The sequence below is a fragment of the Pan paniscus genome, chromosome 20 (assembly GCF_029289425.2).
Source record: "Pan paniscus chromosome 20, NHGRI_mPanPan1-v2.0_pri, whole genome shotgun sequence".
Lineage (NCBI taxonomy): Eukaryota > Metazoa > Chordata > Mammalia > Primates > Hominidae > Pan > Pan paniscus.
In genome coordinates, this window is record NC_073269.2 from 49,193,341 (window position 1) to 49,265,429 (window position 72,089).

Genomic DNA, 72,089 nt, shown 5'->3' on the forward strand with positions numbered 1-72,089 from the left:
TGATCCAACCCAAACACTTTGCTCATTTCCCAAAATTTTCTATACAAATATATACAACTTACCACAACATAAAGATCATAATGAAAGATTTGCCTTTTATTCCTTTAAATGACCATATGATCAGATCTGATGTACTGACAGCAATAATTCTCCATTAAGCAGAAACCTAATAAAATTTGAAAAATAGTGATTTTATATTTAGATGATACTCAGATCTTCTGCTACATATGTGAAAATGGAATTATTGCTAGAAACATTGTTTAAAGATTAGGGTATGAAAGGAGTATTAGGAAGTCAGGAGGTTCTTTCCTTAGGAAGCAGCTTATCTGGATTCATTCAAAGAGCTTTAGGTGAGTTTGAGGTCTTTCTGCAAAATGTAAATTGCCATCTGAGAAACCATATATAGTCCAATGATGAAAGAATGCAAAGCCTTAGAAGCACAGGAGACAATTCCAGTATCTTCCCTAAAGTTCTGACAAAAAGGAAAATAACTATCAAATTATTCAACTCGAATGTTTGTTATGTATGTATAAGTCAGTTGGCAGATGAAGAGAGGCGGGAAATATGACTTCTACCCCTAGGGAACTCACAGTCTTGTGGGGGCCACTAGGGGTGGTGGTGTGACCTGCCTGGAGCAGGGCTAAGTATGGACTTGTGAGTCAGGGGCTATCAAAACCTAAGTGAACTGATGGCCGTTCAGAGAAGGTAGAGTTCCATTCCACAGTTTGCAAGAAGGACAATTTCATGGAGGAGGCCACGTTGGACTAGACCTTTAAAAGTTGGTAGAATTTAAAAGCAAGGATATGGAAGCAGGAAGAGTGAAAGTGAGCAGAGGTACAGGAGTGAGGCAAGGGTGAGCAGTGTTAATTTTTTAATGGTGGTATTATAAAACACACATCAAAATTTGCCATATTATTATTATTATTATTTTGGAGACAGTGTCTGGCTCTGTTGCCCAGGCTGGAGTGCAGTAGCTCAATCATGGCTCACTGTAGCCTCCACCTCCTGGGCTCAAGCAATCCTCGTACCTCAGCCTCCTGAGTAGCTGGGACCACAAGCATATACCACCACGCCCAACTAATTTTTATATTTTTGGGAGTGACGAGATCTTCCTATGTTGCCCAGGCTGGTCTCAAACTCCTGGACTCAAATAATCCTCCTGCCTTAACCCCAAAGTCCTGGGACTACAGGTATGAGCCACTGCACCTGACCCCATCTTAAAAATTTTTAAGTGCACAGTTGCGAAATACATTTGCATTGTGCAACCATCAGTGCCACCCATATTCAGAGAGTATTTTTCATCTTCTAACAGGGAAAATTCATATCCATGAAAAACTAAATCCTCATTCTAACTCCTCCCCACCCCAGGTAACCACTATTTCAGTGTCTCTATGATTTTGACTGCTCTAGGGACTTACATAAATGAGATCATACACTGTGTATCTTTTTGTGACTGGCTATTTCACTTAGCATAATGTCCTCAAGGTTCATCCATGTTGTAATATATGTGAGAATTTTTTTCCTTTTGAAGGCTGAATAATATTTCATTGTATGGATAGACCACATTTTGTTTATCCATTCATCTATCCATGGACACTTGGATTGCCTTCACTTTTCGGCTATTGTAAATAGTGCTGCTATAAACATGGAGGTACCAATATCTGTTGGGGTCTCTGCTTTAAATTATTTTGACTTTATACCCAGGAGTGGAATGGCCAAGTCATGCAGTACCTCTAAATTTAGTTTTCTGAGGAACCACCATAATGTTTTTCACAGTGGTTGCACCATTTTAATTCTTATGAATAGTGCACAAGGGTTCCAATTTTTCCACAGTCTCATTAACACTTATTATTTTCTGGGATTTTTGCTTTGCGTTTGAGAGTAGCCATTTAAATTGGCATAAGGTATAATTTCATTGTGTTTTATATTTTCATTTCCTTAATGATTAGTGATATTGATCAATATTTTATATGCTTGCTGGCCATTTGTACATCTTCTTTGGAGAAATGTTTATGCAGGTCATCTGCCTATTTTTTTTAATTGGGTTTTTTTTTTTTTTTGCTGTTGTTTAGATACAGAAGGCAATCTTTGGATACCAGTGATGTTTCACTAATGCTGGGCCATTGATTTCACAAGTTGTATGAGGTATTAGTATGTGAGTTTGGTTTCAATCATGGCTGAGGTTGAATGCCTTTTCCAAAATTCAGTGTGAATTTCACCAGAAGCCACAAAGGGTCCAGGAGCAAGAACATGGTGTGACTGCTCTCTGCTAAAGAATTTCAGTCTGATGACAGTGAGCAGGCTGCTCATGAGACTGACACAAGAACAGGTGGAAAGGGAGACTTTCCACTGGAAGAAGGTGATTCTAACATGCAGAATCACCTTCAAGGAGCAAGTAAGCAGAAAAATAGACAATGGCACAGTGGCCAGGCAAGAAGACACTAGGTCCAGAATCTGAGGTTCAAGTCCTAGCTCTGTGAGATAACAGCATGCCTTGGTTTCCCCATGCTACTGAAACACCAGGGTTTGGGTATACATCCCATTGCTCACTGCACAGAAAGCCAACCACTGAGACAATGAGCATTGCCAGAGAAGAAGGCTTTATTTGGGTGCTGCAGCCAAGGAGGTGGGAGATCAGTCTTAAATTCATCTCTGCAGCTGACTCAAATTGGAGGGTTTATATAGCTGGGAAGGGAGGTAACTACCAGCAGGGAAAACAGCAATTAAGGAGGGGTAAGGAAGCAATCATGATAAATGAGGAGTCTGGTGTCTCATTGTCTGATGGTGATGCGGTGAGTTTCAGTCTCTTGCCTGAAGGTCCGTTTCCTAACTCAGATGACTGACAAATGTTAAGTTTCAAGTTATAAGACCAGATGGGTCAATTTCTATGTTTATTCAAAAACCCTGTAAATATCAGTTCTATGTGGAACTTGAGCTGGTTTCCCCCCAGTTATCACAGTTAGGGTTAAATGATGCAATATAAGTAAAATACCAGCAGTTTCTGACACACACACACAGAGTGTGTGTCATTTTTTTATTACACTTTTTATTACACTTTTCGTTCTGGGATACATGTGCAGAACCTGCAGATTTGTTACATAGGTATACAAGTGCCATGGTGTTTTGCTGCACCCATTAACCCATCATGTACATTAGGTATTTCTCCTAATGCTGTCCCTCCCCTAGTCCCCCACCCCTCAGCAGGCCCCAGTGTGTGTTTTTCCCCTCCCTGTGTCCATGTGTTCTCATTGTTCAACTCCCACTTATGAGTTAGAACATGCGGTGTTTGGTTTTCTGTTCCTGTGTTAGTTTGCTGAGAATGATGGTTTCCAGCTTCATCCATGTCCCTGCAAAGGACATGAACTCATCCTTTTTTATGGCTGCATTGAATTCCATGGTGTATATATACCACATTTTCTTTATTCAGTCTATCATTGATAGGCATTTGGGTTGGTTCCAAGTCTTTGCTATTGTGAATAGTGCTGCAATAAACATATGTGTGTGTGTGTCTTTATAGTAGAATGATCTATAATCCTTTGGGTATGTACCCAGTAATGGGATCACTGGGTCAAATGATATTTCTTGTTCTAGATCCTTGAGGAATCACCACACTGTATTTCACAATGGTTGAACTAATTTACATTCCCACCAACAGTGTAAAAGCATTCCTATTTCTCCACATCCTCTCCAGCATCTGTTGTTTCCTGGCCTTTTAATGTTCACCATTCTAACTAGCATGAGATGGTATCTCATTGTGGTTTTGATTTGCATTTCTCTAATGACCAGTGATGATGAGCTTTTTTTTGTATGTTTGTTGGTCACAAAAATGTCCTATTTTGAGAAGTGTCTGTTCATGTGCTTCACCCACTTTTTGATGGGCTTGTTTTTTTTTTCTTGTAAATTTGTTTAAGTTTCTGGTAGATTTTGGATATTAGCCTTTTGTCAGATGGATAGATTAAACCTTGCAAGCTGAAACTCAATGACTTATGTAAACTTCTGGAGAAATCATAGCAACTTATATATAAACAACCTTTGTGGCTGCTGATGTGTGGACTATACAAAAGGTACACATGAACACTGGATTCAGACTGCAATTCAGAGAAATGTGTCAGATTGCCATTGCAATTAGAAGATACTTCAGAAACTCTGGAAAACCTACTCTATAGGGTTAGAACGATGTTTGCCAAATGAATTGCTCTAATTGAAGCAGCAGTTGTGTGACTTTAATAAGGTTCCAGGATTATACTGTCCCTTTGTTGCTATGACTTCCCTTTGCCCTTTTCTGATTTGTCTTCATCCCCTTTTCCATGGGGCATGACTTCTTAAGAATGAGCCTTCCTAGTGATGTAGGATGAGATGAAACTTACAGTCACAAAGTCATGTCTTCTACAATGCTTTCTCTGAAAGCTTTTGAAGAATTGGGGGGCCAGGTGTGCTGGCAGAGGCCTGTAATCCCAGCACTTTGAGGGTCTAAGGCAGGAGGATCACTTGAAACCAGGAGTTTAAGACCAGCCTGAGCAACAAAGGGAGACCACGTCTCTACAAAACATAAAATAAATCAAATTAGCCAGGTGCAGTTGTGCATGCCTCTAGTCTCAGATACTTGGGAGGCTAAGGCGGGAGGACCGCTTCAGCCCAGGAGTTCAAGGATGTAGTGAGTACACTCCAGTCTGCGTGAGAGAGCAAGGTTGTGTCTCTAAAAGAAAAAAAAAAAAAAAAGGAAAGGAAAAGAACGGGGTAAACAGGAAAGCCAAAGATCTCGGGCATCTCCAGATGATTGTCTGAACAAATTGTTTTTTCTTGGCTTCAAAACCTTTCAAGATGTATATTTCTTTGTAAAAGAAGGACATGCCAATTGTAACTTTAAGTGAGCAATCAAAATCTAGCTCCTAAAACTGAAGTATTTTAACTCTCATTCTGATAATATTTATTTTCTGAGGCAAAGAAGAAAGACAACGTTAGATCAATTGTTTCTCTGCCCACTCCATCTCTTCCAACCTGCCTTCTCCCCTTTAATCAAATGTATAAATGCTAAGCCTCCTGAAACGTCTTCAGAGAAAACACAAGCCACAGAGGTTTTTTGCAACTCATATATTCCCAGGGTGCACTGTCAGGCTCTGGCTCAATAAAACTCAATTGGTCAAGACCCTTGCCTCACTCAGTCATTCTGGATAACCACCATGAGTCCTGCAAAGCCCTTCAGTAATCTATTGCCTGCTTAGGTGATGTGTACCTAGATGAGTCAGATCTTCATGAGTCAAACACTCATCTTCCTTTTCTGTCTTTCCCAACCCTACCACTCAGTGCTGTGTGCTCTGATCTGACCCCAGCTCCCAGGTTGTTTATATTGGTCTAAGAAAGCAAGACCAGGAGGGGCAGGTTGAGAAGGAAGTAAGAGGCCAACTACCATGGAAAGTGGCAGGTAGGGCTGTCATTGCTCAACGCCACACACACTGGGTCCATTTTGTGAAATTTTCTGGAGTCATAATCTTTTCCCTGTGTGTCTATCTAGAAACTCACCCTCCTCCTGCTTTCTTCTCATTACACTTTCTGTTTCTAGTGCACTCGTTTATGTCCAGAGAATGGCCATGCAAATAGTTGACAATAGAATAAAACATGACGATTTGTCAGACTTGGAAGCTGGCCTTTCTTTTTTCCAAAAGAGACTGACGTTTCTAAAAGCTGGCTTTTATGCAGGGCTGTGCAGTTGTGAGTGTAGTTTTAGGGAACAGGTGCATAAGTGAAGGGTGAGACAGAAAACAAAATGCTGGCTATTTGTCAAATCCTGAAAGTGAATGGGACAAAAATCATTTTTGAAGGAGGATGTCATTCAGGAGACCTTGTAAATCTTAGAGTGTCCTCTTACCAGATGAAGTGGAGGATGAGGTTGAATTATGGAGTTAGGTGACAGTGGGTACATACTTCTCTGCCTCAGTTTTTTTTTTTAATCTGTAAAAATGGGGATTGTGGTACTTGGGATTTTTTGGTGAGGACTGTAGTTTCCTGGAAAGCTCTCAGGATAGTACCGGGTACATAGTGAGTGCTGCATCAGTGTGAGCTATTATAATTATGGGAATAGACAAAGGTGCCACCCTGGCCATCCAGAGTGGGGAGGTATTTTCCAGTCAGGGTCCAGGCAGGCCAGCTGGAGATGAAGCTGATTAGTGGGGAAGCTTAACTTCCAGGAGTGGAAGAATTTAGGAGGAGTAAACAGAATGCACAACATTCTGCAAACATTCCTTTACCCAACAGTAGGAATACTCAGAGTTGGTGTGGCTTCCGTGCTAATCATTATCTCCTGGGAATCTAAGAATGTGTCCTAGAGTCAAACGGCTTTGATGTAAGCCAAACCCAGAAATGGGCTTCAGGGCTGCCTTGCACATAGCATTCATTCATCTTGAAAAAGGAAAGCATTCATCTTGCTAAAGGAATCCCCTCTTCTGGCCCAGGCCATTATTTTTGTTTTTGTACTCTCCTAATTTTTAAGGTGTAAGGAGAAAGTCCGAAGAATAAAACAATGGAGTACATGTATGAAATAACAGGGTAGAATTGAGACGGCTACATGTAAGTTAAGAGAAATTGTGTATAAATTTTGTGTGAACATAAGAAGGATTTCTTGTTGCAAACAGACCTCTCCATATAAATAATACCCATTGCCTTGAGTGGATAGCAGACCACATCAGAAGAACATTCCAGCAGAGTCATGAGACAATGGGTAGTGTGGCTTCTTTAATTGGCAGGTTAGACTGAGTAAGTTACTGAAGAGAAAGGAGTTGAAGGAGAAGATGAGTGAGGGCAAGAAAAATGGGAAGGTGAAAGGAAAGGACTGAAAGGAATGTTTACCGAGGGCTCATCAGGTACCAGGCTCTGTGACTAATGTCTCACACATGTTAATTTACTCTTCCACTGTCATTTTCTGATGCAGTAAGAGTCAGCCTTACACTGCAGATGAGGAAAGAGGCTGAGGGAGGTCAAATGAGTGGCCGAGGGTCATCCAGCCACTTCATAGCAGAGCTAGTGTGTGTCACTGTGGTTCGTGCAGACAGAAAAGTGAGACGTGGAAGGAAGGCAAAACATTTTTGTTGTTGGTGATGTTTATGAAAGTGACCTGTATGAGGCAGAATAATGGCCTCCTAAAAATGTCCACATCCAGGCCGGGTGCAGGGGCACATGCCTGTAATCCCCACACTTTGGGAGGCTGATACGGGTGGATCACAAGGTCAGGAGTTCGAGACCATCCTGGCCAACATGGTGAAATCACATTTCTACTAAAAATGCAAAAATTAGCTGGGCGTGGTGGCGGGCAACTGTAATGCCACCTACTTGGGAGGCTGAGGCAGGAGAATCATTTGAACCTGGGAGGCGGAGATTGCAGTGAGCCCAGATTGTGCCACTGCCCTCCAGCGGGGGCAACATGAGTGAAACTGTCTCAAAAAAAAAAAAAAATCCATATCCTAACTCTTGGAACACATGCATTTACTTTTCTTGGCAAAAACACTGTTCAAAGGTGATGAAGTTGAGTATCTTGAGAAGGAAAGCTTATTCTGGCTTATCTGAGTGGCTCCCAGTGTCATCATAAGGGTCCTTGTAAGTGAAAGAGAAAGGCAGGAGGGTCAGGGTGAGAATGATGCAGCCTGAGAGACTCCACTGGCCATTGCTTCCTGTGAACATGTGTGATAAGACAAAATTACAACTAATTTAGTTATAGATGTAATTGGCTTTTATTTTTGATTTATGATTTGGGGCAGCTCTCCCTCTACAGATGCTTCAGCATCCCAAGTAGCTGGGACTATATTGCGGGATCTGGCCAGCAGCTTGCAATGCAACAGGGCTCTTTCTTTGTTCCCAGGCAGATCGGCAGGTTGAGAAATAAAAGACACACAAAAGATAGTGAAAACTGGGTCCAGAGGGGTCACTGCCTTCTGGTCCTGCGATGCTACCAATGCACTGGATATACCAGCATTTATTATTAAGTTTAGTGAGAGTGTTGGTAGGTTAGTGAGGGATTTAAGGTCATTTGTAAGCTCTCCACAAGGGTCGCATTCCATTCCCAGAGCTATGGACGTCTGCTTTTCTGGGATAGGAATCTTGGTAATGTGAAACCTCCCTGACTGCATGTCCATTCATAGGCTCTCTGCAGGGGGAAGCACATCACATGCTGTTGGCTCATTCTGGCAGCCCAACCTGACATTTGTCTTTACACAATCCTGCATGCAATTTTGTATTTACAATAATCAGGAGCATTTCATCTTTTATTCCATAGCAATAGTTTCAGGGGGTCTCCCTACATCTCCCCCTTTTCTCTGATTTAAATGAACCATAGCAATCATAGCTTGGCACTGATCACGATTGGATTGAAGAATATTTTTTCCAATTTTACACACGAACAGTAAACCAATAGCACAAATTATACACAGAACAAAATTAACGATAGTGGATCCTCCCAAAGATTTTACCTATTGAATGGGGTTGAGATTAGATAACCCCTCAGAGATACTGTCTAAAACTTCAGCACTGGGTAAAGCAGATAAGCGTGCTTGAGAGGCTTCAAAAATCTGTTCTTTCAGCTTGCTTATGTCTAAACTTAAATTATCTTCACTTCCTTGTAAATGGTATTTTACAGATTCCCAATTGTGAAAAGACTCTTTATATTGGAACGGAGTTATACAAAAATCAGAAGTATTCCAATCACGTTGCATTTGTAATCTATGTTCTAAACTCATAATTCTATCTCCCATCCATATAACAGAAGCACATCACGCGCTGTAGGCTCATTCTGGCAGCCCAACCTGGCATTGTCTTTACACAATCCTGCATGCAATTTTGTATTTATAATAATCAGGGGCATTTCATCTTTTCTTCTGTAGCAATAGTTTCAGGGGGTCTCCCCACAGGACTACAGGTGCGCGCCACCATGCCCTGCTAATTTTTGTATTTTTAGTAGAGACAGGGTTTCACCATATTGACCAGGATGATCTCAAACTCCTGACCTTGTGATCTGCCTGCCTTGTCCTCCCAAAGTGCTGGGATTACAGATGTGAGCCACTGTGCCCGGCTCATAAATCACACATTTCTTTGAGTTTTTGTAATTCCAGCCCAAGAGAAACCATTTGATATTTGAAGAATGGCTGCACACCAATAAAAACATCTGTAGATTGCACCACACGAGGGAGACTACCAGTATGACTATCAGGAGGAAAATATCAAGAGTTTGGAATATGCACCTTAGGCAAGATGCAAACCAACTACAATAGGATAGATCAAGGAAGAAGCCAGAAGAGTCTAGTCATTTTAACCAGGCAGCACATTTAATGATTTTTACAGCTGAGTCTCTATAAAACCCGATGTATTTATCCATGTGCAACAAGAAGGGTCAGAAACTGCACAGGCTCCCCCCTGTCCAGCTGATAGAGAGCAATTCTATTATCTAGCATTGCATGTCTATGTTAAATTAAAACAGGGAGTGAGAATAGGCAAGTATAGAAGTGGAAGCCTAAAAAAATCTCCATGCATTTGAGGAAAAAGTTGTGTTACAGGTGCAGCTAATGTCAGCCTTTGGGTGGATTAAAGGATATCTCGGTATGTAAAAATGGGTGGGCTGGGTGTGGTGGCTCACGCCTGTAATCGCAGCACTTTGGGAGGCTGAGGCATGCGGATAACCTGAGGTCGGGTGTTCAAGACCAGCCTGACCAACATGGAGAAACCCTGTCTCTACTGAAAATACAAAATTAGCTGGGCGTGGTGGCACCTGCCTGTAATCCCAGCTACTCGGGAGGCTGAAGCAGGAGAAGCACTTGAACCCAGGAGGCAGAGGTTGTGGTGAGCCAGAATTGTGCCATTGCACTCCAGCGTGGGCAACAAGAGCAAAACTCCGTCTTATAAAAAAAAAAAAAAGTGTGGTTGACATGATATATCTGACACTGTTAACTTACTCTCAGAGGCTATTTCTGGTGAAATCCTAAGTACAGCATTATTCTGGGAAGCAAAGGAGACAGGCATAAGCAAGGACAAATTAAGAGAGGTAAGAGTCTCATCAAGATTGATAGTCTTGTTCTGACATCTTGAGAAAACTGTTCACAGTGTAAAGTCATCAACTTGTCGTGGTTTGCAGTTTGAGTGTCTCTAAGTTACGGTGTTGAACATGTGGTGAGCTCTTAGTGGCCCCCACCTCAGACACGAGGGTTTTCCCATGAAATTTACATTGAGTTGTCCACCTCCACCTTATATGGCTTCAGGAACAGAGCCGCTCTTTTTCTTAATGATTTCATTGGAGAAAATTGAATTGGAAGAACTAAAAGAATTCAGGGTCCAGTCCAGTCTACCAGTGGATTATAAATACTCAAAGATAATGAACAGAGGTTCAATCTGGTAACAGGTGTACTACAGTTTTTCTTTTCAACATAGTTTTTCTGTCTATAGGAGTCTCTATTTTTACCAAAGATAATTCCAGTAGGATGAATTTGTTTGCAAATTTGGTTGAGTCTCACCGAACTTGCCCAGATTTTTTAGCTAAGTGCGGCAAGAGTAGCAATGGACCGTAGAGGCCCTTTTTAAACTTCGCTTTGCTAGAAGTTTTTAATAAGAATTTCAGATTAAACTTCCAAAAACCTCTTGAGACTAGGAAGCCAAACCAAGGCCCACTTCAGACTTTGCCTGCATTCCCTATGGGTTTATTCTATGTATATTCTCAAATATAACATCCCAGTCAAAGCCTTGGTAATATAACCAATGTTTTCAAACGTGTCCTGTTATAAAGAGAGCAGATTCTTACTGAACTTGTGCAAATAACTTTATTACCATAAACATATGAATACTCATGAATAGATTCCCAATTCTGGGGCACTCAGATAGAGAGCAAAAGCAAGTGTTTCAATTTTTGTTTACAAAAGTATACTTTACCAATTGCTCAAGAAAAAATGTTCATAAATCGGGAGAATAAAACATTCAAAGAATCAGCACATTTTCAAATAGAAAATTATGAAAACATTATCCTTTTGATTATTTAGTCCAATAACATTGAGTATTTTTCTTCTTTGTCTTGAATTTCATGAAGGTATCAGCCTGTTCGTTAAAATTTTGAAAGTTCTTAGTCCAGTGGTATGATCTTGAAGTTATCAGGAGCTTGTATTCAAGAGTCCTTGTAAGAGACTTTACCATAAATCTCCTTGAAGAAAATGCAATTTTGGACTGTAGCTGATGGTAAATACTTTGAGGAAGAATCAAAGCAACTGTCTGGGAATGACAGAGATTTAAACTGACTATGGTTAAAAATCTAATGAGAATTTATTATGGTAAAGACACAGCTCACATAGAAATCTAGTTACTTCTGTGGCATATGACACTATGATAACATATTTGATTTCCAGAAATTTCATATAATTTTTAGAATACTCATTAAAAAATTTTTTTTTCAGATGGAGTCTCACTCTGTCACCCAGGCTGGAGTGCAGTGGTGCCATCTGAGTTCACTGCAAGCTCCGCCTCCTGGGTTCATGCCATTCTCCTGCCTCAGCCTCCTGAGTAGCTGGGACTACAGGTGTCTCCCACCACACCCGGCTAATTTTGTTTTTGCATTTTTAGTAGAGATGGGGTTTCACCGTGTTAACCAGGATGGTCTCGATCTCCTGACCTTGTGATCCGCTCACCTTGGCCTCCCAAACTGCTGGGATTGCAGGCGTGAGCCATCGCGCTCAGCCTAGAATACTCATATTACTAACATTCCCATAAATATTATTTAGACAAGGTTTAGCATCACTTATCCCTTATTTGAAAATGCCTTCTATATAATTTAATATATCAAATAAGGTGGCTTTTCCGTTCAGCTGCTGTTTCTCAAGAGGATTACTGAGTCCTTGGTGTAGCCCATTCATAAATAGGGCCAAAAATGTATAGTCTTACGTATGTTGAAAAAGGTCCTTAGGTAATTCCAGTACTTTTAGCTGAAAATCATTGATTTAGTTTTAAGTTCTACCTATTGCAACAGGAGTTCTCCATCCTTGTTACATGTTAGTAGTGTCAGGGAAGACTTAAAAATTACCAATGCCTGGGTCCCTCTCCAGACCTTTGAACTGGAACTAATGGGTGGGGCTTGAGCATCCACTTTTAGAAATGTTTTCCAGTGATTCCAATGTGTAGCTCTATTTCCCATCAGATTTCTCTGATTTCTTGTGGCATTCTATTTTTTCTATTTTGGTATCATGATTATTTTCAGGTCTCATTTCCTGTCTTAGGCTTTACGTCTCCTGGGGTAGGGCCCTTGCCTTCTTCATTTCTGTATGTTTTTTGAACACATGAACTGATCATCAGGAAAAGATCTCAACCACACATAGGTTGTGTTCTGAGTCCCACGTTCACATGTTAATCCTAAAGTCTTTGTTCTCCACGAGGTCACATGTTGCTTGTGATGAAGGGTGTGGTTAAGTCTGCATTGCAGATGGTGGAAGGGATTTCACTCTGTTTTTAGACATAGCATTGGAACTAAGAATTTTATGTCTATATGGGTGAAGGGGCAGGGATGTGTAGGAAGACAGTTCTAATTAGGATGGAGGATTTATACTAGGAAGTAGAGGTAAAGGAAGTGAGAAGGCTTAGTAAATAGAAGAAATGTGAACTTGTCAAATAGGCTAGAGTAGACCCCTGGAGATTCTTGATTAAGTGAATTAACTAGATTTTAGAAAGGTAATGAGGCAGTCATATGCAAGGAACATTTCAAAGTCTGGAGACAAGAAGTCAAGCAATACTTTGAGAAGTGGTTGAGCTTTATGGGAATGGAGAGAATTACAGTATTGAGAGATGTTAAAAATAATGAAGAGGGTTTCACCATGTGAAATTGTGTTTCTCATTTGAATCTGAGAAACAAATGAGCAGAGGCTGGAGATAATTATGTCTAAAAGACAGTGGGGTACAGGGAGCATAAAGGCCAGGGAGAAAGGGAACTGCAGGAATTAGTGCTGAGAAGCAGTAGTTTAGTGGAGAAAGGAGGAGATCCAGGCCCAGATACAGGCAAATAATTCTTTTCCCTCTCCCAAGCATGGCAGTCAGCCCTGCAGGAACCAGGATAAGAGAAAAGTCCATCCTACCTGCCAGTCTTCCTGAAATACAGAAATGACATCACGGCTGCTATGTTGGATTAAGGAGAGGAAGAAGTCCTATTTTTGTAGAAGCTGTCATGGAAAGAAAAGAAAAGAAGGAATGAAGGTGATGTTATTTTACATGGGGGAGCGTCAGGAACAAGCATGTAACATGAGGTACTCTATAATTGTTTCTTCAAGGACTACATTATTTCTCTTGGAATATTGATGGGAGATGATTATATTCTTGCAGTTTTTTTCCCTCTCACCATGTGTCTCGGTTGGTGATCAGTCCTCTGTCAATTCTCTACTGCACTCAGATATTTTGGAAGGCTTTCAGACGTGAGAAAGGCTGATTGCTATTTTCTATGTCATTAGAACTTGCCACATTTTCACCTTTTCATGGTTGCATCTTTTTCTCGGTGTTTCTGTTGTGGCAGTCATGAATGAGACTCTGTCAGGTCTCCATGGCAGGGACCTGATTGGCAGAAGGCCCACGTCAGTGCATTTCAAATTCACCACCTCTTTTGCACAGAAAGCTTCTTTCCTACAGGCTCCCAGGAAGGGTGTGAAAGCAAGCCTAGTTCTCTGAGGCTCTCTTTAACTCTAATGGGTGACTGGTTGGAGGATTCCTCATCAGCCTTCCAAAAACTCTTAGAACTGCATTGGTACCTAAAACTTCTTTCTCTTTCTCTTTCACAGGAATCAGTTCTGCATAGTGGTCTGCGGGTTCTCCCATACTACCTTCATGCCTGCCCCACATTCCCTCACAGGTGTCTTCCCTGATAAATTATCTTGTAGGTCTAATCCCATCTTGGATGCATCTCAGTTGGTAAATACTAACATACCAGGCTTGATTCTTTGCCCTTAGCTTTTTTTCTTTCTCTCCCACAAGCAGTCAGTAACCATGTCCTAGTGTTTTATGTGTTACCTCTTTTTCCATATATATATATATGGAAAAAGGTAGGTACTGTTGAGGGGCACTTCCTATGTGCCAGGCCCTGTGCTAAATGCTTCCCTGTATCTCATTTAATCCACACAATAACCCTGTCAGGTAGACATTATTTCCATTTTGGCAATGAAAAGACAGAAGCTTAGCGTGGTGTAAAAACTTTCCTGGTGTCATATGGCTAGTGACAGGTGGATCTGAGATTTCATTCTAGGACTATTTGACCTCAAGGTTAATGATGATGATAGTAATATAGTAGCTGACATTGGTTCCTCTGTGTGTGGCATCTTGTTTCATTGACTGCATTAAATCTTTAAAAGAATGGTATGAAGAAAGCACTGTCATTGCAATATTCAGGTAAGGAATCAGAGGTTCAGAGAAGTTGAGTCTTGTGCAAGAAATTTATAACTGTCAACTCTTACATTAAAAAAGAAGAAAGATCTCAGGTCAACAACCTACTTTAATACTTCAGGATATGAAAGAAGAACAAACTAAACCCAAGCACAGAGAATGAGGGAAATAATAAGGATTAGAGTGGACATAAATAAAATGGAGAATGGAAAAAGAATAGATGAAATTAATGAAACCAAAAGTTGATTCTTCAAAATGAAATCAACAAAATTGACAACCATTAACTAGATTGACTAAGAAAAAAAGAGAAAAGTTTAAAATTACTCAAATCAGAAATGAAAATGGACTCTGAGCATGGTGGGTCATGTTTTAATCCTAGCACTTTGGGAGGTCACAGCAGAAGGATTTCTTGAGACCAGGTGTTTGGACCAGCATTGGTAACCTGGAGAGACGCTGTGTGTACAAAAAAATAAAATACCAATTAGCTGGGCATGGTGACATGCACCTGTAGTCCTAGCATCTTGGGAGGCTGAAGAAGGAGAATTGCTTGAGCCCAGGAGGTTGAGCCTGCAGTGAGCCATACTCACACAACTGTATTCCATCCTGGGTTGGCCTACAGAGTGACAGCCTGTCTCTCTCTCTTCAACAAAAAAAAGAAAGAAAGAAAGAAAGAAAAATGAAGCGATTACTACCAATTCTAATAAAATAATGATTATGAAAGCACTATAAATAATTGTATGCCAATAAATTGGATAACCTAGATGAAATAGACAAACTCCTAGAAACACACAAAAATATGAATAAAACTATAATCAGTAATAAGATTGAATCAATAAAAGCATTTGATGAAATTCAATATTTTTTCATAAGAAAAACATTGTAAGAGTGGAAGGAAACCACTTCAACATAAAGGCAATATGTGAAAAACCCAATGGTAACATCATACTCAACGGAGAAAGACTGAAAGCTTTCCCTTTATGAGCAGGAATAAGACAAGGATGCCCACTTTTGACACTTTTATTCAACATAGTGTTGAAAGGTCTAGTCAGAAAAATTAGGCAAGAATTTAAAAAAAGACATTCAAATTGGAAGGAAGGAGTAAAATTATTTCTGTTTATAGATAACTTGAACTTATATGTAGAAAATCCTAAAGGTGGAACAAACCTATTAGAATTAATAAATAAATTCAGTAACGTTGCACAATAGAAAATCAACATTCAAACATCAGTTGTATTTCAATACACTAACCATGAACAGTCTGAAGGGAAATTAAGAAAAAATTTCAATTTATATTAACATCAAAAAGAATAAAATATTTAGGAATAAGTTTAACCAAAGAGGTGAAATGATTATACCTGAAATCTACAAAATATGGCTGAAAGAAATGAAAGATGACATCAGTAAATTGAAAGACATTTTGTTTTCATGAATTGGAAGACTCAATATTGTTAGGAGGACAGTGCTACCCAAAGAGAGGGGCGGATTCAATACAATTCCTATCAATCAGAATCTCAGTGACATTTTTGCAGAAAAACAAAAATGTGTCCTAAAATTTATATTGCATCTCATGACTCTAAATAGACACAGAGCTTTGAGGAGGAAGAATGAAGCTGGAGGACTCACACTTCCTGATTTCAGCATTTACTACAAAGCACCAGTAATCAATACAGTGTGGTACTGGCATAAAGGAGGACATAGAAATTAATGAAGTATAATAGCCCAGAAAGAAATTCTTGCATATATGGCCAAATGATTTTCATCAAGTGTGCCAAGATCGTTCAATGGGGAAGGGACAGTGTTCTCACCAAATGATATTGGGAAAGCTGGATATCCAAGGGCAAGAAGAGTAGAACCTTTACATAACACCATGTACAAAAATCAACCCATAATAGATCAAAGATCTAAATGTAAGAGCAAAAACTATACAACTCTTAGAAGAAAAGCTTCATGATGCTGGATTTCACAATGATTTCCTGGTTGTAACAACAAACACATAGGCAACAAATAAAATGGATAAATCGGACTTCACAAAAATCAAACCTTTTATATGTCGAAGAACATTATCAAGAAAGTAAAAAGGCAACCCACGAAATGATAAAAATATTTGCAAATTATATGTGTGATAAGAAATTAATTTCCAGAATACACGAAAAGCTACAAGTCAACAACAACAAACATCCAAAAACCCAATTAAAAAATGAACAAAGGATTAAAATAGAGTTTTATGCAAGGGAGATATACAAATATCCAATAAGCCCATGCAAAGTTCCTCAGCATCACGAATACTTGGAGATATGCAAATCAAACCCACAATGCTACACCACCTCACACAGTTTAGGATGGCTTTGATAAACAACAACAATGACAGCAACACAAAGCAACAGGTGTTTTCAAGCAGATGGAAAAATTGGAGCTCTAGTGCATTGCTGATGGGAATGGGAAATGTTATAGCCACTGTAAAAACTGGTGTGCTGTTTCTCAAAAAATTAAACAATAAATTACCGTTTGATCCAGCAATTCCACTTCTGGACATACTCCCCATAGAATTGAAAGAAATTTGAACAAATATTTGTGCACTGATGTTCAGAGAAGCATTACTCACACTAGCGAAAAAATGGAAACAACCAAAAAGTCCATTGAAAGGTAAGTGGGTAGGCAAATGAGGTATGTCTATACATTGAAATGTTATTCAACCTTAACAAGGAATAAAATTCCAATACATCGTGCAAAATGGATGAACCTTGAAGATATTATGCTAACTGAAATAAGCCAGACACAAAAGGATAATTATTATATAATTCCATTTATAAAAGATAGTTAGAATAGCCAGTTACATAGAGACAGAAATCAGAATGGTGGGTGCTAAGGGTTCGAGGGAGAAGGAGTGAGAGTTACTGTTTATTGGGTACAGAGGTTTAATATGGTAAGAGGACAAAGTTCTGGAAATGGATAGTGTGATGGTTACACAACACTAAATTGCACACTTAGAAATAGTTAATGGTAAGTCTTATATTAGATATATATAAAGTGTCTGGTAGTCTTACCCTCTCTATAATTACACACTTTTTGGCACTGCCCCTTTCCTGCCATGGAGAGCTCCAGGGGTGAATCTCCCTATTTCTCTAGCTCTGCATCAGTCACTGTCCTCCATGCTGTGTCCCACGTACTGTGCCCACAGCTTCATACAACCGCTGACTTCAGAGCCAGGACCAGGCTCAGGAGTCTGCCCTGAGGCTCCTTCTCTTCTCATTTCCCTGCAGCCTGGCCCGGGGGAGGCTTGGCTTCAACTGGCAGCTCCATTTAGCGAAATTCAGGTCAGGCCACAAGGGCTCTTTCTCCACACATGCTGGTCCCACCCCAGGTGGAGTCCAGCAGGGCCAGTCACCAGAGGAGCCTGGAGCAGAGCAGGAAGCAGAGTCTGAGCTGCTCCTCCCTCACCCAAGGGGCTTCCTCCTCTCATTTGGGGGAAAAGTGTGAGCTTGTTTCAAAGCCTCAGATGTTCCTTGTAGCTCATGGAATAGGTACAAGAAAACAAAGACGTGGCAGAAGGGGATGTGTTGGTGACATCCAGAAGCAACTTGATCTTGAGGACTCTCCTTCTTGTCCCTCTGTGAAGCCTCTTCTACCACATAGGGCTCAGGGCTGATAATGACCCCTCCCTACCTTTCTCAGGCCAGACACAAGGTCAGCCATGAGAAAACAGAAAAACAAGGAGAAGAGAGTTTGTAGAGACAAATTGGGAGGGTTCAGGAGGAGAATTTGGGATTTGCTTTTGCCCATGGGACACAGGCTGGGAATAAAAAGGTTTTCCTGACTCTTCTCTGAAAGCCAGATAGACTCCACCTAAAACCCCACTGCCAAGGATGCTGGGATCCACTTACCAGAGACTTTGACTGTCAAGGATGTGGAGCTTTCCTCGCCAGTGGCTGAGTTACGAACAGAGCAAACATAGAGCCCGCTATGCTTTGTAGTAATTTGGGGGATAAAGAGATTTTGTCCTGATTGCTGAAACTTCCCATTAATTGTCCAAGAATACTGTGCCGGTGGGTTAGAGTCCGCGAAGCAAGACAAGTAGAGGTTTTCTCCTGAACGGTAATTGGTGTATGAAGGGTGAATTCTGGGGAGGTCTGGACCATCTGGAGCAAAGAGAATAAAGCCACAGGTGATGTCATCTGAGGGAAGGGGATGCTCCTGGTCTCTTAAAGGGACACAGTGACCCTCTGAGCCAAGACACATCCTCAAGTCCCAGCAAAACCCCCTCTATGTTCACTGAGCCGAACCCTGAAGTATTCACCTGTTTCTCCCACCACAAGATGTGGGCCCCAAGTCTCCCATGACAAGAGCGTCCACTCCCCTTATATTCTTGGTTAAGGCTGTGTCTACCCAGGTTTTCCCAGGGCAGGGAGTCATGGCCAGCTTGGATGTCCAGAAGTAAAGTTGTCTATACTTGGACTGGAGAGAGACTGAGAGGCCTGGCCCCTGGTCATTTGGATTTAAGCTGGTGGCCTGGCCCACAGAGGAACAAAAGATACAGAGGACATTCAGGGTGACTGGGTCACTGCGGATGCCACCATATCGGTCCCGTACTTCACATTCATAGGGTCCTGTTTCATTTCTCGTGACACTAGGTAGAATGAGGATCCTGTTTTCAATGTGTCGCTTTACCCCGGGACTGACCGGGAGGCTCTGACCATTTAGCCACCAAATGTAGGTGTAGTTCTCACTCTTAGGTTCACAGGTGAAGGCTAAGACATCCTTATTCTCCCTGGGGTTTAAGTTGTTGATGGTGATTTAGGGCTTGGGCAGCTTCGCTGTGTGGATAACAGAGAGAAGATTGTCCTGTGTGGCACCTTTGATTCCTCCACAGGCATCCTTCAATCAGAGTTAGCATCTCCCACCTCTCAGCCCACCTGAGTCCTTGAAAGCCAATAACTGGTGCGTGTGTCACAAGACAGATGCATGATGATCTAAGGGCTCAAAGACTGTGAGGCCGTCTGCTTCTTCTTAGGAAAGCACAGACTTTCTGAAGTGTCAATTGAGCAGCAGTGTTGGGTCATGGACAGACATGTCAGTGGGAGTCACAGCCCCGGTACCCCTCCCAGTCCCTCCCTAATCAGTTGACTGGCTGGCTCACCTTGGGTTCCTTACCTGGAATGTGCAACTGCTGGGCCCCTTCCAAATTCCATCCTACTTTGCCCCCCTAGATGTGATTTCTCTGCAGCTTCCATTTCCAAGGACATTCTAGAGATAAGTAATAATGGGACTTCCCATTGTCCTGAAACCCTGAAGATACTGAGCAGCCTGGCCTGGGACTGGATGTTTCAGCAGAAATAACACAGGGGAGACCAGAGTCAAGCCTGGAGGTCAGTTCAGTCATCAGGCAGTGGAGGCACAAGGTGGGGCAATTTTTTGCAGGTGTTTCATGATGACTTACTTGAACCAGTGACCTCTAAAGATAGAACAGAGTGCAAGGAATGATCTAGAAAGAGTGAAGGGGACACGCAAGAGCTGGTGGCTTTGGAGCAGAACCATGTTCCCTGTCTTGGGTTCTTTAAGTTTCCTCTCCTTCTGCAGAGGGCAGGTGAGGACCATGTTGGTCTTTCCAGAAATACATGTGGACATTTGCAAAAGCAGAACTGACTGGTGGAAAGGGTGGGAATGAACTGCTGGAAATCTGGTCGTCGTGGACCATGTGTGTTTGATGGATATGAGACAAATTTGGAGAGAAGTTTTGCAAATATTTTCTTTCACTGAAGAGTCTGCTCTGTGATTCCCTGGGTTCGACTACTCTAGGGACCTCATGTAAGTGGATTCCAGAGTGAATATGAGAAGAGACTGCTGGTTACCAGGAGCTGGGAGTGGGGAGAATCAGAACTTGTTCATGGGTGTGCAGTTTCAGTTATGCAAGGTAGGGAGTTTCTAGAGATCTGCTGTAGAGCTTGATGCCTATAGTTCACACAGACTGAGTATTTCTTATGCATAAGACTTAAGATAAAAAGTGTTTCAGATTTCTGACATTTTTTGATTCTGAAATATTTGTCGTATACTTACTGGTTTAGCATCCCAAATCTGAAAGATTCAAAATCTAAAATGCTCCAGTGAGCATTTCTTTTCAGCATCAGATTAGTAGGCAAAAGTGGGAGGTGATAAGCTAAATATATTCTTGCCCTTTTTTTTCTCTCACCACATTTCTAGCTTGGTATTAGTTTTCGGTCAATTCCATACTGGCCATGCTGCAGTCATATATTTTTTAAGGCTTTGGGTTGTGAGAAAGGCTGATTGCTATTTTCTATGTAATCAGAACTTTCCACCTTTTCATGGTTTCATCTTTTTCTCAGTGTTTCTGTTGTGGCAGTCATTAATAAGAGCCTGTCAGCTTAGATTTAGGACGGAGTTTTCTAATTCTGCAAGAAATGTTACTGGGATTCTGGGAGGGGTTGCATTGAATCTGCAACTCACTTTGGGTAGTATTGTCTTTCTAACAATATTGAGTCCTCCAATCCATGAAAATGAAATGTCTTTCCATATATTGATATCATGTTTAATTTCTTTCAGCAATGTTTTGTAGTTTTCAAGGTATAATCATTTGACCTTTTTGGTTAAACTTATTCCAAAATATTTTATTCCTTTTGATGTTAATGTGAATTGAATTTCTTTCCTTAATTTCCTTTCAGATTGTTCATTGTTAGTGTATAGTCTAAAGAATGATCTAGAAAGAGTGAAGGGGACAGGCAGAAGCTGGTGGTTTTGGAGCAGAAACATATTCCCTGTCCTGGGGTTTTGATTTTCCCTCTCCCTTTGCAGAGGGCAGGTGGCTCTTCCCTGATAGCTAGATAGACTTCACTGGAAAACATATTGCCAGTGCTTCAGGGATCCACTTACCAGGGACTATGGTCCTCTTGATTATGAGATTTGTTCCACCAGTGGCTGAGTTATGGATGAAACAGACGTAGAGCCCTCTATATGTTTTAGTGATTTGAGGGATAAAGAACACTTGTGCTGATTGCTGGAACTTCCCATCAATCAGCCAAGAATGCTCTGCCAGTGGGTGAGTGTCTGTGAGGCAGGAGAGCTTGGGGACTTCCCTTGTATGGTAATAGGTGTATGAGGAAGAAATGGTAGGGGCATCCAGGCCATCTGGAGCAAAGAGCATAAAGTCACAGGCACTATTGTCAGAGGGAAGGGAAAATCCCGGTCTGTGGAAGGGCCACAGTGACCCTGTGAGCCAAGCCGCAACACTGAAGTCCCAGCCAAATCCCTGCTGTGTTCACTGATCTGGAGCCTGAGACATTCACCTGTTTCTCCCATCACAAGCTGTGGACCCTGAGTCTCCCATGACAGGAGCAGCCTCTTTTCTCCTATTGTTGATCAAGCCTAGGCCTACTCTGGTTTGCCTGGGGCAGAAAGTCATGGCCAGCTTTGATGCCTAGGGGTAAAGGTCTCTGTACTTGGACCTGAGAGGGACTGAGAGGCCTGGCCTCTGGCCATGTGTATTTGGGATGGCAGTCTGGCTCACAGAGGAACAGAAGATACTCACGGAGGAGATTCAGGGTGACTGGGTCACTGCGGCTGGCACTCCCTGAGTTCCGTATTTCACATTCATAGGGTCCTGCAGTATACTTTGTGACACCATATAGAAAGAGGGTCCTGTTGGTTTCGGACAGCTGAAACCTATGAGTCATAGGGAGGCTCTGACCATTCATCCACCACTGGTAGCTTGCGTCCGGAGTCTCAGGATCACAGGTTAAGATCACAGTCTCCATGGCCTCCCTGGGGTTTAAGTTGCTGCTGGAGATGGAGGGCTTGGGAGTCTCCACTGTGCAGAAAACAGAGAGAAGATTGCCCTGTGTGGCACCTTTGATTCCTCCAAAGGCATTTTTCAATCAGAGTTGGCATTTCCCCCCTCTCAGCCCACCCAAGTCCTTAAAAGCCCATGGCAGGTGTGTGTGTTACAAGACAGATGCATGGCAATCTGAGGGCTCAGAGACTGTGAGGCTGCCTGCTTTATGTGGGAGAAGCATAGACTTTCTCAGGTGTGAATTGAGCAGCAGCGTTGGGTCATGGAAAAACACAGGACCAGCAGTCACAGCCCCTGGTGCCTCTCTGAGTCCCTCCATCTCCAACTGCCTGACTGGCCCACCTTGTGGTCCTGACTTGGAGCATGCAGTGCTGGAATCTTCTTAGTTTCAGTCTTACTTTGCCCCCCGAGGTATGTTTTCTCTTCAGCTTCCCTTGCCAAGGACATCCTAGAGATTAATGATGGAACTTCCCATTGTCCTTAAACCCTTTGGGTACTGGAAAGCCTGGCCTGGGACTGGGTACTTCAGCATAAATAACACAGGGGAGACCAGAGTCAAGCCTGGAGGTCAGTTCAGTCATCAGGCAGTGGAGCCACAAGGTGGGGCAGTTTTCCCAGGTGTCTCATAGTGACTGACTTGAGCCAGTGACCTCTAAAGATAGAGCAGAGTCCAAGGAATGACCTACAAAGAGTGAAGGGGACAGGCAAGAGCTGATAGCTTCCGAACAAGACCATGTGCCCTGTTCTGGGTCCACAATGCTCCCTTCCCCCTGTAGAGGGCAGGTGAGGACCATGTGGATCTTTCTAGAAATACATGTGGATGTTTGCAAATGCGAAACTGACTGGTGGAAAGGGTAAACATGAACTGATGATGGAAGTCTGGCCCTCATGGACCATATGTGTTTGGTGGATATTAGACCAGTATTTGGGAAGAAGTCTTGCAGACACTTTCTCTCATTAGATATTCTACTCTGTTTCTGAGTTTGACTACCCTATGTACCTCATATCAGTGGATTCCAGGGTGAATCAGAGAGTAGAATAGTAGTTTCCAGGAGCTGGGATCAGGGGAATAGGGCATTGTTCCGTGGGTGTGTGGTTTCAGTTATGCAGGATGAGGAGGTTCTAGAGATCTCCTGTACAGCCTCATGCCTATAGTTCATTCAGATAAAGTGCTCCTTATGCAGAAAGCTTAAAACAAAGTGTTTTGGATTTCTAATTTTTTTTATTTTGGAATATTTGCCGTATATGTACTGGTTTAGCATCCCAAATCTGAAAAATTTAAAATCCAAAATGTGCCAGTGAGCACTTCTTTTTAGCATCACATCAGTGGTCAGAAGGGTTGAGTTTTGGAGCATTTCAGATTGTGGATTTCTGGATTTGGGATGCTCCATATTTAATAGTGTAATTATCCCATAAAAAGTTGTCAGGAGATTAGACGTCATGTTATGTTCTGACTCTAGTAACAAAAAAAATAAATTTGGAGGAAACATTAAAATGTTTTCATAAGTGGGAATTTTTACTGATGGTCTAAACATCTAAGATCAATTGCTGGTAGTAGTATTTCTCTTGAGACCAACATAAGGTTTAGGTGTGCTGTGAATTCCAGCAGGATCACATTATGCTCAAAGAAAGATGCCAAAGGTGATTTGAAATTAGCAGCTCCTTAAGTAGAGAGAGTCCCGTTAAAAGGACAGAACTGGTCAGTGCATCAATTACATAAAGTGAGGAAGGATGCCAAATTAAAAGAAGTGATGTGTGTTATGTTAGTAAATATAGAAAGAACTTCCTGCTTCTTTTTTTTTTGTTATTATACTTTAAGTTTTAGGGTACATGTGCACATTGTGCAGGTTAGTTACATATGTATACATGTGCCATGCTGGTGCGCTGCACCCACTAACTCGTCATCTAGCATTAGGTGTATCTCCCAATGCTATCCCTCCCCCCTCCCCACTCCCCACCACAGTCCCCAGAGTATGATATTCCCCTTCCTGTGTCCATGTGATCTCATTGTTCAATTCCCACCTATGAGTGAGAATATGCGGTGTTTGGTTTTTTGTTCTTGCAATAGTTTACTGAGAATGATGGTTTCCAATTTCATCCATGTCCCTACAAAGGATATGAACTCATCATTTTTTATGGCTGCATAGTATTCCATGGAACTTCATGCTTCTAATTTCTGTGCAGAGTTAGGAAAAATGGGGAGGACCCCAAAACAGGTATGTGAAATGCTTTCTTCATTTTCTCTTAAGCTCAGGAAACACCACTAGAGTTTAAGTTTGTGTGAAATTGGAAGAGTCTAAGTGAGATGCCAATGGCTCGTGTGTCTCCCCACAAGAAGAACTCCAACTTATGAAAATGACATCATCATGAGGAAACACTTGTGTGTGGCACAGGCAGTAAAACCATCAGATAGCACCCACCTGGTCACCTCCAACTCGTCCTCAAAACCACCAGTATTCCTATTATGTGTACGTTACAGCATTTGTATTTGTCCCACAACTACATAATTTAAAAATTGCTATTGTCAAAACAAAATATTAAATATGAAGTTGAATAAGTCGTTCCACTTTTTTTCCCCACTCTTTTTGAACTTTCCTGTTTCAGTTTTGGAAATTTCTATTGACACATCCTCAAGCTAGGGATTCCTTAGCTTTTTTACTTAGTGTTGGAACTGACTGACAAATTCCAAGCTTGTTATATGCCTGACCGGAAGCCAGAAGTCTCTAGGAAGTGACCAGAGAATGTGAGCTCCATAGCAGGTTGAGGATGGAGTCACGAGTGAAATGGGTGATATGAGCCCATGGGCTTGGGGGTCTGCAGGCCTGTCCAGCCTCTGACACCCTGGCGAGTCAGTGCAGAGATTACAACAGTGACAGCAAACTAGCATGGCTGACTCCATCTGGCATCTAGTCTCAGGCTGGCTGTCCTCACTTATTCCTGGGCATAGGCCAGGCTAACCTTGGGAGGAATTTAGTTTATGGTTTAACTTTGAAGCAAGAATGATAATAGTTCCTCCATAAAACTAACACCCTTACTTTGCCCAGGGACGGCCTTTGTCAAACTAGTGAAAGACCATGAGATTAAGATTATAGGAGGGAACTGAATTCTGCAAAAATGTTGGCACAGTTTCTATAATCCCTGACTGCTCCAATGTCATTTGGCCAGAGTTTACAAAATTTGTAACTAATTGATCCTATAGATAACATCACTATTGTAGAACGTGAGATTGGTCTTTTGAGATGTTTCTCATTCTTTTGCATTCTGGCAACTGGCTGACCTCATCCATACCTATGACTAATGGCTCAGCCAGTCATGTGGTCCCTACCTAGAGGCGGATTCAAGCACAAACTGATCATTTCCCTCCGCCCGCATGATTCCATCACCAAACAATCAGCAGAACTAATTTTTTAGTCCTGTGCCCCTGAGACTATCCTTGAAAATATCTAATCCCTGCTCCACTGGGGAGGCTGATTTGAGTAATAATAAACCTCCGTCCTCCTGTTTGGCAGACTTGGAGTCATTAAAATCTTTCTTTAATACAAATCACCATTTCAATAATTTTTTTTTTTTTTTTTTTTTTGTGCAGGAGGCCAGAAGAACTTGTCTGACAATTATAAGAGTGGTTGGAGGAACTGCCTATCCCTGTCCCATTGTCTTGTCCACAGGTCAGCCTCACAAAGGGAAAGAGCCATGGATGGGAGTACAGTGGAAGCTCATTCTCTTAGTGACCTGGGGACATTGGCTCGAGATGAAGCCTGGCAGGAGTGGCAACTCCAGGTGATTTCTGTGCCTTTCCTATTTCCTGGGAGTTTGGCTAGGCCACAGTGTTAGCAGGAAGGGAACAGAACAGCCAGCCTAGTTAGAGGGAGTGTCTGGGGAAGGCCTAGGGGTGGAGGAAGAAGCTGTGCAGGACAGGGCTTGCCAGTCAGAATGAAGTGGGAGGGAGATGAGGGACACAGAGAAGCAGAGAGAGGCAGAGACACCATGGCAGTGAGCAGTGAGGGCTACACTGACTTCAGAGACCCCAGGGACCAGGTGCCCCCAGTTCCACAGTCCAGGACCAAGGAGCCCCAAGAACCTTCCAGTGGCCAAAGTGCTTCAGAGTTACATGAGGTGGGGTTGCTTTAGGGGCAAGAGGTAGTGGGGGTATGAAACATGGGTGTCAGCCTCTGAAGGACAAGGGACAGGTGTGGCTAGAACCTCCTAGGATTCTGCATCCAAGATCCAGTCTCTAAAGAGGTTTTGGATCATTCATTTCTTCATTCCATTCCTTCATTTGTTATGTGAGAGCTCCTGAGTGTGTGTCTCTGGCTGGGCCTGTGCTGGTGTAGGGTGTGAGGGGGGAAAGAAAACAAGGTCCTCTCCTTGATCTTCTCATGACAGTGACATGGACACTTTGGGAAACACAGGATTTCAGGTTCAGTGATGGGGGTTAAGATCTGAGGGGGAGGCCTGGACATGTTTTTTGCACTGACTCTGATGGTTGAAGCAGGTGATTTAGTTCTGGAGTACAGACTAATCAGTTGACCATTTGCTCTCACCCCTCTGAGGTTTGGATGCCTAAGAAGAGAGGATTTGAGCCAATAAATGACAAGGGGTCCTTGGGACCCAGTAAGCCCTCACTTCTGGTGGAGGAGAGGATGGGCCTGTGGCTGCAGACAGACCTCATGTGACCCTGATCTCCCCTTTGTGTTGGTGTGACTCTGGTTCAGTGACAGTGCCTTCCTGTGCCTCAGTTTTCTCTCAATCAAATAAGCTAAATGGCAAATGGACTGTGGCTTTTCATGCTATCTGTGAATAAATGTTAAAGTATTCACCGTCACTTGACCTAATGCTTGGCACAGGGGAGGTTTCACACAAACAGCATTTATTATTAATTTGCTTCCATGAGAAAGCACCATTACATCAGATCCCTGTGGACAAGCTGCTACCAGGTACATCTTCTCTCTTCTGTTTCTGCTTCTGGGGACATTAGACTTCCTATGGACTCTCCTAAGCCTCCTAAGGGAGTTGGCTGATGGCCTACAAAGCTTGTCTTTCTGTCCTCTCCACTCTGCCTCTCCTGTTTTGACCTCTGTCCTCTACACCATTGCCCAGATGAGGCTCTGAGGGCTGAGCCCTGGCTGGTGAACAGCTCCAGGAGACACAGTCCTCAGACAGCTGGTAAATCCTTGGTCCCAGTAAGCCCTGCCCATGAAGCCACAACCCAGCCCTGGCACAGGCTCCTCAGCTTTATCTGGAGCAAGGATTTAGGGACAGCGTTTGGAGGTTGAGGTTTCTAGGGCTGAGCTTCTCTGAGAGTATCTCAGGGGGACCCTCAGGCCAAGCCCTACTCAATTCTCCAGGGTCTTTCTCAGGGTCAAATTCATGAAGAGGGCATGAGGTGCTTGGCTGAGACTGATCTCCTCCTGCTGAGTCCCCCCATCAGACTGTCCTTCCTCTGCAGCAAGTGTCTGCAGGGTCTGGATGTGGGAAAGAAATTCTGATCTGTTGAAATTTGTCTCCTGTGTGTGTGTCCTGCACTAAATGCCCAAACCCCAGCATGGGACATAATGCAGAGAGGGACACAGGCACAGTCTAGGCCTGACAATCCTGTGTGTGTGAAGTAGAAATGACCCCTGTCCCCCAACACCCAGGGATCATGTGGAATCACTTACGGTATAAGGTGAAGGTGAAATTTCCAGTTATTCCTCTAGTCCCATCACCTCGCTTTATGATGTGTAAGGTGTAGGATCCTGCGTCCTCCCGGGTGACATTCTGGATCAGCAGGGATGCATTGGAATATACTGTTTCTCGTCCACTATATGCAGGCCCATATATAATTATTTGACCGTCTACTACATATGATGTAATGTAATGGTAGAGGTCCCTTATTTGCCCTTTGTACCAGATGTAGCCAGTAAGATTCTGGGGCAAATTGTGGACAAGTAGAAGAACATCCTTCCCCTCGGAAACTTTTGGTGGCTGGGCTTCAATCGTAACTTGGGCAGTGGTGGGCGAGTTCCAGAAGTTTAAAAGTGATGCTAGGAGGTGGAGAGAGCATCAGTCAATATTGAGACCTATGTATTGGGGCGAAAAGATGGGGCCCTGGGACCTGAGGAGGTCTCTTCAATCCTCAGCCTTGAAGACACATACACACACACAAACACACACACACAAAAGGGGCATGTGTGTTTTTGTGTGTGTATGTGTGTGTGTCCTACTGTCCTACTAGGTCAAGGTCAACAGCATGACCCCCATTCCTTCACCACTTCTGACCTTGGCATTTTTCTGTTTGGAATCCTCTTCCCCAGGGTTCCGCATGACCCCGTCAGGTCCTGCTCACATCAGGGTATCCTTAGACTTCTTTCCTGACACCTCCTTCAGAGACCCCGGGTCTTCCCTTTCTGACCTTTCCCTGCTCTGCTCCCTAAAGGGTTCTTGTTAACAGCTGACCTCACATTCTAGATCTCTTTGTATGTCTGTCTTCCTCCCCATGACAGCGTGAGCTCTGTGAGGACAGGGACTTTTGTGATCTTGGTTGCGTCCCAGTGCCTGGAACAGGCTGCAGACTCCTGTAGATGTGAGAGTTCTCAGGGCCCTGCACACCCTTGGTGTTTTTTTTTCTCCCCCAATTGTTGAGGTTTTTTGCTGAGGACAGTGTTTCATGTCCTGCTTATATTTTTATTTGAAGTGTCATCTGATATAGTTATTATTATCATTTTTCAAAATGTGGTGGCCCCTGATGATTAATCAGGAAAACAGAACACTTAAGATTTTCCTACCTCTTACCAATTCCGGTTCAATGTGACTTTCCTGTTTTGACCCCTGTCCCTCTCTGGTGTATTTTCCCCTATCCAGGCTCCAACAGAGCCTTCTTTCCTTTTATTTCTTTTTTCTCTTTTTTCTTTTTTTTTTGAGACGGAGTCTCGTACTGTCGCCCAGGCTGGCATGCAGTGGCACTATCTCGGCACGCTGCAACTTCTGCCTCCTGGGTTCACGTGATTCTCCTGCCACAGCCTCCTGAGTAGCTGGAATTACGGGAGCACACGACAATACCTGGTTAATTTTTTGTATTTTTAGTAGAGACAGGGCTACACTGTGTTGGCCAGACTGACCTTGAACTCCTGATCTCGTGATCCAGCCACCTCAGCCTCCCAAAGTGCTGGCTTCTTTCATTTTTTAGAACCCCATCCTCTCCAGGAGACCCCATCCAGTCACTCTGCTTCCTCCTCCTGTCCACTCCCAAGAAGTTCTCTCCTCACCTGTGAGCAGGAGCCCCTTCCATTTGATGTGCTGTGTGCAGGGAGGGGCTGAGAGGGGCCCCATGGTCTCTGCTGCCTGTGTGTTCTCCTCTGTGGAGATGAGCCTAGGATCCAGAAACTTCCTGAGCACGGCTGTCAGCTGTGCTGTCCTTCCTCCTTCTGCGCTGAGCCTCTTCCCGGGGCAGCAGCAATTCCCAGGCTCATGGGCGGGGTCAGGCCCAGGACACCTCTCTGTCCCCTCCTCTCTCAGTCCTGCCTCCTTGTCCCTCCTTCTGTTTTCCTTTTGTCTGTGTTTCAGGTCCCCGGGGATTGTGGAGGCCTCTGCCCTTTTCAGCAGTGATTCTTTCACCAAACCTCAACACACACTTTGTGCAGACACACACACACACAGAAGAGACACACACAGACCCACACAGTGACACACATACCCTGTAGGTTGGGCAAGGACAGTCCTGGGCCTCAGCCTCCTGCCGTCCACATGGCCCTGGGTCGGGGTACACATTCACGCCCTTTGCCCTCTTACATCCCCATCTGGCTCTCCCTTGCAGTGCAGGAGGCTGGAGCTGCACCAGGTCCCTGTCACAGTGATGCCCCATTGTGCTGTGTGTGAGCTGTGTGTTTCCTGGTGAGAGGGACCCTTCCTTTCTCTAATCGTGTCTAGCTTGGCTGCAGCTTCCAAGAATGGACATTCAGGACCTGGGTGTCCCAGAGGAAACTGTCCTTCCTGGAGGTGTGCAGGGTGAATCTCTCATGCCTCTTGGTAGGAGAGGCCTCTGCTGGTTGCTCAGTGGGTGCTGTGAGTCCCGTAGTCAAGGGAAAGTTCTTGGTCACTCTCTGACTCCCTGGGGTTTGGCTGCTGAGCTGGTGCTCAGGGTTTCTCATGTTCTTCCTGACCATCTTTGATGTCCTCTCTTCTCTGCCGAGCTGATTGTCCTGTGGTCACCACACCTTCCCCGTGGTGGTGCAGGAGGAAGTGGGGAGTTACCCAGGAACCCCGCGGGACATGGCTCGTTGAGACGCAGGAGGGGGAGCCTGGGACAGAGCAGGGGTTCAGAGCTGGAGAGATTCATCCCGACTTACTCCGTGGCCATGATGGGCTCAGCCCTCCATGTGCTGACATACCCAGGGGTCTGTCCTGAGGATTTTGACCTGGCCAAGCTGCTGTATGTAGAGGAGGAACAGGCATTGGCCAGAGAGCCTGTCTGGAGGGACGTTGCTCACACCTGAGAGGGCGTGTGGGGGTGAGTTGTGTTCTGGGAGCAAAGAGCAATAACACCCCCCTTCTCCCAGCAAGCACACAGGAGAGGTCTGTCTTCCCAAGGGACAGCTGGGGGCAGGTGGCCCCATCCCGGATGGTGCCTGTGTGTGACCATCACATGTGCTCTGAGCCCCGCGGGGTTCAGCGGGCAGGCAGGACACAGGGTGCCTGGCTGATTCCCGGGGAGGCTGTGGGCCCTCAGGCAGCCGCTGTTCTGTGTCAGCGCTAGGCTTGGCCTGGGATGCCCCAGAGGACAGGACAGATGGAGCAGGGGCAGGCATTTAGGGAGCAGTGACAGAAAGAGTTGATGAGGATGGAGGGAGGTCAGGAGGGGAAAGCTCCCAGTGTGGCGTCGCGTGTAGCAGCGCTGCCCTGGGAGATGCCTTTAGCTGGGCCCAGGGAAGGAGCAGGTGTGTGGGGCAGGAGCTCCCTATAGAGGGAGTGGTGTTAGGTTGGCGGCCGCCAAGGCAGGGAGCAGCTGACAGAGTCCGTGTGGGGAACATGGAGGGCGCGCTGAGGACTTGGGCCGCAGCGACGCTGGTGAGGGTGGACCCTGCTGGGTTATGGATTCCGCTGAGGGAGGTTGGCATCCTCTGGGAAGGCTCCAGGCTGGAAGGGACTCTGTCGCCCTCTTGTGGACAGGGAGGGAAGTGTGAACGGCAGCAATCCCAGGCCAGGCTGCATGTTTTATTCCATGTGGATCTGCACACTTCACACGAGGTCACCCATATGTTATGTTACAGCTCCATCACCTTCCAGCCCCGTGAGTCCCAGTCTCTGTGGCTCTACGTTCACTGTTCTCCCTCTTTCACAATCAGATGTCCCAAACACAGATTTTTGTCACCTTCTGTGAGTTTGTGTTTGTGTGCAGTAGGCGGCACTGTGTATACCCTGGGGGCAGTGATGTCTGGGGCTGAGCAGTGGACATGAGCTTGGGAGCAGAAGAGGGAGCAGCAGGGTGGGAAGATCAATGTTGAGGGGCAGGGACAAGTCATTTTCATTTTCTCACTCCCAGGGACCAGAACCCAGGATTCTGACTCCAGGGCACAGTATCACACCCTTCTGGTGTCCCTGGATGTCGTGATGCTCATAGTGTCATGTTGCCTTGGCATTCATTTTTTAAGGTGTAAGTTTATTTGCCTCAAATCAGAGGCAGGGCTTGGTCACCATGGCAGTTTTCAATACTGTATCTGGTTCAAGTGGCTCCAGTTGGTGTCCAGAGATAATATCTTAGAGGCATCTCTCCTGCTTGGTGTGCTGGGCTCCCCTCTCTCCAGCTGCTTTCTTTAAACTGATAATTCTGACATTCGCCCTCACATTTAAAGTGACCACCTCTCAGTCACAGCCTGAGCTCCTGGTCCCAGTGTTTGCTGCTTGCTTTCTACACATCCATTAAAGCTCCCTGCTGGAAACCTGTCAGATAACACCCTGGACTTAATAAAGCCATTGGCTTACCGGTCTCTTTCCTCCCTGCCTGTGCTCACTGACCTCTGTGGTCTCCAGGTGTGCTGAGTGCTCCCTAGTGTGTGTAAGTATTAAAAATACTTACATTTTCACATTGTGGTTGTATCATTGTAGCCTCACATGCCATCCAGGGCCTGACATTGAGGCTGTCCTATGGGACCTGTGCTGGTTGGGCCCCTACTGGAGCTCTTGTTTTGGGGCCTCTGGTTCTGCTGGGGACAGGAGCTTCCAACTAACTTGATTGAAAATCTGATGCGTTTCATTGAAACACTGGGTCAGATGATGTATTCATGGGCTTCAGCTGCCATAACAAACACCTTAACCTGGGTGAATTAAATAATAGAAATCTATTTTTCACAGTTCTGTGAATAATGTGCTATTTTAACCACTGTAAAATCCACAATCAAGTGAAATTAACCACATACACAGTGTTAAATTACCATCACCACTATTTTTCCTAGAAAATTTTTATCATTTTAAACTGAAGCTTTGTATCTTTCAAACAATACCTCCCTGTATGTTCCACCCTAGACTTTGATCATCTCTACTCTGTCCCTATGAATTTGCCTATTCTTGGTGTTTCACATAAATGGAATTATACAATTATGTTATTTTGTTTCTGACACATTTCATTTAGCATAATGTTTCCAAAGTCCATGCATGTTCCAGAGGGTGTCAGAGCTTCATTCCTCTTTATGGCAGATTAACATTCTGTTGTGTGTGTCACCATATTTATTATTCATGTGTTGATGAGCACTTGGGTTGTTTTCATATTTTATCTCTTGAATAATGCTGCAATCAACATTCCCATTCAAGTACCTGTTTGAGTCCCTGGATTTAATTCCTTGGGTATACACCTAGGAATAAATGTTGGGTCAAATGAGAATTCCATGATTAGCTTTTTGAGGAAAAGCAAAACTTTTTCTCCTAGGGGCTGTACCTTTTTATATTCTCACCAGCAATATATGAGGATTCCAAATTCTACATAATGCTGCAACTTGTTATTTAACATTTTAAAAGAATGGTAGCCAGTTTTGTAGGTGTGATGTGGTGTCTCATTGCAGCTTTGACTTTGTATTTTCCTAGTGACTAATGATGTTGAGTATCCTTTCATGTCCTTCTTGATGTGGTTTGCAAATATTTTCTCTCATTCTGTGTCTATTAATTATTTTCTTGATAATTTCCTTTGATGTACATACAGCTCACATCTTGATAAAGCCCAATTTATCTTTTTTTCTTGTTTCTCATGCTTTTGTATCATATCTAAGAATCCATTGCACATTTGAGGTCATCAATATTTACCTCTATGTCTATTTTAAGATGTTTTTATGGTTATAAGTCTGATATTTAACTCACTGATGAATTTTTTAGAGAATTGTTTGATATGGTGGGAGCTAGAGTTACCTAAATTCACTGTTTTGCATGTGGTTATCTAGTTGTTTCTGCACTATCATTTGAAAGGAGAATTGTTCATCCATTAAATTGTCTTGACACCCTCTTCAAAGAGTAATTGACCATAAGTGTGAGGGTTTATTTCTAGACTCTCAATTCTATCCCATTTTTCTTTATGTCCATTCTTTTGCCAGCACCTTCTGTTTTAATAATTGTACTCCTTTGTGAGATTTCAAATAAGAAAGTTCAAGTCCTACAATTTATTTTGGCAAGATTGTTTTGGCTATTCAGGTGTCCATTTTTAAAAGGTGGGGAAGCCAATGTTTCACAATTGGGAAAGTCTTTTCTGTCTTCTTCAGGGGGAAATTTGGGAGAACCTTTTAAGAAACTTTATCTAAGTAGGTAAACTGTCACCACTTTATTTGCTGAAGTGCTATGTTAAAGTGTGCATTGCCTATTGTGGAAGAATTTTGAGACCCTGGAAGCACCTGCCCACGTGGTGAGAGACAGTGAATTCCACGATGAGGGGCAGAGAGGATATTGTTTTCAGATACAATGTTGTTGGGGGAGTTGTATACATCTCAACTTCTTTATGTCTCTGTACAGTGGGTGTAGGGACCAGCCCCACAGGGTCGGTGGGTTTTTCTCCCTGTGTGCGGAGACGAGAAATTGTAGAAATAAAGACACAAGGCAAAGAGATAAAAGAAAAGACAACTGGGCCTGGGGGACAACTACCACCAAGATGCGGAGACCGGTAGTGGCCCCGAATGCCAGGCTTCGCTGATATTTATTGGATACAAGACAAAGGGGCAGGATAAGGAGTATGAGCCATCTCCAATGATAGGTAAGGCCACATGTGTCACGTGTCCACTGGAGAAGGGGCCCTTCCCTGCCTGGCAGCCAAGGCAGAGAGAGAGAGGAGAAATAGAGAGCTTACAGCATTATTTCTGCTTATTAGAGACTTTTAGTACTTTCACTAGTTTGCTACTGCTAACTAAACGGCAGAGCCACGTGTACAGGATGGAACATGAAGGTGGACTAGGAGCGTGACCACTGAAGCACAGCATGACAGGGAGATGGTCAGGCCTCTGGATAACTGCGGGTGGACTTGACTAATGTCAGGCACTCCACAAGAGGTGGAGGAGTGGAGTCTTCTCTAAACTCCCCCAGGAAAAGGGAGACTCGCTTTCCCGGTCTGCTAAGTAGCAGGTGTTTTTCCTTGACACTGAGGCTACCACTAGACCATGGTCCGCTTGGCAATGGGCATCTTCCCAGACGCTGGCGTTACCGCTAGACCAAGGAGCCCTCTAGTGGCCCTGTCTGGGCATAACAGAGGCTCGAACTCTTGTCTTCTGGTCACTTCTCACTATGTCTCCCCAGCTCCTATCTCTGTATGGCCTGGCTTTTCCTAGGTTATGATTATAGACCAAGGATTATTATAATATTGGAATAAAGAGCAATTGCTACCAACTAATGATTAATGATATTCATATATAATCATATCTAAGATCTATATCTGGTATAACTATTCTTCTTTTATATTTTATTATACTGGAACGGCTCGTGCCCTCAGTCTCTTGCCTCGTCACCTGGGTGGCTTGCCGCCCACAAGTGGGCATCTCCATTGGACACAGTAGGTTTTGAAATCCTTGTTTATCCTCTGGGGTCTGGGTCTTGGCTTACCTGTTAGCTGCAGCTGAAAGAGGTGTCTGCTAAGGCAATGACACCTGTGGGGAGGAGAAGGGTTCAGCAGAGTGAAGGTAGCTGGGACTCAGAGAAGCCAGGAAAGTCTGACTCTTAGAAACTATGGGTCAGCAGATGGGTGTCCTCAGGGATAAATGGGCCATGCCGGTAGCCACTGCAGTGGACTGGAAGAAGGTAAGTGCTGCTGGGTATCCCATGTTCTGTCTCAGCTCTGCAGCTGAAGATTTGGGCCCTGGGCTGGTACAGCCCTGCAGCAGGGGAAGGGTATACAGGAATGGCTGCATATCAGGACCAAGTCCATGTCATCTTCTTAGGCATTGTTACTGCAGATGGAGGATTGTGTTCAGAGACCTGGCCTGGACACATGGGAGGGCCCACCCCATTCTTTTAAAATTATTTTAAGAGAACAGTGTTAGCAAATGTGGTACATGTTTTATTCTGCTAGAATCAGTATTACTGTCACGTTTTACAATGTATCTCTTAGGAAATCATGAGAGCCATCCACACAATGTGGATTTAAAGGGGACTCTACTATAATTTCAGCTTTCCTACTCTTTATAGAAACCATCTTCTCTGCAAACACACAGGCAATATCTCTGCATTCATTTCTATTGGGAGCCCTGTATGCAAGGTGGAGAGAGCCACATTTCCCCCTGAGATGTTATGTAAAAGTTTGAGGTTGAGATGACATATCTGACACTCTGTTGTTACCCTCAGAAGCTACTACTGTGAAATTCTAATGACTGCATATCCTGCCAAGTGAAAGAGGCAGGCATGAGCAAGGACAGTTAAGAGGGGTGAGAGCCTCATCATGATGGGGAGTCTTGTTCTGACATCTTGGGAAGAAATGTCCAGAGTGTGAAGTCATCAACTTGTTGTCCTGGTTTACAGTTTGAGCATCTGTTGTTATGGTGTCGAAAATGTTGGTGAGTTCTGAGTGGCTCACGCTTCAGGTACAAGGGTTTTCCCATGAAATTTACATTGAGTTGTCCACCTCCAGCTTATACTGCTTCTGGAACAGAGTGGGTCTTGCTCTTAGTGATTCCATGGGAGAAAATGGAATTGGAGGAACTAATAGAATTCAGGGTAATGTCCAGTCTACAGGTGGATAATAAAAACACAGAAACAATGAACAGAGCTGCAATCTCATAACAGGTGTACTACAGTTTTTATTTTCCACATAATTTTTCTCTCTATGGGCATCTCTAGTTTTACCAATGATAATTTCAGTAGAATAAGTTTGTTTGCAAAATAGGTTGAGTTTCTTCAAACATGGTCTGATTCTTTACATAAGTGCAGCAAGAGTAGCAATGGACCATGTAGGGTCTCTTTTCAAATTTTCTTTGCTGTAAGTTTGTATAAGGAGTCTGAGATGAAACATTTACAAACCTCTTGCGAATAGGAAGACAAACCAAGGCTGACTTCAGACTTTGCCTGCAGCTCATATTGGTTCATTCTATCTGTATTCTTAAATATAACATCCCAGTCAAAGCCTTAGTAATATAACCAACGGTTTCAAATGTGTCCTGTTAAAAAGAGAGCAGATTGTTACTGTACTTGTGCAAATATCTGTATTACCATAAACATATCAATACTCATGAATAGTTGCCCAATTCTGGGGCAGTCAGGTAGACTGCAAAAGTAAATGTTTCAATTATCACTCACAGAAGTATAGTTTATTGAACTGCTATAAGCTATAGATAGATTAAAAGAAAAAAATTCCATAAATCTAGAAAACAAACCATTTAAAGAATCAGCAAATTTTCAAATAAAAATCATAAAAACATTATCCTCATTATTATCAATTTTTTCAATGAAATCAATGTTTTTCCTGCTTGGTAGGCTGAGAATTTTACGAAGATATCAGCCTGTTTGTTAAAGTTTTGGAAGTTTTTGACAGTCCAGTGGTATAATGTGAAAGTTATCAGCAACTTGTACTAAAGAGTACTTGTCAGCATCTTTTCCATAAATCTCCTTGAAAAGGAAGCAATTTTGGACTGTAGCTGACTGGAAATGGTTTGAGGAAGAATAAAACAACGTCTGTGAATGACAAAGATTTTAGATGACTATGGTTAAAACTCTGATGAGAATTCATTATGATAACACAGCTCACATAAAAAGTTAGTTATTTCTGTGGTATATGACATTATGGCTGATAACATATTTAATTTCTAGGAATCTCATACAATTTCTGGAACAATCATATCAGTAACATATCCATAAATATAACATAGAGAAGGTTTAGCATCCTTTACCACTTATGATTTGAAAATGCTTTTCACATAATTTTACATATCAAATAAAGTGGCTTTTCCCTGTAGCTTGTGTCTCTCAACAGGATTACTGAGTTCTTGGGGGAGGCCATTAATGGATAGGGCCAAGAAAGTATAGGCTTATGTATGCTGAAAAATTTCCCTAGATAATTCCAATACTCCCAGCTAATAATCATGAATTTAGGTCTCAGTTTTCCTATTAGAACAGCTGTTCTTTATCCTGGTTACACATTAGTAACATCTGGGAAGACTTAAAAATTACCAATGCCTGAGTCTCACTTTAGACCATTAAATTGGATCCCATGGGTGGGGCTTGGGCATCCATTTAGAAAAACGTTTTCCGGTGATTCCAATGTGTAGCTGTATTTCCCCTCAGATTTCTCTGATTTCTTTTGGCATTCACTTTTTTCTATTTTGGTATTATAATTATTTTTCTGGTCTTATCATCTATCTTAGGCTTTATGTTCCTTGGGGTAGAAACCTTGCCTTCTTCATTTCTGTATCTTTCATGGACATATGAGTTGATCATCAGGAAAATGTTTTCAATCACATGTAGGTTGTGTTCTGAGTCTCAGGTTTACACATTAATGCTGGAGTCATTGTTCTCTGGGAGGTCAGAGGTTGCTTGTGATGAAGGGTATGGGTAAGCCCATAATGCAGATGGTAGATGGGAGATCACCGTGTTTTTAGCCATAGCATTGGAACTAAGCCTTCTATGTGTATATCAGGTGAAGGGGAAGGGATGTGTAGAAAGACAGATTTTATTAGAATGGAGGAATTATACTAGGGAATAGAGGTAATGGAAGCAATAAAAATTAGTAAAGAGAAGAAATGTGAACTTATCAAACAGACAAGAGTAGATCCCTGAAGGTTTTTGAATAGGTGAGTTAACTAGAATTTAGGAAGGTAACAAGGCAGTCACACACAAGGAAGATTTCAAAGACTGGAGGTAAGTCAAGCAGTACCTCTAGCAGTTGTTGAGGTTGTGGGAATGGAGAGAATGACACAAGTGAGAGATGTTAAACAAAAGGATCAAGAGGGTTTTATAAGGTATTGAATCCGGCAAACAAATGAGCAGAGGCTGAGGATAATCATTTGTAGGAGACAGTGGGGTACAGGGAGCATGAAGAACAGGGGAGAAGAGACCTGCAGGAATAAATGCTGAGAAGCAGGAGTTTAGTGAGAGGAGGAGGAGGTCCAGTCCCAAATACTGGCAAAGAAATCCTTTCTCTCTCCCAAGCAAGGCAGTCAGCCCTGCAGGAAACAGGACAAAACAAAAGGCCATCATACCTGCCAGTCTTCCTGAAATAAACTACACCAGGGCTGCTAGATCGGAGCCACACTGGCCAGTACTTCAATCATGATGCTGACAGTGGCTCTACTTGAAAGGCCAGGAGAACTTCCTTGTACTGAAGTATCTGTCATGGAAAGAAAAGAAGAGAAGGAATAAAGGTGATGTTATTTTACAGTGTGGTACCTTAGGAACCATCACTAAGTATGAAGTAGTTTCTATTTGTCCCTTCGGGGATTACATTAATTTTGTGGGAGGGTTGCTGGTAGATGATTAGCCAACTATATTCTTGCAGTTTTTTAATCTGTCAACATGTTTCTAGGTTAGTAATCAATCTTCTGTCAATTTCATCCTGAGCATGCTGCACTCAGATATTTTTGAAGGCTTTATGATGTGAGAAAAGCTGACTGCTATTTTCTGTGTCATTAGAAATTTGTACCCTTTCATGGTTGCATCTTTTTCTCAGTGTGTCAGTTGTGGTAGGCATGAAATAGACTCTGTCAGGTCTCCATGGCAGCTTGTGTTTCTCCAGAGGATTACTGAGTTCTTGATGGAGCACATTAATGAATAGGACCGAGAAAGTATAGGCTATGTATGTTGAAAAATTTCCCTAGGTAATTCCAGCACTCCCAGCTAGTAATTGATTAATAATAATCAATGGACTTGATTGACAGAAGGCCCAAATCAGTGCCTTCCAAACTGACAACCTACTTTGCATAGAGTCCTCACTTTCCTGAAGCTCCCAGCAGGGATATGAAAGCAAGCCCAGTTCTATGAGCCTCTGTTTTATTCTCCTGGGTGACTGGGGGGAAGACTCCCCATCAGTCTTGCCATGCTTTCTTTGAACTGTAGCTAAATCTTCTTTCTCTTTCGCCTTCACATGAACCAGATTTGCATGGTGGTCCCAAAGCTCAACAGACTTTTTTCATGCCTGCCCCACTTTCCCTCACAGGCATTTTTCCTAATAAATTATCCTGCATGTCTAATCTCATCTTGGATGCATCTCAGTGGGCATAAACTAACATACCAAGCTTGATTTTTTTGCACTTAGCTTTTTTCTGTCTCTCCCACATGTAGCCAGTAAGCATGTCCTAGTGTTTTATGTGTTACCTCTTTTTTCATGTGTATAGAAAAAAATATATATTTCCATATACTTATTTATATGTAATATATATGATAAAATGTGTAATATAAAATGTATAGTAATGTAAAACATATACATATTTTCCATATATGTATATGGAAAAAGACGTAACACATAGAACACCAGGACATTTACATATAATAAAATTGACATATGTTATATATGTATGTAGTGTCTGGTAGTCTTAACCTCTCTATAAATACACACTTTTTGTCACTGCCCCTTCCTTCCCATGCAGAGTTCCCATGGCCAAATCTCCCTATTTCTCCAAGTGTGTGTCACCCACTGTCCTCTGTGCTGTGGCCCATGTGCTGTGTCCACAGCCTCCTAGTGTTTTATGTGTTCTCTTTTTCTATATATATTGAAAAAGCATATACATATTTCTCTCTATAGATTTATATACAATATATAATAATCTAAAAATATAGAATATGTAACAATTTAAAATATGTACATATTTCTATATGAAAAAGGTAACACATAAACACTAGGCCATTTATATATAAAATCCACATATGTAATATAAATGCCAATTTTATCATATATAAATAAGTATATACACGATAGACTTATCATATATAAGGTGAATATGGAATGCCCTGACCTGGGCCCTCGGTCAGTCAAGTCCCTGCCATGGAGGCCATTCATGGCTGCCACAACTGAGACACCGATAGAAAGATGCAACTATGAAAAGATGAAAAGTTCTAAAGTTGTAGCAAATAGCAATCAGCCTTTCTCACATCCCAAAACCTTCAAAAATATCTGAGTGCAGCATGTCCAAGATGGAATTAAAAACTTCAATCTCGAAAAGGAAAAAGGAAGCTGGAGGATTCACACTTTCAATTTCAGCATCCACTGCAAAGCTACAGTAATCAATACAGTGTGGTACTGGCATAAAAGAGGACATGGAAACTAGTGGCATAGAATAGAGAACCCAGAAAGAAAGCTAGCATACATGGCCAAATGATTTTTGTCAAGAGTGCCAAGACCATTCCATGGGGAAAGGACAGTCTTTTTAACAAGTGATACTAGGAAAGCTGGCTATCCATGGACAAGTATGAAATGAACCTTTACCTCACACCATATATGAAAAAATGAACCCACAATGGATCAAAGACATAAATGGAAGAGTGAAGACTACCAGACTCTCAGAAGAAAACATAAGGAAAAAGCTTCATGATATTGAATTTCAGAATGATTTATTAGTTATAACTACAAAAGCATAGGCAACAAAAAAGGGATAAATTGGACTTCATGAAAATTAAAAACTTTTATATATCAAAGGCCATTATCAAAAATGTATAAAGGCAAACTATGACATAGGGAAAATATCTGAAAATCATATATCTGATAAGGGATTAATTTCCAGAATACATGAAGAACACTACAAATCAAAAACAGCAAAAAAACAAAAGCCCAATTAAAAATGGGCAAACGACTAAAATAGAGATTTTATTAAAGAAGATATACAAATGGCCAATGAGGACATGAAAGGATTATCAATATTACTAATATTTAGAGATACGCAAAGCAAAACCTCAGCAATACACGACCTCACACACATTAGGATGGCTTTGATAAAAACAACATGAACAACAACATCACAAAACAAGTGTTTTCAAGTACGCAGAAACATTGAAGCTCTTTGTGTATTGCTGATGGGAATGGAAAATGTTATAGCCACTGTGGAAAAAGTGGCATGGCATGGCCAGCTCATGCCTGTAATCCCAGCACTTTGGGAGCCGAGATGGGTGGATCTCTTGAGGTCAGGAGTTTGAGAACATCCCGGCAAGCGTGGTGAAACCCCATCTCTACTAAAAGTACAAAAATTAGCTGGGTATGGTGGCATGCGCCTGTAATCCCAGCTACTCAGGAGGCTGAGGCATGAGAATCACTTGAACCTTGGAGGTGGAGGTTGCAGTGAGCCAAGATTGCACCATTGCACTCCAGTCTGGGTGACAGAGCAAGACCGTGTCTCAACATCAACAACAGAAAAGAAAACAGTATGTCAGATTCTTAAAAAAATAAAGCATTACCACTTGAACCAGCAATTCTACTTCTGGACATACAGCCAAAAGTATTGAAAAATATTTGAACAGATATTCGTACACTGATGTTCACAGCAGCATCACACAATAGCCAATGGGTGGAAACAACTGAAAAGTCTATTGAAAGATAAGTGGATGAACAAAAAGGTATATCCATACCAAGGGATGAAATTTTGACACATGGTGCAAAATGGATGAACCTTGAAGACATTATGTGAGAGGAAATAAGCCAGACACAAAAGCATAATTATTATATACTTCCATTTATGTAACATAGTTAGAATAGTCAGTTACATAGGGACAGATATTAGAATGGTGATTACCACAGATTAAGGGGAGAAGGAATGAGAGTTATCATTTATTGGGTTCAGAGGTTTAGTATACTGGGATAAAAAAAAGCTCTGGAAATGGATAGTGTTGTTAGTAACACAACACTAAACTCCATGCTTAGAAACAGTTAACGGTAAGTCTTAGATATATAGTGTCTGGTACTCTTACCCTCTCTATAAGTACACACTTTTTGTCACTGTTCCTTCCCTGCCATAGAGAGCTTCTGTGAGTTAATCTCCCTATTTCTCCAAGTGTACATCACTCACTGTCCTCTGTGCTGTGTTCCCAGAGCTGTGTCCACAGACTCAGACAGGCAGTGACTTCAGAGCCAGGACACAGCCCTATTCCCATTTTTTAAAGCCTTACCCATGGGAGGCTTGGCTTCTACTGGCCGCTCGATTTAGCCAGATTCAGAACAGGCCACCCAGGCACCTTATCCACATGCCCTAGCCCCAGCCCGAGTGGAGTCAGGGCAGGGTCGGTCACTTGGTGAGACCACAGCAATGCAGGGAGCAGAGTCTGAGCTGCTTCTCCCTCACCAAGGGGCTTCCTCCTCTCATTTGGGAAAAGTGTGGGCTTGTTTTGAAGCCTCTGATGTTCATCGCAGCTCATGGAGTACACACACACAGACACAGACACACACAAAGGAGACAGAAGGGATGTTTTGGTGACGGAAACAGCTTGACCATGAGGACCCTCCTCTTTCTCCCTCTGTGAAGGCCCTTACACTGCATAGGGCTTGGGGCTGATAAAGCCATTTCCCTACATTTCTCAGGCTGGACTCAAGGTCATCCACCAGAAATCCAGAAAACAAAGGGAAGAGAATCTGTAGATATGAATTGGGAGGGTTCAGGAGAAAAATTTGGGATTTATTTTGTGCATGGGACACAGGCTGAGAATAAAAATGTCTTCCTGTATCTTTCTTGGAAAGCCAGATAGGCTTCACCTGAAAGAATATTGCCATTGCTCCAGCGATCCTCTTACCAGGTACTGTGATTTTCTTGGTTGTGAAGATTTTGCCATTAGTGACTGGGTTATGGACATAACACAGATAGTCTCCACTATTCTCAGTAGTGACGTGGGGGATAAAGAGCTCTTGTCCCATTTGCTGGTTATTCCCATTCAGCAGCCAAGGATACTCTGCTGATGGGTTAGAGCCCATGAGGCAGGAGAGGTTGAGGTTTGACCCTGGATAGTAATAGGTGTCTGAAGAATAAGTTGTGGGTTCATCTGGGCCATCTGGAGCAAAGAGAATAAAGTCACAGGTAATGTTATCAGAGGGAATGGGAAGCTCCTGGTCTGTGAAAGGGACACAGTGTTCCTTTTTGCCAAGTCACAACCCCAAAGTCCCAGCCAAACTTCCTCTGTGTTCACTGAACTGGAGGAGTCTAAGACATTCACCTGTTTCTCCCATCACAAGTTGTGGAACCAGAGTCTCCTAAGACCAGAGAAGACCCTCCCTTCCTGGGCCTACACAGGTTTGCCTGGGACAGGAAGTCATGGCCAGCTTGGGGGTCCAGGGGTAAGTGTCTTCATAGTTGGACCTGAGAGGGACTGAGAGGCCTGGCCTCGAGTTATGTGGATTTGGGCTGGCAGCCTTGTCCATGAAGGAAAAGAGGATACTCACGGAGAACATCCAGGTGACTGGGTCACTGTGGCTGGTACTCACTGCATTCTTCCTTTGACATTCATAGAGTCCTGTGTCACTCCTTGTGACACTGAGTAGAGCAAGGATCCTGTTATCATTGGACATCTTTAGCCTGGGACTGAGTGTGAGCCTATGACCATTTACCCACCACATGTAGATTGTGCCATGAGTCTCAGTTTCACAGGTTAAGACCACAGCCTCCTCATCCTCCGCAAAGTTGCTGTGACATAGGGCTTGGGCCAATTCGCTGTGCAAATAACAGCGAAGATTCCCCTGTGTGGCACCATTGATTTCTCCATGAGCATTTTCCAATCAGAGTTGACATCTCCCACCTCTCAGCCAATCCAAGTCCTTAAAAGCCCACAGCAGGTCTGTGTGTCAAAACATAGATGGATGCATGATGATCTGAGGGCTCAGAGGTCATGGGGCCACCTGCTCTGTGTGGGAGATGCACAGACTTCTGAAGTGTGAATCAAGCAGCAATATTGGTGTACTGTGAATTGAGAAGGGTCAAACAATTAGAGTTTGATTAACTTTCTTTAAATTGAGACGAATCCAAGTGAGGCAGCAGTGGCTCATGCATCTCCCCACCTGAAGTACCCCACCTTATGACAATGTTGTTATTATGAATACACAGGTGTGCATGAAACAGGCAGTAAATCAGAGAGCACCCACCTGGCCAGCTCCACCTGGTCCTAGGAACCATCAGTATTCCCATTATGTGTATGTTACAGCTTTTTAGGCTACACAATATAAAATAAAACTACAGAATATAAAATATGCTATTGTTAATATAAAATATTGAATATGAAGCTGAATATGTTGTTCCTCTTTTTCTCACTCTTGTTAAACTTTGCTGTTTCAGTTTTGGAAGTTTCTATTGATACACACTTAAACTAGAGATTCTTTCCTCAGCTGTGTGCAGCGTACGAGTAAGCCCATGGAGGGCATTCTTTATTTCTCTTAAAGTGTTTTTAATCTCTAGCATTTCTTTTGCTTCTTTCTTAGAATAGCCATCTCTGTTTAAATCACCCATCCAATCCTGAAAGGTGTCTCCTTTTTCCATCATAATCCTTAACCAGAGTTGTTTTCAATTTCCAGTCTGATAATTTCAACATCCCTACCACATCTGTGTCTGGTTCTGATCCTTGCTCTGTCTTTCAAACTGCATTTTTTTTGCCATAGTCTGTCTTGTATTTTTTTGAAAACCACATATGATGTACTGGGTAAAAGGGACTTGAGTGAGCAGGCATTCAGTGACATGGTGGTGAGTGTGGGGAGGGAAGCGTTCTGTGATTCTGGATGTGGTCTGTGTCCTGGGCTGTGAATGTCACAAGTGCCTCTCAGGTTTTTGTTTCCATTAGGTGGAATAGGATGACTTGACAGAGTTGGAGTTGGATATTTCCCCTCCCCCTGGCCAGTTAAGCTCCCATCAAACCCCAGCTAATTAGGCTGCAGTAAAATAGTTTCTCTTAAATGTAGGTCTTACCAAGAAGAACATAATTCACTGACAACCTTCCAAGTGTTTTTTTTCCCCTTCTTCCTACTAGAAGGAGGTGGATTCTTTTTGGATATTGACTGTGAGAAACTGGTAGAGCTCCAGGAGCTAAGAGTCATAAATCTGTCCCCCTATTCCCAAGACTAATAATTCCCAAGACTTATTCCCAAACTAAGACTAGTTTAACTTTGAAGCAAGGATGATAATAGTCCCTCCCTAAAATTAGCTCCTCCTTGTCGGGGACTACCTTGGTAAATCTAAGAAAAGACCACGAATTATGGAGGGGCCCAAATTCTGCTAAAATGCAGGCATAGTTTCTATAATCCCTTACTGCTCAGGAGTCATGTGTCCAGAGGTCACAAGATTTGTGACTTTCCTAGTTGCTTCTATAGATAGCAACACTACTGTAGAATCTGAGATTTATCTTTTGAGATGTTTCTCAGACTTTTGCATTCTGGCAACCAGCTGACCTCATCTAGACTCATGACCAATGGCTCAACCAGTCATGTGGCCCCCACTCAGGGGCAGATTCAACAAATACATAGCATTTTCCTACCTGCATCATTTCATCTCCAGCCAGTCAACAGTACTTATTCCTTAGACCTTTGCCCCTCAAAGTTTTTGAAAAACTCTAACCTCAGAGCCATTGGGGAAGGTGATTTGAGTCATAATAAATTTCTGTCCTCCTGTTTGGCAGCCTTGGGCTAAGTAAAACTATTCTTTACCACACATCACCTTCACAATAAATTGGCTTTGCCTGTGCAGAGGGCAAGAACCTGTCAGGTGATTATAAGAATGAATGGAGGAGTCACTGATCTCTTTTGGGTGGCCTGTTTCACGAGTCAGCCTCTCAGAGGGAAAGAGCCCTGGACTGGGACAGAGTGGAAGCTAATTCTCTTGGTGACCCATGGACATTGCCTCATTACGGATCCTGGCAGGGGTGGGTACTCTGGCTGATTTTGGTGCATTTTTCATTTCCCAGAAGGCAGGACAGGCCTCAGTGTGAGCAGGAAGGAAATGGAACCATCAGTCTTGTTAGAGAGGGTGTCTGGGGAAGTCCTCAGGGTGGAGGAAGCTGTGCCCAACAGGGCTCATCAGGTAGAATGAAAGGGGGATGCACTTTTTTCACTGAACACCTTTCAGATATCTCACTAACTCTGGCCTCACTGGGCTCTGCCTTTCCTTCTGAGCCCTGAGCCCTAAGCCCTGATTCCTGGGAGGGAGGGAGAGAGAGAGGAAGGGTGAAGCTGGGATGTGTGCTGTCCAGGTTTCTTCCATCTCTGGAATCTTGAAAGCGAGGGACCCTAATGTGTTACCACAGAGGAGACCATGGGAAAAAGCTGTTTCTGAGGGGTGCCTGGCTTATGAAGTGAGGGGAATTCCGACCAGGTTGGATTCATGAACTGCAGGGACCCTGTTCCATGTCAGCAACCAGCTCCTCTAGCTCAGTGTTTCTCTCTGTGGCTAATTCTTTTGTGTGATTTCTGAGCCCATGCTAGAGTCCTCCTCATGATGCCTGATGGTCAGACCTGTGTGGGGAGACCTAATGATGGGGTGGGAGTGGTCTTGAGAGTCACACAGAGTGTCCAGGGAATAGGCTTTGGGACTTTCTCTGCCCCAGCCCCACAACAAGATCTGGATAGTGGGCTTGGTCAGATAAAGTCAGAATCCATGGGGGAGGGTATGTGTCCTGGCAGTGCTGAGGTTCCTGCTTCCAGGTTAGTTCTCAGTCTCTGCAGATACATTTATGTTGTGCATGTGCTGTTTGCTGGACTGTTTCATGTCCTTAAACCCTTGAACCTGTCTGCAGATAATGTCATGAGAGGTCTGCATGGAAGTATATGAGGGCTATCAGATTAGGGTGGGAGTGTTTTACATAGTGGGTTTTTTTTTCACCAAACACTTTTCAAAAAATTGTGGTTGAGTGTGTACATAGAAACACGTACATACTTATATTCGTTAGATGTGAATATATATTTATATAAATTTAATATATAGATACATATGTCTATAAATATACACGCATATGTATATGTGTATATGTATGTATATGTATGTATATATATGTGTGTGTCTGTGTCTGTGTGTGTGTGTATATATATATATATATATATATGTATTATGTGCCATTTTAACTACTTCACTTAAGTGGGGAGAGAGAGAGAGAGAGAGAGAAGAGAGTTTCCACTAATACCAAATCTGGGTTAAATAAGGGTGGTCCTATTTCCTGGGGTTGGGCTTTTGCTAGATGTGTCAATTCCTGTTGGAAGTGAGCCAGAGAGGTTACATGCTTAACAAATGTAGAGATTTTCTATATGAAAATAATCTGTGAGCACATTGATAAGTTTTATCCTTTCTTAGGTGAAGAGCTTGGTGAAAGATTTTAAGGACTTCCCATTGGCTGAAGGCTGGCAAATGGAGTTTGCCATCCTCTGACTGCAGCCATTCTGAAGCCTGGAAAGGATACCCCGAGAAGTGGCCTATTTTATCTCTGCAGGAAGGTACTGAGGTTTAATTTATCTTATGGAGTCTTCCTAGATTAGAAGGCTTTAAGGTGTGTTGATGCCTTGCCAGTGACTTAGCTGCCTGATCAGCGAACCTATTTCCTTTGGCTACATCATCTGTTCCCTTTTTGATGTTCCCTATAATGTATCACTGCTATTTCTCATGGAAGAAAACTGAGGATAATAAGCTGTTAATTTTTTGGTGGTATTTTATAGGAAATCCATTGGTGGTAAGAAAATGCCTTTTATTTTAAATGGCAGCATGAGCATGAAGAACTAAAAAAGTATACTTGGAATCAATGTAAATGTTAGCTACCTTTCTCTTGCTTAATTTAAGTGCTCTTGTAAGAACTATTTGTTTAGCTGATTGAGCACCTGCACCTGAAGGGAGATGTTATTTAGAGTGACTACTGCTTATCCTGCCTTATATATTTCTTGCTTTACCAGCTGTTTGTTAGCTAAGCGCTCCCTCTAGAGGAAAGTAATTTTGCCACATTAAGTGGGGGTGTAAACCGTTTTTTCCTAGGGTTAATTTGGAGACTTTTCTGACTATTGGAGCTATTGTGACAGTGGTTTGGAAGCAGGTGTAAACAATAGGTCCTCCTAATTGTAAATTACAGGTTGAGAAAAATATTGTATTAGAATTTTTAATGAGACACCCCTTATGGTTGTGCTATGGGAAGAGAGGAGGCCTGGATAAGAAAGGAGAAAAGAGAGAGACTGGATCTAGTGTTTAGAAGGAGATCTACTTTCTTTCCTATAATTTCCAGAATCACCTGTGTCTCCTGTGCTGTAATGGCAGTTTGAGCTGCTAGAGCCAGGGGTTTGAGCCCCAGGAACCATCAGTCCTGCTGGACCACTGTGAGACTGGTTCTGAACCCAGTGACCTCCATCTCTGGGAGCAGATGCATCTCCAGTGGTCTCCACCACAGGCTGGACAGGGTCAAGGTGGCTTCCTCTTGCTCTTTGGACACTCCTTCCTAAAATGCCCTGGCCTGCCACACCAAGAGCAACTAGTGGATACACCTCTGGGATCCTGGACTTTGCAACTCTGCAAAGCAGCTACTAGAGGCTTTGTCCTTCTCTTGAGCTTTCTCTCTTTCTTCTGGGCCTTCTCCTGGTCCCTATTATAAAAGACTGAAGTGGCTACCCTCAGAAGGTTTTCCAAGGTTTTATCTGCTGCTATAGCTTGCCTTGTAGGTTCCTTCTAATATTGGGAGCTTTCTGTATAATAAACTTATCTTTTAGAATGGGCTGTCACTTGACTGAATCAGGAGATAAAAAGGTGTGTGCTAATAGTGCCCCTCTCAACCTATCCATAAAGGCTGCAGGATTCTCATCTGGCTTTCAGTCTATCATAGACAGTTTAGAGAAATTAAGAGGTCTGGCCTTAGTTTTTCTTTTCCATTCATCTGCAGAGCTATTGGGGTTTCAATCAGGGTTGTCAAGAGGTACTGCTTCACTTCTTATTTGGAATGGTGTTTCTGCTATTTCTTCACTTTCCATATCTCCTTCCTTCCCTTTTGGTGTATTACAGGAGATATGTTGCTCATCTCCAAAATTCTCTGCTGCTTGCAGAGCTGCCTATTTTTCAGCTACAGTTAGGGTTTGGTTTAGGAGCAGCATAACATCCTTCCATGTGAGGTGAAACACCTGACTTAAATTCTGGAAAGCTTCTATATACCTATCAGGATTGTCTGAAAATCAGCCTAAGTCTTACTTTATTTGCCTAAGGTCCTGTAATGAGAAGGGAACTTGGAAGGACCCCAAATTATGGAGTTTCTTCTCAGATGGTTCCCTTGGAATTTGCTTTTCTAATTCGAGGGGATTATTCTTTATAGGCCTACCTGATATGGCTGTTAAAAAAATCTGGGTTGCTGTTACAATGCTTGTAAATGTTTAGTAAAAATGCCCTGTCATTGTGCAAAATAGAATGAGTTGCTTTTCTCTTCAAAGTCCTGAGGTTAAAAGAGTTCTAGTGCCTCAGAGTGCACTCCAGAGGGGTGCAAGCTGAAGATGCTCTGTTAGCCATCTAGAAAAAGAAGTGAAAATAAAAGCGTCCTTATAGTCCTCCTTCTTTCATTGTGACCCAGAGTGGAGTGGAAGACAGTGGGAGCATCCCCCCAACTGTTTTCTCTCCTTGGTTCCTGAGTCCTGGCACTGTGTAAAATGTGCCACCCATGGTTGTAGGTGTGGCCCTGTAAGCCATGGAACTGGATAAATGAAGTGATGGGATTAGCCACACTTTACCCATGTAACCTTAGCTTATCTGCCTGTGATCTGCCTGGCTTCCTGAAAAATGGATCTCTGGAGAAACTGTAGCAGTTGCCTTTGAGCAAGCTTTCTTTAACAGACAGATTGTGCCAGTTTCTGGTTATGGCCCGTGCTAAAACATTTACCCTCAGAAAAGTGGTCCTGGTTAACTCTGTTCTTAAAATGCCCTTACTAATTAAATCATGTTCTAATTGGAGATAGAATAAGTACCTTAAATGAACATAGGGACCTAATGGCAGTTTTTCCTGCTGATGGGACAGTATCAGAACTAAAATTTGGCTACGGAAGACATTTTACTCCTAACTGTTGAAAGCAGAGCTTCCCCATTCACAAAAAGGGCTTTTCTATCAGTGCAAAAAGAGAGAATTGTAAAAGTGCAGTGTTATGGCAAAGGACCAAAAATGTGCCTCATGAGGAGGATTTCTGCTTCCACTAGGTGACACTGTTGGCTTAGAAATACCATGTGCTTACCAAAGGAAGGAGAGAGAGAGAGAGAGAGAGAGAGAGAGACCGAGACACCTATTGGGTTAGTTATTATAGCATTTACCGATCTTTCCTAACAGAACTGTTCCCTGAACTGTAAAAATTTGCACATATTGCATACACAGAAAGAATAGGAGACATAGAGACCATGGGTAGAAAGGAAGAACAAATTTGCAACAGGATAGCACATTAGGAGACCCATTACTAACATCTGGATGAGCTGCTGGAGGCTGTGTTCAATCCAGAAGCCTTTGAATAACATCAGGGTGTGTCCTGGCCAGAAATTCTCAGCTGCTCCAGGACATCCCCCAGCCTCATGTGATGGTGAGGTTCTCCATGAAAGGAAACTAGTTTGAAGAGAACCTTGAAATTAAAGGACAGATTTGAGGTTTGCTCCATACTCACCATTCTGATGTTTCTATCTTCTCTTCTGATCACAATCCCGGATAAGAACTCCCAAATAAAATGGCTCTGTTTGGGAATCTATCCATGGTTCTTTGTCACACACTAGAAAGAATTCAGGACATGGAAACACATGAAGAGTGGGTTTAGGAGTGAAAAATTTAACAGACAAAAAAGAAGAGAGAGAAAAAGCTTTTTCATACTGAGAAAGCAGTCACCTAAGAGAGGGTCTCCAATTTGTGGTGGAATGCAATTGATTTTATACAGAGACTTGAGGAGGCACTGATTGATTTACATAGGGTCCAGGGTGTTGTTTTGACAAGGTGTGCTGTTTAGGTAGCCCGAGAAAAGGCTGGCCCTCCCACCTTAATCTTTTATTATGCAAATGTGGCTTCTACCTGGTGGTCACCATGACACCTGCACATGTGGTGACAAAGAAAAAAGAGCAGAAACCGCCATATTGGGAGTACCTGGCTCTTAGTTGCCTGCATCTATATATGCATATCTGTGCTTGCAGCCTGATCATTCAGTAGTTTTTCTGTTAGAAATCGTTTGGGGGCTGCTTTTTATTAAAGGAAAATTCCACCAAGAATTCTTTTACCCTTTCTAGCTGCCTAAAAATAATTTCTCAATAACTCCTGTATTAGGACCCCTTTAGGAAAACAGAAAAGATGACACAGACTCTCCTGTAGGGGAGTAACCATAGTTTTCTTTTCTCATGGAAGCCCAAGAGTTGCAAGTGAATGGATTTCTCTCAGGTCTAAAACTCTGCTCTTCTCTCCGTTGTGTTACCTGACCTCTTTGCCTTTTACATTACTTTGTACTGTAAAAATATTTGACTTGTGTGTGTAATGATTGCCAGGTCAGTGGTAAGAGCTATGGCTTTGAAGGTGACTAACAGTGGTTATAATAAATTATTCTAGCTTCAGAGGGTTACTCATTTCTTTGCATGTTTAGATACAAAAGACACAGTTTAAACAATTAAGGAAATGCCTTTGTAGCAAGGTACTCTGTGGGAGTGTTGCACAGTATGGTCCCCATTGCATTTTCCTCTTCTTGGGGACCTGGGATTCAGTGAAATACTTGATTTTTAATGTCTAAATGTTGTCCCTTCCAACTTGTTCCCTTTTTTACATATTTAAATGATTAGAATCTAAAAATTGCATAGACATTGTTGTCCCTCTTCCTTAATGGGCTCTACCTTGAGCACAGTGATTCAGTTGAAGAACAGAGACCAAATTAAAAGCTACATCTTTTAAGAAACAACAGGTGCTGGAGAGGATGTGGAGAAATAAGAACACTTTTACAGTGTTGATGGGACTGTAAACTAGTTCAACCATTGTGGAAGTCAGTGTGGCAATTCCTCAGGGATCCAGAACTAGAAATACCATTTGACACAGCCATCCCATTACTGGGTATATACCCAAAGGATTATAAATCTTGCTGCTATAAAGACACATGCACACGTATGTTTATTGTGGCACTATTCACAATAACAAAGACCTGGAGCCAACCCAAATGTCCAATAATGATAGACTGGATTAAGAAAATGTGGCACATATACACCATGGAACACTATGCAGCCATAAAAAATGGTGAGTTCATGTTCTTTGTAGGGACATGGATGAAGCTGGAAACCATCATTCTCAGCAAACTATCGCAAGGACAAAAAATCAAACACCACATGTTCTCACTCATAGGTGGGAGTTGAACAGTGAGAACACATGGACACAGGAAGGGGAACATCACACACCAGGGCCTGTTGTGGGGTGGGAAGATGGGGGAGGGATAGCATTAGGAGATAAACCTAATGTTAAATGACGAGTTAATGGGTGCAGCACACCAACATGGCACATGTATACATATATGACTAACCTGCACGTTGTGCACATGTACCCTAAAACTTAAAGTCTAATAAAAAATAAATAAATAAAACCCCATGGTGAATTTCTATTATTTTTGTGTTACCTTGGCATCTTTTTAATCTTCCTTGAACACACCAAATTTTTTCCTGAAAAAGCTTAAGTTCTCTCTCTCTCTCTTTGCTTTGAGATGTAAATGTGCTATGTATTTTCTCTAAAACTCAGTAAAGCCTTCCTCAGATAAATGTTAACCTTTACCATTTACAAGAAAGCAATTTGAATCCAACTTTCCTTTAAAATGGTGGGTTTTACTGATTTCATGCCTAAAGCCCTAAAATCAAAATTCTAAAATCTTTTTATCTCTCTCTATCTTTATGTGAACATACATATGTTATATGTTTTATAACATACATGTTTATGTCACACATTTATATACTGTTGACACATAGTTTCAAATTAATGTAAAAATAAATGAGTACTCACAAATTAAGTGAATAAGCCCAAATGCTTTTCTATACATGTGATTTTAATAACCTTTGGTGAATATAGATAGTTTTAAAATTGTTGGTAAAATAAAGAAGAAATGTCTTCGTAATTTAATTTATACGTTTTTGCCTATGTCTGTTGGCAGGCAGGCTTATATTGTCTTTACTAGGTGTTTTAAGGTCATCAAACAGTTGCTTCCATATATATACATTTTCTTAATTTGTCTGTGAGCTTATGTTTTTATATTTGAAGCTTTAAATTCTGAGTTCTAGATGAGTGACCATAGTAAGAACTGGGGACAAAACCCATCCCATCCTCCAGCTGTGCCTTTTGGCCATGCTGGGAGAGGTGAGATTATCCAGGCATTTTCTTCATAGCTCTGTTCTTTGTCTTGGGCTTTGCATGTGGTACATAGTTAGAATCATTTACTCCCTAGTTTTTTTTCTACTGAGAATAAGGCTGTATGAGTCTGTTTTTACATTGCTACAGACAAATACATGAACCCGAATAATTTATAAAGAAAAAAGTTTGAATGGTCTCATGATTCAGCAGGTTGTAGAGTAAGCATCATTCTGGCATCTGCTCAGCTTTCGAGGAGGCCTCAGAAAACTTACAATCACGGAGAAAGCCAATGGTGGAGGAAGACATCTAATATAATGGGAGCTGGAGGAAGAGAGCAAGGGTTGCACACTGGTAAACAACCAGATAAAAACTCACTGTTGCTATAACAGCACCAAGGAGAATGGTGTTAAAATATGAGAAACCACCTCCATGATCCAGTCACATCCAACCAGGCTCCACCTCCAACTTTGGAGATTACAATTTGACTTGAGATTTGGGTGGGGGTAAAGGTCCAAAAACATATTATTCTCCACGTCGTCCCTCCCAAATCTCATGTCTTTCTCACATTTAATAATATAAGAATGGCTTCCCAACAGTCTCTAGAGTCTTAACTCATTCCAGCATTAATTCAAAAGTCTGAAATAGCAAGTTTCATCTGAGACAAGGCAAGTTCCTTTTACCTATGAGCCTGTAAATTCAAAAACAAGTTAGTTACTTTCAAGACACAATGGAGGTATAGGCATTGGGTAAATACTCCCATTCCAAAGGGAAGAAATAGGCTGAAGGAAATAGGATACAGGCCCCATGAAAGTCTGAAAACCTGCAGCATGGTCTTTAAAACTTAAAGCTCCAAAATAATCTCCTTTGACCCCATATCTCATACTCGGGGCACACTGATGTAAGGCTTAGGCTTCCAAGGTTCTGGGCATCACAGGAACATTCCAAGAGACTCACAAAAGAATTTGTAGTGTGGCTTTTGATGCTAAAGAGCATATTAGACCGAGTAAGTCACTGAAGAGAAAAAAGTCAGAGGAGAAGATGGGTGAGGGTGACAGAAATGGAATGGTGAAAGGAAAGATCTGATAAAAATGTTTACGTGCTGGGGATGGTGGCTCACGCCTGTAATCCCAGCACTTTGGGAGGCTGAGGTGGGTGGATCACGAGGTTCGGAGTTCGAGACCAGCCTGGCCAACATGGTGAAACCCCATCTCTACTAAAAATACAAAAATTAGCCAGACATGATGGCATGCACCTGTAATCCCAGCTACTCAGGAGGCTGAAGGCAGGAGAATCACTTGAACTTGGGATGTGGAGGTTGCAGTGAGCTGAGATCGCGGCATTGCACTCCAGCCTGGGTGACAGAATGAGACTCCATCTCAAAAAAAAGAACAAAAGTTTATCCAAGGGCTCATCTGGTACCTTGCTCTGTGACTAATATCTTACACATTTTGATTTACTCTTCCACTTTCATTTTCTGATGCGTGAAGGGTCACCCTTCTGCTGAAGATGAGAAAAGAGGCTGAGGGAGCTCAAATGAGTGGTCTAGAGTCATCCAGCTACTTCATAGAGGTTGTGTGTTTCACCTTGACGTTTGTGCACAGACAGAAAAGTGAGACACAGAAGGAAGGCAAAGCAAGTTTTTGTTGTGGGTGACATTTATGAAAGTTACCTGTGTTGGCAGAATAACGGAATCCTAAAATGTTTGCACCCTAGCTCCGGAACCTGTGCATTTACTTTTCTTTGTAAAAACAGCATGCAGGGGTGATAAAATTAAAATCTTAAGATGTGGACGTTATTCTAGATTATCTGGGTGGGCCCATTGTAATCAGAAGTGTCCTTGTAAGTGACAAAGAAAAGCAGGGGCATCAGTCTGAGAATGATGAGCCTCTGAAACTCCACTGGCTGATGCTGAGTGTGAGCATGCATCAAAAGACAAAATTACAACTAATGTAGTTATAGATTTTATTTTTCATTTATTATTTGAGGCAGCTCTTACTCTACAAATATAGTGACAGCCCTCCCTGGGCTATACAATAACAAAACAGTGGGTTTTGTCAAGTGGGAACCAGTAAACAAAGCCATATAAATAAATAAATTGGTGAACATTAGGGTACTTCAGATCTCTTTTCTGTAAAAGTTAAAGCAGAGGAAACTTTTAGTATGCTATCTCAGGTAGAGTGGAATCTCCTGTTTTCAACAAAAAACAAAGGTCTGTTCTGGTATCTCTTTGCTTCATTAAAATTTCAGTTGTAGACTGTAGCATTTAGCATGAGTGGTTCTATTTTGGAGTCTCTAGGCTCTCACTTAGGTGAGTGTGACCAAAATTTAAAGCATTGGCATTCATCTCAGTAACCATCATATTGGGCTTCCATCATTTATAGGTTTATGATGTCTTCCTGATCACACATTTCTTTGAGTTTTTGTCATTTCAGCCAAAGAGAGACCCTTTGGTATTTGTTGATGGCTGCACACAAAACTTTCTAAAAATTTTTGTAGAATTCACCACACCAAAATGTAGAATTAAAAACCTGTAGAATTTATCACACCAGAGAGACTACTAGTATGACTATTAGGAGGGTAACACCAAAAGTTTGGAGTATGCACTTTAGGCAAGATGCAAACCAACTAAAATAGAATAGATCAAAGAATGAGCCAGAAGAGTCTAGCAATTTTAACCAAGTAGTATGTTTGGTAACTTCTGTGATTGAGTCATTATTATACTCAATACATTTGTTTATGTGCAACAATCAGTGTCAGAAACTGCACAGGCTCCTCCCTGTTCAGCTGGTAGGGAACAACTTTATTATGTAGCATTCGATGGCTCATTAAATTAAAACAGGGAGTGAGAACAAGTGAGTCTGAAAATGTAACTTTAAAAGGGACCACTGTACATTTGAACAAACAATTGTGTTAAAGATGCTGCTAATGTCAGCCGTTGGGTGGAGTAAATGATATCTTATGTAAAACTTTGAGGGTGACATGCTATATCTGTCACTCTATTACGCTACTTTCAGAAGCTACTTCATGTGAAATTCTAATGATACCATCATCCTGCCAAGTGAAAGAGGCAGGCATAAGCATGGACAAATTAAGAGGGGCAAGAGCCTGATTGTGACGCAGAGACAACTTGGGGAAAGCTTTTCACAGTGTGAAGTTGTCAACTTCTTATCTGTTTTTCAGTTTGAGTGTCTGTAGTTATGGTGTCAAACATATTGGTGCGCTCTGAGTGACTCATACTTCAGGCACAAGGGTTTTCCCGTGAAATTTACATTGAGCTTTCCACCTCCAACTTATAGGGCTTCAGGAACAGAGCAGATTTTGTTTTACTGATTCAGTAAGAGAAAACTGGATGGGAGGAACTAGAAGAATTCAGGGTCTAGTCCAGTCTACCAGTGAATAATAAAAACTCAAAAACAATGAACAGAGCTGCAGTTTCATAGCAGGTATACTACACTTTTTATTTGCAAAATTATTTTTCTCTCTATAGGCATATCTATTTTTACCAAAGATAAACCCAGTAGGACAAATTTGTTTACAAAGTAGGTTTAGTCTTATGAAACTTTGCCGGCATTCTTTACTTAGGTGCATCAAGAGTAGCAATGGACAACAGAGGCTCTTCCTGAAGTTTGCTTCGCTAGAAGTTTTTATAAGGAGTCTCAGATTAAACTTTTACAAACCTCTTGAAGGCCATCTTCAGACTTTGCCTGCAGTACTTATGGGTCTATTCTATGTATATTCTCAAATATAACATCTCAGTCAAAGCCTTGGTAATATAACCAATGTTTTGAAACATGCCCTTTTGTAAAGAGATAAGATTCTTACTAAACTTGTGCAAATAACTGTATTAGCATAAACATATGAATACTCATGAATAGTTTCCCTATCCTGGGACAGTTAGGTAAAGAGCAAAAATAAATGGACTTCAATTATTGTTTCCAAAAGTATACTTTACCAAATTGCTTTAGGTATAGATAGCTTAAAAGAAGAAAAATTCCATAAATCTGGAAAAAATCATTTAAAGAATCAGCAAATTTTCAAATACAAATTATAAAAACATTATCCACATTATCATTTATTTCAATGAAATTATTTTTGTTCTGCTTGGTCTAGGTTGGCATATTTCATGAAGGCATCAACCAGTTTGTTAAAGCTTTGAAAGTCTATAGACAGTCCAGTGATATAATCTTGAACTGCTCAGAAACTTGTATGCAAGAGTACTTATCAGTATCTTTTCCATAAATCTTTTGAAATAGAAGCAATTTTGGACTGTAGCTGATTGCAACTGCTTTCAGGAAGAATCAAAACAACTATCTGTGAATGACCATCATGTAAAATGACTATTGCTAAAACTCTGATAAGAGTTTGGTATAATAAAGAGAGTAACTCTGGCCAGTACACCAGTTGTGATGCTGACATTGGCCCCAACTGAGAGATGAAAAGAACTTTCTTGTCCTGAAGCAGCTGTCATGGAAAAAAAAAGAAGAGAAGGAATAAATAATAAAGACAGCAAGGGTTTTAACCAATTATTTTTTGAGATAGGGTCTCACTCTGTTGCCTAGGCTGGAGTGCAGTGGCACAATGTCAGCTCACTGCAACCTGTGCCTCCCAGGCTCAAGCTGCCCTCCCACTTCGCTCTCCTGAGTAGCTGAGACTAGACACACACACCACCATGCATGCTTAATTTTTGTATTTTTTGTAGAGATGGGCTTTTACCATGTTGTTGAGGCTGGTTTTGAATTCCTGGACTCAAGTTATCCACCTGCCTTGGCTTCCCAAGGTGCAGGCATTACAGGTGTGAGCCACTGCTCCTGCCGGTTTCATCCTTTTTATAATAAGAATGAACTCCTTATGTAATAATAAATAAATAAACAGAAATTATTTGCTTTGGATTTAGCAAATGTAGATTTAGATTGTCCAGAGTCAGGAGTTGGCCTCATTTTTTTGTTGTTTTAGCTCAGTGTAGAGTGCATTGAAGGTGTCCTAAAAATAATTCCATATAGTAAGCCAACTTTAAACCCTGCTCAGAGCCAGATCTGCCAAGAGTGAGCCACGTAAAATTACCAAAAATGGTAGTTCTGACTGACTCCTTAACAATAACGTGGCTTACAAACAAAGACTGATATGAAATAGTTGATCCAACCCAAACACTTTGCTCATTTCCCAAAATTTTCTATACAAACATATACGACTTACCACAACATAAAGATCATAATGAAAGGTTTGCCTTTTATTCCTTTAAATGACCATATGTTTAGATCTGATGTACTGACAGTGATAATTCTCCATTAAACAGAAACCTAATAAAATATGAAAAATAGTGATTTTATATTTAGATGATACTCAGATCTTCTGCTACATATGTGGAAAATGGAATTATTGCTAGAAACATTGTTTAAAGATTAGGATATGAAAGGAGTATTAGGAAGTCAGGAGGTTCTTTCTTTAGGAAGCAGCTTATCTGGATTCATTCAAAAGCTTTAGGCCAGTTTGAGGTCTTTCTGCAAAATGTAAATTGCTATATGCTAAACCATATATAGTCCAATGATGAAAGAATGCAAAGCCTTAGAAGCACAGGAGACAATTCCAGTATCTTCCCTAAACTTCTGACAAAAAGGAAAATAACTATCAAATTATTCAGCTCGAATGCTTACTATGTATGTATAAGTCAGTCGGCAGACGAAGAGAGGAGGGAAATATGACTTCTACCCCTAGGGAACTCACAGTCTTGTGGGGGCCACTAGGGGTGGTGGTGTGACCTGCCTGGAGCAGCGCTAAGTATGGACTTGTGAGTCAAGGGCTATCAAAACCTAAGTAAACTGATGGCCGTTCAGAGAAGGTAGAGTTCCATTCCACAGTTTGCAAGAAGGACTATTTCATGGAGGAGGTCACGTTGGACTAGACCTTTAAAAGTTGGTAGAATTTAAAAGCAAGGATATGGAAGCAGGAAGAGTGACAATGAGCAGAGGTACAGAAGTGAGGCAAGGGTGAGCAGTTTTAATTTTTTAATAGTGGTATTATAAAATACACATCAAAATTTGCCATATTATTATTATTATTTTGGAGACAGTGTCTGGCTCTGTTGCCCAGGCTGGAATGCAGTAGCTCAATCATGGCTTACTGTAGACTCCACCTCCTGGGCTCAAGCAATCCTCATACCTCAGCCTCCTGAGTAGCTGGGACCACAAGCATATACAACCACGCCCAGCTAATTTTTATATATTTGGGAGTGACAAGATCTTCCTATGTTGCCCAGGCTGGTCTCAAACTCCTGGACTCAAATGATCCTCCTGCCTTAGCCCCAAAGTGCTGGGACTACACGTATGAGCCACTGCACCTGACCCCATCTTAAAAATTTTTAAGTGCACAGTTCAGAAATACATTTGCATTGTGCAAACATCAGTGCCACCCATCTTCAGAGAGTATTTTTCATCTTGTAACGGAAAATTCATATCCATGAAACACTAACTCCTCATTCTTCCTCCTCCCCACCCCAGGTAACCACTATTCCAGTGTCTCTATGATTGTGACTGCTCTAGGGACTTACATAAATGAGATCATACACTGTGTATCTTTTTGTGACTGGCTTATTTCACTTAGCATAATGTCCTCAAGGTTCATTCATGTAGTAACATATGTGAGAATTTTTTTCCTTTTGGAGGCTGAATATTTCATTGTATGGATAGACCACTTTTTGTTTATCCATTCATCTATCCATGGACACTTAGGTTGCCTTCACTTTTTGGCTATTGTAAATAATGCTGCTATAAACATTGAGGTACCAATATCTGTTTGGGTCTCTGCTTTCAATTATTTTGGGTTTATACCCAGGAGTGGAATGGCCAAGTCATACAGTACCTCTAGTTTTAGTTTTCTGAGGAACCACCATAATGTTTTTCACAGTGGCTGCACCATTTTAATTCTTATGAATAGTGCACAGGGGTTCCAATTTTTCCACAGTCTCATTAACACTTATTATTTTCTGGGGTTTTTGCTTTGCGTTTGAGAGTAGCCATTTAAATTGGCATAAGGTATAATTTCATTGTTGTTTACATTTTCATTTCCTTAATGATTAGTGATATTGATCAATATTTTATACGCTTGCTGGCCATTTGTACATCTTCTTTGGAGAAATGTTTATTCAGGTCATCTGCCTATTTTGTTAAATTGGGTTGATTTTTTTTGCTGTTGTTTAGGTAGAGAAGGCAATCCTTGAATACCAGTGATGTTTCACTAATGCTGGGCCATTGATTTCACAAGAAGTTGTATGAGGTATTGGAATGTGTGTTTGGTTTCAATCATGGCTGGGGTTAAATGCCTTTTCCAAAATTCAGTGTGAATTTCACCAGAAGCCACAAAGGGTCCAGGAGCAAGAACATGGTGTGACTGCTCTCTGCTAAGGAATTTCAGCCTGATGACAGTGAGCAGGCTACACATGAGATTGACACAAGAACAGGTGGAAAGGGAGACTTTCCACTGGAAGAAGGTGATTCTAACATGCAGAATCACCTTCAAGGAGCAAGTAAGCAGAAAAATAGACAATGGCACAGTGGCCAGGCAAGAATACACTAGGACCAGAATCTGAGGTTCAAATCCTGGCTCTGTGAGATAAAAACATGCCTTGGTTTCCCCATGCTACTGAAACACCAGGGGTTGGGTCTAGGTCCCATTGCTCACTGCACAGAAAGCCAACCACTGAGACAATAAGCATTGTCAGGGAAGAAGGCTTTATTTGGGTGCTGCAGCCAAGGAGGTGGGAGATCAGTCTTAAATTCATCTCTCCAGCTGACTCAAATTGGAGGGTTTATATAGCTGGGAAGGGAGGTAACTACCAGCAGGGAAAACAGCAATTAAGGAGGGGTAAGGAAGCAATCATGATAAATGAAGAGTCTGGTGTCTCATTCTCTGATGGTGATGTGGTGAATTTCAGTCTCTTGCCTGAAGGTCCGTTTCCTAACTCAGATGACTGACAAATGTTAAGTTTCAAGTTTTAAAACCAGATGGGTCAATTTCTATGTTTATTCAAAAACCCTGTAAATATCAGTTCTATGTGGAACTTGAGCTGGTTTCCCCCCAGTTATCACAGTTAAGGTTAAATGATGCAATATAAGTAAAACACCAGCAGTTTCTGACACACACACAGAGTGCATGACACAAGTGGTGTGTTTGGACAATATAGCTCAGTGAACTCCCTTTGTCTACTCAGTTATATTCAGCGATGAGGCATCTCTGAAGATGCCACTTTGCTACTTCTCCCCTGATAATTTCACCAGATCCAGCCATGTGAGCACTGCAAGTGGGGACTTAGCTTAAATCATTCCTCATATTTCCCATGCAGGTAAATCATTTGGCACCAAAACAGGCACAGAAGTCCAAGTCCTGCTGCCAGCTCCACGACTGATGGCACAGACAGACTTCAGGATTAGTCCTTTAGTCTCTGTCCTCTATTTAATGAAGGTCATCATGCTGCTGCCTAATGTAAAAGGATTGTGGGGATTTTCATCATTCATTAACGATTATCTTATTCTTTGAAACCCCAAGAAAACTATATAAATTCCAAAGTCTAATAGGTACACAAGGGCTTTATTATGGATGATTAAGTTTCAAAGGATGCTAACCCAAAAAAATTTTTTTTTCTTTTTTGAGACAGAGTCTTGCTCTGTTGCCCAGGCTGGAGTGCAGTGGCACGATCTTGGCTCACTGCAAGCTCCACCTCCTGGGTTCACACCATTCTCCTGTCTCAGCCTCTGGAGTAGCTGGGAATACAGGCACCCACCACCACGCGCGGCTAATTTTTTTGTATTTTTAGTAGAGATGGGGTTTCACCATGTTAGCCATGTTAGCCAGGATGGTCTCAATCTCCTGACCTTGTGATCCACCTGCCTCGGCCTCCCAAAGTGCTGGGATTACAGGCATGAACCACTGCACCCAGCCAAAAAAAATTTTTTTAATGCACTCTCTTTTCCATATAATCCCAAGGTCAGTGAATCACCTCTAAGTCAGGTGTTTATCTTAGCTGATACTGCCTTAGTGTTGGCACAAGTTAAATTTAGTTCAACTTATATTTGCATGATCTTTGCACAACACATAAATGCCCAGGAACAGGTGGTGCTCCTCGGTGGTCAACACCAGGATTGCTATGGCAGGGCAGATTCTTTCTCTATAGCCCAGGTCACTGGCATTCAAAGAAATATTTTTCAATGTCTGATTTTTCTCTGGAAGTAGGAAAATGCTTCCCTAACTGCTTTACTTGTAAGGATGTTTCTTGCTAATTCTGTGCCCAGAGTAACTAATGGGGACATAGACATAGACATCATTCAAATGGCATTCTCTCTTTACGATAACCCATGCGTTAAAATGAAATAAACCAAACCCATGCCTTAAGACAACAGTCAAGAAATACATTCTGCCTAAGGAAAAGTCCTGCGTTTGAAGGTTTTTGTCCAAATAATCTGATATTGTGGTCATGAAACATTGAAAATAGCATTTGGAGCAGTAAGTATAAAAAATTTAGAAGGACTAAAACTACTTGAATGCTTGTTGGGAGGTTTACAATGTAGTCAAACACCAGTTAAGCAAAAATAAAATTTACTACTTAACTATTTACATTTTCTAATGTGTGGTTTCATGGAATTGTTGAGATAGAAGTAGATACTGAAATAGCAGTACTTGAAAGTAATAAGACAGAGATTTTTATAAAGTCATTTCTGACCTAATTAAGAAAAATATAATCTCTATCACATATGAAATAAACACCTTTAGAAAAATGCAATGTCAAAGAAAACACTTGGAATGGCCAATAAATATCTACTACAGATAGAAATGAAAATATGTTATGTAAATGTTGGGCATCAAATTGTCTCCGAAGTTGCCTTCTAGAGAACTTTGTTTAGTTGGTGTATTCTTCCTATGAATCAAAGGAATACAGTGTTATGATAATAAGTAATGAGGGATAGGAGACAATTTTAAAGATTTTAGGAAAGTAGGGAAGCAGTGAAGTGAAGGGTAGGCAGATACTTCGGAGGGTAAAAAGTGTTTTTGATTCAAAAGAAAAGCTAAGGTAGTTTGAAGAAAACATGCGTCATCTACTAGTTAATCTGGGGTACAATGAAGGTGGTGTTATTTTAGCAGTGTTCAGAAAAGACCAATTAATTCTGTGGCCATACAGAACGAATGGAAAGATTGCAAAAAACAGATTCTGAGGAATAGAAATCAATCTAGCAAGGAACTTTATGATGAAGGACCAATGTAAGCATAGAATGCACTGTATTTTTTATTATTATTATTAGCAGCATCATTGGTATGGTGATGTTACCTACTTTTGGAGTGGAGCTAGATATGAAAGAGCTGCCTGTCCCTTGAACTTTATTTGGGGTAAATAGTGAAAACAATATCTATGATGAGTTAATGGGTGCAGCACACCAACATGGCACATGTATACATATGTAACAAACCTGCGTGTTGTGCTCCTGTACCCTAGAACTTAAAGTGTAATAAAAAAAGAAAGAAAACCATATCTAAATAAAAAAGAAAACATTCCAGAGGTGCAGAATTCAAGCTAGAAGAATTGTGTCCTTGGATGTCCCAAGGTCAAATTTTAATATGTCATTGAATGAAGGTTCCAGTGTTTGGAATAATGAAAAAAGTCATATTGAATTTTGTCTTTGCTGTCCTCCCTCCCCAGTGTCTACCAAAGAGGGTGAGCAAACATTCATTCAAGTCAATACACTGTCACAGCCACAATTCATCCTAGCAGTCTTTCCTGGAATAGTCACTTAAGACGTATCTGGTGAGGACCCACTGGCACTTTTAGAGCAATCAGAAAATACCTCAAATTGCTCACATCTAGTGTAGGAGAAGGCTAATCCAACCCTGTTTCAGGAAGCATCACTTCAATGTCCTGGAACAGTCATTCTACCCAAATCTTCTCTCCCTAGAGCCCAACACTCTCTGCATCTTCATCTATTCTTCACGGGGCTTGATTTCCAAGACTCTCTACCATCTTGGCCACACATCATGTTACACATTCACTATGGACACTGCACCACTGCGGATGCTGCACCAAGGGTTCTGAATCCAAGGGCATATTCTTATGAACAGCCCCTTTAAAAGTCTTAAACGTGATACACTGGTCTGTCAGTAGATGTGCAGAGCCTCTTATGGGAGACGCAATATTTGACTCATGTGATTCAATGTCCATAAGTCTGCATCCGAAAGATGCCCATAGAGACAAAGAGCAGAGTAAAGTCCTTGCAGCAGTGTTTCTCAAACTTAGCCACCCACCAGAACTGCCTGGGGAACTTTGAAAGATATCCATGCTGAATCCCACCCACCAAGATTCTGATGTAATGCTATGGGGTGAGATCTGGACGTCAGGGTGTTTGGAATCTCCCCAGGCTTATTTAACATGCAACCAAGACTGAAGCCCACTGTCCTCAGCAATGTGCCCAGCCCGGCCTTCCTGGCATCCCACCATGGGTACAGGATGACAGTTTCTCACTCTGACCCTTTCCTTTATTCAATACAGCACAGCACAATCCAACAGGGTGAGCACTGTTATGACAGAGAACCTGGAGTCATATCTGATTAAATGTCTTCAACAAAACCAGTGACAATCCTTGGCCATTCAACTATCAAGTACTACTTTCAACCCAGGTTCTAAAGGCTCTTCATTAGAAACATCTCGGGTTGACAATGATTGGGGCAAATGTGCCCTTTGGATTTGATTGCTACCATGATTATTAATTAACTGAATTGTAGAGATATCGAGTACATTTCTCCCTCTTGTTTGTAAGAACCCATGAGAGACAAGGCCAATTGCAGAAAATGAGGACGTCCTCATGATAGTGAGATGAACGGCCTAGGTATCTTCTGATATCATTACTTCCCTCCAGTTTTGTTGCTTGCAAAACAACAGAATCTTCTCTCCATGAAATCATGGTTATCAGTTAGGAAGTAGCCCACTTGGTTCTGGATTTCGTTTAGAGATTTAAGATAGTAACAGAGGGTGCACATGACAAACAGCATTTGTACACTGTGTCTGGTAGTGGAAATTACCCAACAGTGTACTGTATGCTGACTCTGTCATTTCCTGCCTTCTCTCCTCCTTTCCTCCCTCCCTTGCTCCCTCCCTCTCTCCCTCCCTCCTTCCTTCCCTCATGAAAGCATAGCTCGTTTCCCATTCTTTCCTCCAGTCACAAGCCATCTACTGATGCCCATCACCATGCTCATGCCATTACCAGGGGACTTTCTATCAGCATGAAGACATGAAAACGCCTGGGGGAGAAAGGGTGTGGGGAGCAGGTAGCACCCCTGCAACTGCCCGGTAGCATTTATACATTGCTCTCCCACCTTGGTTTCTATCCATGGCTTTCCTCGTCAGAGCATGTTCACTTTAACCTCCTCTAGAGCAATTTCTTTGATCCTTCAAGGGCTCAAGAACTAAGCATAAGTTCAAAAGAAACTGAGTAGGCACCTACCTTCTGGAAACAACATCCATAGAAAAGACTTGATTGCTATGGTCTGATTTATGAACCTGTGGCTCATATCAGGTTAGCATTTGCGCTAGCATTAAGGTATTTTCATTGAGATCATTTATGTTTTGAAATAAATACTACAACATCAAGAAACTGTATCAGTTGGAGAATAGCAATGTGTATGATTTGTGTATATAAATATGCACATCAAAGCATTTATTTATTTCAGAGAGTTGTATAACACCGTCAGAGTAAAAATTGAGTGATTCTCTTCTATTTCTGACCCTACTTCTAATGTCTCCTCTGTCCCTCTGGGCAAAACCATTTAAACCTTTTATCTTGGTTTCCTTTGTGAGAAAATGGAGATAATAGATACCCCTGAGCCATTCTGGAGACATGTTTGGATGCCAGCCCAGTTATGTGAATATAGGAGAAAAAAGCTTTGAGCTTTTGGCACTAAGGTGCTACATAAATATTATTAGCAAGCTGCTGAGATTTTATCTTTGGAAACTAACAAGCATTTCTCCTCTAAAGCCTCATATCTTTAGCACCTGGACACATGTTCCTGATAGCTCTGTCTTTACAGAAATCCCCTTGGCTCCACAAGGATACAGATAGTGCTTTGCTGAGAGAGTCACTACCGCACACTCAGATGAAAGGTATTCATTCTGCTTGGCAGAGTCATCGGTAGAGTAGCTGCTGATCCCAGCAAGGCATGGTGGGTGATGGGAAGGGATTAGATTAGGAAGAAAAGGGATCCTCTCGTTCTCTCACTGAGAGGACTGTAAACCTGCAGAAGCACAACAGTGAGTGGACTACGTGTAAGTGCCAATGGGCAAAGACGATAGTGCACACGTTACAGGTTGGTGAGAGATGATGCCACTCAGACCTGAGTGCACCGTGGAACTCTCTTGAATTCCCTCTGCAAATGGGTTGCCCCTGGATGTATAGAGTTATTCTACAGGAGTCCTGCTCCTAACTCATCAGAAACGTAATGACCTCTGTTGATCTCAAAGGCATTTTCTTCTGTTAAAAGTATTCTCCATTCAGCAATATGGAGAAAGATCATTTGTGAAAATAAAATAGAGGTGTCTGATGGTAGTGGGGGTGGGGGGTGTAATTTCCTCTCTATGTGAGTAGCATTAAGTTCACTCTTAATTTTTTTCTTCATTTCTGTAATTGGAGACTGATTTATCAAGAGGATATAGAATTCAGTGACTAATTCCATTAAATGCTTAAAGAATAAAATAAAAGTAGAATTCAAAAGGCTTACTCCTGATTAGTTTTCAAGATGTGTCTAGGCACAGGAAGTTAAAAATAATACCACAGTGAATGCTCTGACCCAGTGCTAACAAAAGCTTCCTTTTTCTGGTGAGACTTGGCAGAGAAAATCACACATGTCATTCAGCAGTCCTGAAAAAGGATGACTGAGATTTGGACTGGTTTTCCAGGGAATAAAATTGAATGACTTTTTAAAAAGTTATACTCCTAGAATCTGGGATCTAATCAACCCAATATCAACTTCAAGGGAATAGGCCAACAACCAAAGATGAAACTAGAAGACAAATAATTAGAATAGCAAGCATAGGTTGGTTTTCCATGCTATGATTCTGCAGCAAATGTGGTAATTTGGGAATACTGATTTGGGGAATCTCTTGTCATGGGAATAAGTTGTGTTTTGTCAGCTTTGCTGAGTGTCTCCGGTGAGCTAAAAGTGATTAAAACAGAGTGCTGGCCCTGGTATGTAAGCTGTAATCTATACTCCATATCTACCATTAGCCATTTTGAAGGAGGAGAGTTCCCTGATCTACCTCACGGGATGTGCAACAGGCGTGTGGCTCACCCGCTTAGTCGCTCAAACACCTGATGGGAGATGGAGCACACAGATGGGCAGGTGCAGGGGCTGGAATGAGTGCTATGGGCTCCAGCCTGGCAGTAGTGTCTGGGGGAGGGGTGGTGCCTGCAGCCCAAGTGTTACAATGTTCTTTTAGTCTTGCTGTCTGCAAATGGCTTAAGTGTTAACCAGGTCAATAGACCTTCTGCCATTTCACAAGGGCAGACGGCCAGTGTGACAGCTTTCTGTATTCCCAGCTTTTGCCCAGTATCTCCGAAGAATCGGGTCACACACACAGGCTTGAAGGATGAATGTGGGGTTTTATTGAATGGTGGAGGTGGCTCTCAGCAGGATGGATGGGGAGCTGGAAGGGGGAATGGAGTGAGAAGATGATCTTCCCCTGGAGTTTGGTCATCCAGCAGCCAATCTCCCCTCTGACCACCCCCAGTTTAACTCCTGGCATTCACACGTTCCTTCCCTTCTCTCTTTCTCTGCTCTGTCATCTGCCATTTGTCTGCTTGTCTCCTCATCTCCTCATCTGCTTCTGGAGCCTGGGGTTTGGGATTTATATGGGTACAGGATAGGGGGACATGGCAGGGAAGAAGGCAACTTTTCCCACTTAGGGCCATGGGTCTCCAGGCTTGAGGGTAGGGCCTTTGCTGGGGAACTACCTTCTTTACCCAGTATTTCCCTGTCTCCTGTCCATATCAATTTCATGAATGTGTGGTCACAACATGAACCCAGAATTTGGAGGTTGGAAAGTAGGAGTGAATGTGCTCAATCTACTAGGGTGCCAATTCATAGCATCTAATATGGTAATGATGAATTAGCAATAGAATCTTTTGGTAGGGGCAGACTTGTTGAATCTTCAAATGTGGCAGGATTTTAAAATGAATCGAGTACTATCTCTCAGTCAATACAATTACCTCCACCACTCCCCAGTTCCTAATTCAAGGGTTATATTTTCAGTAACTTTATGTATTCAAAACTGTATTAGATGCTAGAAATACAAAGATGAGTAAGACATTATTAATCTCTGTCCCTAAAAAGATGAAAACTAGTGTGGAAGAAAGCCAAAAAATTAGAGATTAATCTTATCTAGAAAATTCTAGAAACAGGATGAAGCACAACAGAGGAGTATTTTAGGCAACCTCAAGGCATTTAACCCAACCTGGAGCCTTTAGTTAGGTTAGAATATGGCCAGGAACAGGAAGTCAAGATTCAACAAATTGCAACACTGCAATAATAACTAACATCACTTTTTAATAGTGTTTATAGTGTTTTCTAATACGAAATCAAAATCTGTCTTTGGATAACTTTTACTCACTCCCTGGTCTTGTTTCTGTTCTCTGGGATGACACGGAATATATGGAATTCACTCTTACTCTGCTTAATACTGAGAAAGCAAAAATTAAATAAGGCATTCCAAATTCTTGTCTGTATAGGGGCCAAGGGAAAGCTTCCCCTTCACCCTCTGAAGGTTTGCTGATAACCCACTGACAAAAGGAAGATTCACAGGAGAAAAAGCTTAAATATTTATTTGATCACAGTTGTATATGACATGAGAGCCTTTAGAATGAAGGCCAAAAGATACAGGGGAAACCATCCATTTTTATGCCTAGGTTCAACAAAGTATGGACAGCTATGTAGAAATAGGGTTGGATTCTTCTTGGCCTCTCCGAGCAGTGCTTCTTCCTTCTGGGTGTGGGGAAAATTCACCATATTCCTTAGGTCCCCTCAAAGGCCCCTCTATTCACTCTTTTCAGGAAGGGCAAGAGGACCAATGAATAACCAACTTTCTGGAAAGGGGGGTCTTAAGACCTACAGTCAAACAAAGTAGGTCAGATCATTTCTTCTTTTGTTTTCTCTTTTCAAGAGGCAGGGTCTGATTCTGTCACCCAGGGTGAAGTTCAGGGGCCTGATCCATGGTACACCACAGCCTCAAATTCCTGGACTCAAGCAATCTGCCAGTCTCAGCCTCTCAAGTATGTAGGACTACAGGTGCGTGCCAACATGCCACACTAATTTTTAAAAATTTTTGCAGAGATGGAGTCTTGCAATGTTACTCAGGCTGGTCTTAAACTCCTGGGCTCAAGCAATCCTCCTGCCTTGGCCTTCCAAAGTGTTGAAATTACAGATTTGTGCCACCACACCCAACCCAGATAATTTCTGTATGGCCAGCTTTTACGCAGAAATGTAGAGGGAAAATTAGAGTCCGATTTTTAGGTTTTATGGCTGGCTTTGGGGAAAAGGGGTTCTGATTTCTAGTACCCATCAGGGGGAAGAGGGATTCTCGTTTCTAAGGTGCCTCCAGGGAGAATGGGACTCAGAGACAGGAGGGCAGAAGAAGCTCAGAGAGAAAGTTTTGCTTCTGAGGCTCTTTCAGAAGGATTGCTTGAGCTCAGGAGTTCCATACCAGCCTGGGTAACATTTCAAGACTCCATCTCTACAAAAAATTTTGCAAAAATAGCCTGGCACATGGCATGTACCTGCAGTCCTAGCTACTTGAGAGGCTAAGGTGGGAGGATTGCTTGAGGTCAGGAGTTTAAGGTGTGGTGAACTTTCTGAGGCTTTGATTTTGGGGTATTGCTTTCTGAGCCTTAGACCTAGAACAAGCATTCAGGTCATGGGGGAAGTTCATACGAGAATCTCTATTTATTAACTATCAAACTGTGACTCCCACATTGGCCACTTGGGGATGCTGTCACTCATAGGCCTGTCATACACCTTTGGTGGGTAGGGACAGGAAAAGAGATTGAGTAGCATAAGATAAAGTCCTCCCCACCCCACCCATTTCAATAATAGGATCCACATTTATCATATGCCAATCTGAGACCCTTCCTGAACTTCACGATTCATACAGTGTTAGAGAGTGGTCTATACCTTTCTCCATGACCTCCAGCCCACACGAGGTTCAGTGACCCTAATGCCATGGATGCCAGGATGCTGTGATTGAGATGAGAGCAGGGGTAAGGAGGGTCTTTTCTCTGCTCATGGAGAACTGGAAGGAAGTATCTTTTTGGGTGCTGGACAGTGGGGAGGTCAAGAGTGTGGGCAGAGGAACACTGGAGCCAATGTTGGGAATAATTCTCGTGCAAGCAAAGATGTGGTGTTTGGCTGGTCACAACCCCAGACCTTGAGACTCCAGTTCCACAGGGGTCCAGGATATTGTTTCCATGTACAAGATCCATCTGTGAGAATCCATCACTTTCCACCACCTGCCGTGGTATGGCTGTGGTCCCATGCACCATCACCTTGGGCTTCAACTTCCGCAATGACCCCCTAATTGATAACCTGGCTCTTGAGTTGACCTTACAGCAAACATTCGTTTTGAAGAAAAGTCACAGGACTTCACCCCACTGGCCGAAACCCTCCACTATTAGCTGCCACTGCACACAGAGTCGAAGCCTAAGGCATTGCACTTACACATTTTCATGTTATATTATTGCATAGATGTTATTAGTTTCTGAGTAGCCAGGAGAGCATTTTTTCTGAAATTAAACATATCAAATGCACCACATTCTTTAGGTCCCCTCAAAGGCCCTTCTATTCACTCTATTTCAGGAAGGGTGAGGGAACCGGTGAATAAACAAAGGTCCTTGCTTTAAAGGCTGTTATGACCATAAAGTCTGTGTATTTCACAGCCCATGACAGCAGCATCCTGAGATATTATTTATTGTCAAATTTCTCTCATCAGGCCACACATCCCACTGCAATGGGGAATGGGACTGAGCAAATTGCAAGTTCTTGGTTCTATGTTCCAGTTGCAATCTTGCTTTCAGTTTTCCTGCTGTTAAAACAGCTTTTGCTGGTAGGACTGTGGGAAGTGAGAATAGATTTCCTTTTACCTGCTGTGCATCAGCAGAAAAAACAAGTCTTTCTTTTCTCCTGGCAGCTGAGATTTCTCAGAGTTCTTCCTAGAATTGGATGTTATATATGATCTACTTTACTCATGCCCACTTGCATA

General features: G+C 42.1%; 1 protein-coding gene across 1 annotated transcript; it reads right to left on the reverse strand.

Annotated features, from left to right (window-relative positions):
• Nucleotides 1-12,606: 12,606 nt before the first annotated feature.
• Nucleotides 12,607-29,604, reverse strand: LOC100971094 (pregnancy-specific beta-1-glycoprotein 7). Its single transcript, XM_063599584.1, is given in 6 exon segments — nucleotides 12,607-13,163; nucleotides 18,252-18,506; nucleotides 18,903-19,181; nucleotides 21,908-22,186; nucleotides 27,826-28,191; nucleotides 29,413-29,604. Coding segments are annotated over 6 exon segments (1,287 nt in total). The 5' UTR covers nucleotides 29,477-29,604; the 3' UTR covers nucleotides 12,607-13,119.
• Nucleotides 29,605-72,089: the final 42,485 nt, after the last annotated feature.